This window comes from Delphinus delphis, chromosome X, assembly GCF_949987515.2.
Source record: "Delphinus delphis chromosome X, mDelDel1.2, whole genome shotgun sequence".
NCBI classification, from domain to species: domain Eukaryota; kingdom Metazoa; phylum Chordata; class Mammalia; order Artiodactyla; family Delphinidae; genus Delphinus; species Delphinus delphis.
This window is the reverse complement of record NC_082704.1, coordinates 92520617-92590469: the sequence shown is the minus strand read 5'-3', so window position 1 is coordinate 92590469 and position 69853 is coordinate 92520617. Positions and strand designations below refer to the sequence as shown.

The 69853-nt window shown below is 54.4% G+C and overlaps 1 protein-coding gene and 1 long non-coding RNA gene across 5 annotated transcripts in view; one reads left to right on the top strand and one right to left on the bottom strand.

Annotated features, from left to right (window-relative positions):
• Positions 1 to 14150: 14150 nt before the first annotated feature.
• Positions 14151 to 57711, bottom strand: BCOR (BCL6 corepressor). 4 transcript variants are annotated; one of them, XM_060003098.1, is made up of 15 exons: positions 57464 to 57711; positions 38350 to 38475; positions 36958 to 37036; positions 33180 to 36020; positions 32463 to 32516; positions 31805 to 31991; positions 26169 to 26429; positions 25473 to 25817; positions 24552 to 24877; positions 23967 to 24221; positions 18947 to 19113; positions 17621 to 17766; positions 17131 to 17208; positions 16773 to 16929; positions 14151 to 15309 (listed from the first exon to the last, which is right to left on the bottom strand). In XM_060003098.1, exons 2-15 carry the CDS (start codon positions 38433 to 38435, stop codon positions 15018 to 15020), a joined length of 5274 nt encoding a protein of 1757 aa, XP_059859081.1. In that variant the 5' UTR covers positions 38436 to 38475; positions 57464 to 57711; the 3' UTR covers positions 14151 to 15017. The 4 variants fall into 4 exon arrangements, with proteins under 4 accessions (XP_059859081.1, XP_059859083.1, XP_059859082.1 ...); XM_060003100.1 differs by having other exon boundaries at positions 25473 to 25715; XM_060003099.1 differs by lacking the exon at positions 32463 to 32516.
• An 11663-nt stretch (positions 57712 to 69374) lies between these two features.
• LOC132418411 (uncharacterized) overlaps positions 69375 to 69853 on the top strand; it is a 6856-nt gene continuing 6377 nt past the window's right edge. Inside the window, exon 1 of the long non-coding RNA XR_009517991.1 lies at positions 69375 to 69473. This is a non-coding gene — a long non-coding RNA (uncharacterized lncRNA). The remainder of the gene's footprint in view (positions 69474 to 69853) is intronic.

Sequence of the window (69853 nt, the reverse complement as noted above, 5' to 3'; positions counted from 1 at the left end):
CAAGACATGGAAGCAACCTAAGTGTCCATCGACAGAGGAACGGATAAAGAAGATGTGGCACATATATACAATGGAATACTACTCGGCCATAAAGAAGAATGAAATAATGCCATTTGCAGCAACACGGATGGACCTGAAGGGTATGATTCTTGGTGAAATAAGTCAGACAGACAAAGACAAATACTGTATGTTATTATTTATATATGGAATCTAACAGGCTACTTTTTAAGAGGGGACTTTGGGGGACTCGTGAGGCCTCACCACATGTCCTTGGCCTCCATTCCAGTTTGTGGCCGTGTCTGGCCTTTAACCCACCTGCTGGGTCTAGGAAACGTTGCTCTTAAGCTATGGGAAGTGTCAGGGTGATGGTAGTGGGTGACCATGGGAACAGGATCCAGGACTCATGGGACTAACATTCTTTTTTTTTTTTTTTTTTGCGGTACACGGGCTTCTCACTGTCGTGGCCTCTCCCGTTGCGGAGCACAGGCTCCGGACGCGCAGGCTCAGCGGCCATGGCTCATGGGCCCAGCCGCTCCGCGGCATGTGGGATCTTCCCGGACCGGGGCATGGACCCGTGTCCCCTGCATCGGCAGGCGGACTCCCAACCACTGCGCCACCAGGGAAGCCCTAACATTCTTATAATAAAGTGAGAAGGGGAATTCAAGAAGAAAAACCTGTATGGGAATTCCCTGGCGGTCCAGTGCTTAGGACTCCACACTTTACATTTCAGGGGGCATGGGTTCGATCCCTGGTCGGGGAACTAAGACGCAAGTGTGGCACAGCCAAAAAAAAATTAAATTAAAAAATTTAAAAAAACACCTGTATGATATGAAAAAACAAAACAGATATATGAACAGAAAAGGAAAGTCGAAAGGCTATTCACCAAAACCTTGTCTCCCCCCACCCATGGGCTTGCAGTTCATTTGCGTAATAAAAAATTAAAAATTTTTAAATTAAAAGAATTTTTTAAGTTCACGCTCTATACTGGATTCACTTATTTATTTACCAGGAAATTAACCAAGACCCCAGGCTCAAAAGCCTCACTGCACTGCTTCTCGGGGGACGTTTGAAGCAGAGGCTGTTGAAATTGTCTCTTTGCCCGCCCCCGCCCCGACGGGGTGATTCATCCATGGGTAATTTCCATGGGCAATTCTGGAAGTTTGTATTCCATATTTTCGTGTGAGTGAAAAAAAACCTCCACGGATTAACATCAGAGTTTGCAAACTGGTGGGCCCGGGGCCTCCCTGGGATGGTTTTGTTTTATCAATGTCATGAATGCTAGTGAGAGTTCACGTAAAAATCCAGATTACTGGCTTCTCTTCTGAAAGGTCAGAAGACCTGACAATCCAGGGTCTGATCGCAGCAACAGCGCATCCCAGAGCCGCACTGCCCCTTCCGACAGGGCACCGCTGGTTCTCACAGCCCCTGTCGCAATCAGGTGTAACCCCAAGTCAGGCGCGTGTGAGTACTTGGCCCAAACTTCTCCTTTATGCCGTTCTGTGAAACGTAAATTCAGTGGTGTTCCTTGGTTTACACTCACTGAATGGTTTCCCTTCCATAAAGATTTGGAGCACGTATGGAGCAGAGGGAATGTGATGGCTTGAAAACATGCCTCCAAATTCTTTGATCCTCTTCCTGCAGAAGATGGAGTCTAGGGAATTCCCTGGCGGTCCAGTGATTAGGACTCCGCGCTCTCACTGCCGAGGGCCCGAGTTCAATCCCTGGTAGGGGAATTGAGATCCCACAAGCCGCGCAGCGCGGTCTAATCCATCTCTTCTTGAGTACAGGTTGGCCTTGGTTACTTGCTTCTAACAAATAGAATGTGGGGAGAGTGACAGTGTGTGCCTTTCAGAGGTGGATCATGAAAGGAAAGCTTCAGAGTGGTCCCCGCTTTTACAGGATGCTGGCCCTTGGAACCCAGCCACTGTGGAGGGAAGCATCCCAGGCCACATGCAGAGTGTAGGTGTTGCAGCTGCCAGACCCCCAGTGGAGCCCCAGCCGACAGCCAGCTTCAATCACTAGACGTGTGAGAGAAGGAGCTCCAGAAGATTCCAGCCCCAACCTCTGAGCCACCCCAGGGGATGCCAAGTGGAGTATAGGTAAGCTCTCCCAAAGGAGGCCTGCTCGAGTTACGGATTCAAAAATAATTGTTGCTGTTTTGAAACAAGAAGTTTCTTTTTGACATCTTTATTGACACATGATTCATATATCATAAACTTCACTCATCTGAAGTATATAATCCCATGGTTTTTGTATATTCACAGAGTTGTGCAACCGTCACCACAGTCACTTTTAGAAGATTTTCATCACCCCCCAAAGAAGCCCCATGCTCCTTCCACCCTTGTTCAGCCCCTCCCTGTCAAATACTAATCTGCTTCCTGTCTCTATGGATTGCCTATTCTGGACATTTCATACGTGTGGAATTGTGTAATACGTGGCCTTGTGTGTCTGGCTTTCTTCACTCAGCAAAATGTTTTCAAGGTTCATCCACATTGTAGCAGGTGTCAGTACTTCATTCCTTTCTACGGCTAAGTAATATTCCACTGTATAGATAGACTACATTTTCACATTTATCCATGCATCAGTTGATGGACATTGGATTTAGATCCACATTTTTAAAAATACATTTATTTATTTATTTTTGGCTGCATTGGGTCTTCGTTGCTGCACGAGGGCTTTCTCTAGTTGCGGCGAGTGGGGGGCTACTCTTCGTTGTGGTGCGCGGGCTTCTCCTTGTGGTGGCTTCTCTTGTTGTGGAGCACGGGCTCTAGGCGAGCGGGCTTCAGTAGTTGGGGCTCGCGGGCTCAGTAGTTGTGGCTTGCAGGCTCAGTAGTTGTGGTGCATGGGCTTAGTTGCTCCCTGGCATGTGGGATCTTCCCGGACCAGGGCCCGAACCCATGTCCCCTGCATTGGCAGGCAGATTCTTAACCACTGCGCCACCAGGGAAATCCCTATATCCACATTTTTTTCGCTCATGAATAATGCTGCTATGAATAGTCATGTACAAGATTTTCTGTGGAAGTGTTTTCATATCTCTTGGGTATATATCTAGGAGTGGAATTGCTGGGGCATATGGAAAATTCTCTAGTTAACATTTTAAAGTACTGCCAAACTGTGTTCTAAAGTGGCTGCAAATTTTCCATCCCTACCAGCAATGTACAGAGGTTCCAACTTCTCCACATTCTTACTAACTTTTGTTATTTTCTGTCTTTTGATTAGAGCCATCCAATGGGTGTGAAGTGGTACTTCACTGTGGTTTTGATTTGCATTTCCCTGATGGCTAATGATCTTGAACATATTTTTAAAGTACTTTTTGGCCGTTTATATCGATATATCTTCTTTTTTTTTTTAAGTTCCAATCTTATTTTTTTTAATTAATTGATTTATTTTTGGCTGTGTAGGGTCTTCGTTGCTGTGCGCGGGCTTTCTCTAGCTGTGGCGAGCGGGGGCTACCCTTTGTTGCGGTGCACACGCTTCTCATTACGGTGGCTTCTCTTGTTGCAGAGCACGGGTTCTAGGCGAGCAGGCTTCAGTAATTGGGGCTCGCGGGCTCAGTAGTTGTGGTGCATGGGCTTAGCTGCTCCCTGCATGTGGGATCTTCCCAGATCAGGGCTCAAACCTGTGTCCCCTGCATTGGCAGGCAGATTCTTAACCACTGCGCCACCAGGGAAGTCCCTCTTTTCACTTTCTTGATGGTATCATTTACAACACAAAAGCTTTTAATCCTGAGAAAGCCCATTTTCTTTCTTTTTAACCTCATTTATTTTAGTTTTTAAATTGAAGTATAGTTGATTTACAATGTTTCAGGTGTATAGCAACGTGATTCATATATATATATATATATATATATATATATATATATATGTACACCAGTTCATTTTTTGTTTGGTTATTCATGCTTTTGGTGCCGTATCTTAAAAAACATTGCCTAACCAAGATTTGCTCCAATGTTTTCTCCTAAAAGTTTGGTAGCTTTAGTTCTTACATGTAGGTCATTGCTCCATTCTGAGTTTCTTTTTTGGTATGGTATGAAGTTGGGATCCAACTTCATTCTTTGCAGGTAGATCCTGTTTTCCCAGCATCATTTGTTAAAAAGACTGTCCTTTCCCCACTGAATAGTCCTGGCACCCTTGTTGAAAGTCAGTTGACCATCTATGTGAGGGTTTCTTTCTGGGCTCTCTTCTATTCTATCCCATTGATCTATGTACCTGTCCTTATGCCAATATAAGCCATAAAGCTTGGGAGTGACTGTCATGCAGCCATGGTAACTGGAACAGGAAGGAAGCAAGGAGGGGAGCTGACTAGAAGAGATCAAGTGTAAGATGGAGGAGAAAGGTGGCTGAAGGAAGAAGAGACAGGAATCTTCCTTGCTCCTTGTTGAGTCTCCTTAAGCCTATCTTTTGCTTAAATTTGCCAGCCTTGCACATGCACAAGCAGTTTCTTCCGACCCCAGGGAATGGGCCATGAAGACTGCTCATTTCTGGAGAACTGCAATCTTGTGGTGGAACAGAACAAGGAAGCCAATTTACGAAGGTTTCAGGCTTGTCCTTCTCCGGCCCATCCTTTTAGCTTGAAGCCTTTGGCTGGGGGCATTGTTAGGACTTGTATAGACCTTGCAAATCTAGCAGATTTGGGGATGGGAGTGACAGAGGCAGAAAAGTTCAGTCTTGGGCCAAACAGCCAGGCTCACAGTTACCTCCAAAACGTGTTCAGGGTGATGCTCCCACCTGCTAGCGAGATTAATCTGTAGACGTAAGGCAGACAGATAAGCTATAATTGCAAACTCTTGTAATTTTCCTTCTAGGATTGTGGACATAGGATGTGCCTGAAGACCAGAAACTATTTGTTATTTTATTTTAAGCATCACACAGGCTTCGGTCAAAAAAAAATTTCTGCTTCCAAAGTTCTTATCCTTAGCATTCCCTTCCTTCCTTCCTTCCTTTTCCTCCCTCCTCCCATGCCCTCGTCCTTCTAGTAACCATTTCCCTTCCTCCACTGCCCCCCTCCGCCCCACCCCACAGAGGTAACAACTATCCTGAACTAAGTATGTATCACACTTCTTGTTTTTATATCTTTAGTAACTGGTCAGAAACCCATTAAGAGTATAACACGGTACTTGGCCTATTTGGAAATGTTACAGAAATATGTCATGCTGTACACATTCTTCTGTAACTCGCTTTCTATTTTGGTCAGTATTACATTTGTGACATGCGTCTGTCTTGGTTGGTGTAGCTGGGGTCTAGTATCTCTTTGGTTGACTATAAACCAGTTTATTTATTCACTTGCCTGCTCAAAACGCCACCTTCCCGGAGAGGCCCTCTCTGTCCTGACCAGTCATCTAAAACGGACTCTTTCTTTCTTCTTCTTCCTCCTCTGCCTACTTTTAATATAAACACCTTGGGCTTCCCTGGTGGCGCAGTGGTTGAGAGTCCGCCTGCCGATGTAGGGGACACGGGTTCGTACCCCGGTCCGGGAGGATCCCACATGCCGCAAAGCAGCTGGGCCTGTGAGCCATGGCCGCTGAGCCTGCGTGTCCGGAGCCTGTGCTCCACAACGGGAGAGGCCACAACAGTGAGAGGCCTGCGTACCGCAAACAAAAAAAAAAGAAAAAAAAGAAAACCACCTTGAGGAAAAAAAGCAGTTTCCAAAATCATACTGGGTGCCTGCTAACTCTGGTCTTAGTCTTCTTTTATAGCATGTGTGGCAGAGGGAAAGTTGTATGCGTTTGGGTCGCCCAAGAAGTAGAGGCCAAGATGGGATTAGATAGGAAAGCCAGCCGTCGGCGAGGAAGCAGGAAAATGAAAGGACAGCTTTCAGACCTCAATCAGGTCAGACACCCGTGGAAGGAGAGGGGAAGGAACACTCTCAGAGTGCAGTGTAGTGCCAAGAAATCTCCAGCCAGGTTGTGGAGAGTGTGGAGCTAAAGTCAACCATTGGAGGAACCCCACATCTGGCCAGAACGAGCGGCCTCTGTACTGCTGCTGTGCGCAGTCACTGGCTGGAACAGTCTCCGCCCCCCGGGGAAATGTGGCCTCGGCCTGAACGCGGTAGTGGTTCCAGAGGAGAAAGACAGCTGGGGCCTTCCATGAAATATGCTCCCCGAGCGGCAGGTTGGAACAGTGCGCTCTCATGGCCGGCACGGCCTCCCTCCCCAGCAGCGTGGTTCTGGCTGCCTGCCTGCAGGGACTTCATGCAGGGACAGCCTGCTCAGGGTGAGGCCTGGCTGATCAATCCTCCTGTTTGTCCAAGCCAGAGGGCTCTGGGAAGGAGGGTGCTGTGGACCGAATGTTGGTGTCTCCCTCAAATTTCATATGTTGAAAGCTTAACCTTCAAGGTGCTGGTATTTGGAGGCGGGGCCCGTGGGAGGTGATTAGGTCATAAGGGTGGAGACCTCATGACCGGGATTAGTGCCTTTATAAGAGGCCAGAGAGCTAATTAGCCCCTTTCTGCCATGTAGGGATACAAGGAGAAGTTGGCAATCTGCAACCCGGAAGAGGGCCCTCTCCAGAACCCAACCATGCAGATACCCTGATCTTGAACTTCTAGCCTCCAGGACTGTGAGAAAGAAATTTCTGTTGTTTATAACGTCCCCAGTCTATGGCTTTTTTTTTTATAGCAGCTTGAACAGACTAAGATATGGAGTGACTTCAGTGTGAGGGGGAGAGACACCCCCCCTCAAACCAGACCCAAATCCAAACCCCAAACTCTGAACCTGGGCTTTGGGAGGGGCCTTAGTGGGGAGAGGCTGCAAAACCTTTTGAGCCTTCTGCTTGTGACAGAATCCTAAGACCTTTTAGAAAAGGAAGAAGAGTGTTTTAACCTGTCTTCGTTTCATCTCTCTCTGTGGAAGCAGTTATGAGAGGCATTGAAAACAGTCTGAGATGAAAATTACATTTTTTTCTTCCCCCCCCTCCAAACTTATTATTTTGAAATTTTTCAAACCTGTAAAAAGTTGAAAGAACACTTTAATATACCCTTTGCCTAGATTCACCAATTATTATTTTGCCATGCTTTTGTTATCTGTGTGTGTATACTCTTTTTGCTGAATCATTTGAAACTGAACTACAGACATCATGATAGTTCACCCCTAAACACCCTAGCATACATCGCCCAAGAATAAGAGCATTTTCCTACATAACTGCAACACCATTATCACTCCTAAGAAAATTTACATTTATTCAATAATATCCTCTAATTTATGGTCTTTATTTCAATTTCCCCATTGACTCTGTAGTGACAGAAACTACATCAGTGGTTGTCTGGGGTGAGGGGAATGTTGAAAGCAGAGGCACAAAGGCACTTAGATTCTTGACTGGGAGTGGTGGTTACATGGGCATAAAATTGTCAAAACTCACAGAACTATACATTTAAAATGGGTGTCTTTTATTGTATCTAAATTATACCTCAATGAGATTGAGTTTAAAATTTTCCCCAGGGCTTCCCTGGTGGCGCAGTGGTTGGGAGTCCGCCTGCCGATGCAGGGGACACGGGTTCGTGCCCCGGTCCGGGAAGATCCCACATGCCGTGGAGTGCCTGGGCCTGTGAGCCATGGCCGCTGAGCCTGCGTGTCCGGAGCCTGTGCTCCGCCACGGGAGAGGCCACAACAGTGAGAGGCCCACATACCGCAAAAAAAAAAAAAAAAAAAAATTTTCCCCAGTAGTCTCAAAAGTGGTTTGTTGTTGTTCTTGTGTTTTGCTTATTATCCAATTTATTAGTCAAAAGTGTTTTATAACTATTTCTTCCCTGATCTAGGATACTATCAAGGTTCATGCATTGCATTTCATTGTCTTGTCTCTTCAATCTTCTCGAATCTAGAACATTCCCTCCTACTTTTGTTTTTCATGGCAGTGATTAAAAACTAGAAATAAAAGAAAGCCAGGCCACTTGTCTTGCAGAATATCCCACATTCTGGATTTATCCATTTCCTCATGATTGGATTCAGGTTCCGGATTTTTGACAAGAACGCTGCAGAGGTGATGCTGTGTCCTTCTTACTCTCATTCACCATGTTGGGAGGCATATGATGCCAGTCTCTTCCTCTACGGGTGAGGCTCACCTTGTACGTTCCCTGCTACAGACTCAGGGTCAGCCATTTTTTCAAGCAACCGCTGGTTCTTGATAGTGGAGAATGGTATTTAGAAACCAAGAACTTGGTCCTGGGTGTGTTCATTGCTACTGGGGTATTAATGTTTCTCAGGCCCTTTTAGTGGGCAGACAGAGCTTGTGTTTGTTTAAATACTGAGTTAACAATTCAAATCCAACATCACAAGGTTCTTTCTCCCTTCTGCACATTCCATATTCATACCTCCCTTCTCACACAGAAGTTCCCAAAATTACCAATGTATTTATCATTTGCTCTATCTTATAATGCCTATAAAATACAATTTCAATACAAACATCACTGCAAGAGATCTGCTAAGTAAAGTTCATGATATCTTTGCAGTTATGTTTGTCCTTAGAATATATTCCACTAAGGACGTATACTCTGTGTGGTAATGTTGTCAATGGGATACAAAGTTTCATTTGTTCCTATTTATATTGAAATTCAGCATTTATCCTTATTCATCTATTTTTGTTTTTGAATATTTAAAACATTAAAAACTATATAATAGGTGTACACAGACTCTTGCGCCACCCCTGACTGAGCTTTTGCCATTGAGGACTAGCATTTGCCATAATTTCTCTCTCTGCCAGTTTTCCCAGTGACCAGGTCATCACCAGATGGTAGAGATACGGAAAACAGATCTAATCTGCGGGAATTTACAAATTGTATGTGAAGAGACAGCATCGTTTCAGGGTCCTTTTATTTATTGATTTATTTTGAAGTATCCAGCTTTTTAGAAAGGGGAATCTAAGCATTTATCTAGTGCCCACTACCTGTTGGGTACTGTGCTTGGTGCTCTCATTGAATCTTCACACCTCTGAAAGACAAGTATTGATGCTCATTAATAAAAACAACAAAAACCTTTTAGTGTAGAAAATTTCAAGTATACCCCAAAGTAGAAGAGTATAGTGCAAATAAACCCCCATGTACCCATCGCCCGCTTCAACAATTACCCACTGATGATCAGGCTTGCTTGTCTATACATACCTCCCCCTTCCCCCGCCTCCTGGATGATTTCGATGCAAATCCCAGATATCTTATCATTTCATCCAGAAATATTTCAGCATGTATTATTAAAAGATAAGGCCTCTACCAAAAAAATGTTCAGTGTTCCTATTTCCGTGTTTTTCACGAATATTTTCTTTTTTTAGTTTGTCTGTTCAAACTGGACTCTAAGATCCGTATTTTGCAGTTGGTATTTCTCTTAAATCGCTTTTAGTCTATAGGTTCCCCCCTCCATCTGTTTTTTTTTTTTCCACTTACAGTTTGAAGAAACCAAATCATGTGCCTTACAGAGCCTCAATCTGGCTTTTGCTGAATGCATCCCCATAATGTCCTAACACGTTCTTCTGTCCCCTGTATTTCCTGTAAATTGTAAATAGATCCTAAACGTGCATTGTCCAGTATGGTAGCCACTTGCCACACGTGGCTACTGAGTACTTGAAATGTGGCCAGTCCAAACTGAAAAGTGCTATAAAATATAAATTGGATTTTTTTAAAGTTTTAGTAGAAAAAAACAAAAGTAAACTATCTCGTTAATAACGATTTTTATATTGATAACATGTTGAAATGGTAATGTTTTGCATATATTGAGTTAAAATATTAAGATTAATTTCATCTGTTTCTTTTCCCTTTTTAAAATGTAGCTACTAGGGAATTCCCTGGCAGTCCAGTGGTTCAGACTCCACGCTTTCACTGCTGAGGGCCCAGGTTCAATCCCTGGTTGGGGAACTAAGATCCCATAAGCCACGTGGCATGGCCAAAAACAAACAAAGAAAAAAAAAACCCTCTAAAAAAAAGAAACAAAACCCCAAAACACCTCTAAATAAAAAATGCAGTTATTAGAATATTCTAAATTACACAGGTGACTCACATATTTCTATTGGGCAGCGCTGGTCTGGAGGCTCATCAGTTTCAGGTTCAATTTTTTGGCAAGACTACTTCATAGGAGGTGAAGTGTTTGCTTATCAGGAGGCTCAGAATACCTGGTTGTTCCTTTTCGTGTTTTCTTTCTATTTTCGGTAATGTTGGCATTCATGAATGGTCATTGCCTGGATCTACTATTTCATTAAGGGTTGTAACCTGGTAACACCTTATATTGGCTGTAATACTGTTGTAAAGCAAAACATTTCATGTAGGAAAGGCAGGGAAATGCTTCGTTTTTCCTCCTATATTTGCCAGTTTCAAATGATGAGGTTTTCCCTATCATCCCTCCAAAGAGATCCATGAGTTTGTTTTATATATATCATTCATCATGAACTCGCGGATTTGAACATAGTTAATGTTTACCGTACTCCCCCCTTATCAATGGGGGATACGTTCCAAGACCCCCCAGTGGATGCCTGAAACTGCAGACAGTATCAAACCCTATACCCAGGGGCTACGATACCGCGACAGTTGACCTGATGACCCAGTTGCCTACTAAGTGACTAACAGGCAGTTAGCATATACAGCGCGGATAAGCTGGACAAAGGGACGATTCACGTCCTGGGCAGGACTGAGCAGGACGGAGCAAAATTTCATCATGCTACTCAGGACAGTGCACAATTTAGAACTTATGAATCGTTTCTGGAATTTTCCATTTAACATTTTCGGACCAAGGTTGACTGTCGGTAACTGAAACCTCAGAAAGCGAAACTGCTGATGTGGGGGGTGGGGTAGGGAACTACTTTATATTCTTTGCAGTTATCCTCACTGATGCTAAAAGTGGCCCATATTTATAGGGGCTTCTCCAAGTTGGCTACTGAGTCTGACACAGCCCTACCAGCTTGTATTGTGTATGTCCACACTCCCTGCCAACTCTCACTGGGATCAACCGTTTCTCAAAGGAACCTCAATTCTCTTTAGTGAGAAAAGGTATTTAGAAACCACAGTCTGGGAGTTGGTGGTGCTCATTTCTATTAGTTATTATTTCTAAGCATTTTCAGTGGACAGAAGGAAACCTTTTTTTTTTTTTTTTTTTTAATTCATCATGAGTGCACACTGATACTTCCAATTCAAGTTCAGGACTACACAATTTCTTTTTCTTTTCGTTTCTTTTTTTTTTTGGCCACACCATGTGGCTGGCGGGATCTTAGTTCCCCAACCAGGGATCGAACCCGCAGCTTCAGCAGTGAAAGCATGGAGTCCTAACCACTGGACTGCCAGGGAATTCCCAAGGACTACACAATTTCTGTTTAACCTCACCAATCCTATATTTGCATCTCCTTTCTCCCATGCTAAAAATCCCAGATCCCAACCATGCCAAATACTTTTTGCTTCATCTCAGGACACAAGCAGGACAGCATAACAATGCTGACACTATCGCCAAGGATAGGATTAGCGAAAATAATCTAAACCGTTTCTGTACTTTTTTGTCCTTAGGGCAAGGGATTATACAATCACTTTATTGTGTTTTAAAGTCACTTGAAGTAGTCCCTTTCCATGTGGTTATGCTTCTGACTGGATAGTTAAGGTTGGTTTCATTTTGCTTTTTGATTTGACATTGCTTTTGGTTTATAATTATTGAAACTCTAAAGTCAGATCGATACTATAAGAACATTCAGAGAAGTGAAGTTTCCACCCCTTTTCCTGGCACCTTGTTCTTCTTCACCCAGAGGTAACCATTTCTAAAGCAATTTAGAGCTAGCTCTCAATTCCTTGGACAGTTACCGACAGTCAACCTTGGCCAATTTGATGAGGCTGAAAGAGGAAGATGCCCAAGTGCACACAGATGATAAGCATATTAAGATCAGATTTGGTGGGAGTCGTAGAAAAACTCAAAATAACAGTGGCTTCAACAGAACTGTTTATTTTTCTCAAACATAAAAAGGCAGGCAGAGCAGGGCAGGGCTGGTATGGTGGCTCTGTGCCACTAGGTCCTCGGGTACCCAGGCTCCTCCAAATACACTGAGTGCTCGACTTCCACGCCTCATGGTCCAGGGTGGGCGCTGTGGCTATAGCGGTCCCAACCACATTGTAGCCAGGAGGTAGGACCGGACAAAGGGAATGACCTTGACCTTTAGAGGCACCTTCAGAAGAACCATACTTCTACTCTCCACCTTGGTAAGCAGTATGAGCGAATCTATACCTGGGAGCCCGCTGCAGCCAGTATGACCTCATTTATACCCTATCTTCACTGTGGAGGGCTCCTCTACGCCCAGCGGGTGCACTCCCTCTGCTCCCATTGGAGGGGGGGGGGCAGGGGGCGGGGGCGTCTACACCTATGGTACCTCCTCTTTACCCATGGGGAATTCCTTGACATCCAAACTTCTCTAGGCCATGGGCAGCTCATCTATACCCTGCGTCAGATACCCTAGTTATTCTCTGTCCACGTTTTCTAACACCCTGATGGTTCTTACAATAAATGTTCTGACTCAACAACAGCTCCTCCAACCGCATAAACCACAACGTGAAATGTCTCCTAAACCGAGCCCATTACTCACTTCCCCTGCACCCCTTAAACCTGTGGCTCTCACTTATTTTCTTGGCTTTATTAATAAAATGACCTTCATCCAGGATAGAACCTCAGTTGGTCTCGGGCACCCCCCCTACTGCCAGCACAAATACAAACAGCGAAGTAACCTGGAGTATTTCGTTGCTTTTATTTGGGCTCTTAGGAGCTCCTCGTTACCTATAGAAGTTCAGGCTCACTGGTATTCTTTCGTTTCGATCGTTTCTTCAGGTCTTGCTATTTACTTTGTCTTTCTCTCCTGTTGTGTCAGATGACTTCCTAATAAACAATATTCAGCAAACTGTGAACACTGGTTTTAACTCCGGAGTGGGGAATGGGAGGAAGGGTTGGCTTGGGATGACAAGAACCTCTATTTCTGAAATGCTGGGATTTTTCTTTAAAGCAATGAAAGTGTACTTGTTTATGATCAAAAAATTAGTAAATCGAGAACACTGTTGGTTCCCTTTTGTCTTCAGGATACATCCCAAGCATCATTTGGTACTCACCAACAATGGGCTCTCTCTCATTTCCACCTCTGACAGTGCTGGGTTTCCCCATTCCCAAACATGGCTCACTTTTCCCACCTGCCAGGTCACAGAGCTTGCAGGTCCCCTCCCTCTGCATACTTCACGACCCCACTCCAGTACATCATCGCCGTGGCCCCTTCCGTCTACTCTGCCTAGGTGTTCTCAGGGTTCATTGCAAGACTGACAAGCGCTAAGGGCATTCTGATCCCAAGTGGACTTGATACAAGGAATCAGATGCTGGGCTAGAGGAATGTGAATCGGGGATGACACCGGAACCACTGGATTTAAGAACAGTCTGCTGAGGTTGTCATCCTGGCGTCACCACAATCACTACTGCGTCTCATTACCCACAAAGCTGAAGACCCAGTGTTGGAAGGCTGGTCAAGTCACTAAAACTGGCCAGCATGTCTCCCTAACCCTTCTTACCAGCAGCCAGTAGAGCAGGAAGATGCCTCTACCTCGCTCTGCCTTCCAAACCGACCATTCAGAATCCTAGCGGCAAGGGAGTCTAGTGGTGTTCAGGTTTCTAGCCTCTGCAATGAAAGAAGGAATTAAAAGGATGTAGGATGGAAATTGATAGTACCCAACAGGGATACTGCTGCAAGAAGTAAGAGCAGTAGAGTAGCTGAGTGGTCAAAACTACAAGCCTTGACTATTGGGCCAAGCGGGTTTGGACTTCATGTTAAAAGGTAACAGAAAAACACGAGGTCTGGAGGGAGAAGTGACACAACGAAAGTCTTGTTTCTGGAAAAAGTCTTCCTAAAGATAAAGGGTTGGCCATGATGAAGCTACTGTAGTCCATCAGGGTCAAAGGCAATGTAAAAGCCTGCTAGGGCATCAGAGGAGACAGGGTTGAGAAGGATCTGAGAAACATTAACATATATGTCCATGAATTGAGTTTTCAGGATAGAACTTCAAATTGTCTTCAGAGTCTCACTCCCCTGAAATCCTCTAGTCTGTTTCAGTTCATAGAGACTATAAATTGCCCTAAAGTTATCTATGGGGAACCGACCGTCAACACCGCTTTAAAAAAAATTGTGACAACAGTAATGTTTTAGGAAAATACATAGGAAACAAGGTACTTCAATCTTCTCCTTTCCTCAACAGGTTTATTGCCTTTTAAGAAAATTTTTGTAAAATATAAATACAAAGGCAGAGAATTTACTTACAAAGTTAAAACACAGATTTCAAACATAAACACACAATTCAGAAAATTTTAGTTTTATGTACAATTTCAAGCAACTTCAACATATTATGTTAGTTTTCAGTATTTTACAGGGTACAGAAAAAAATAGCTCAAAGTCTTCTTTAAATAAGAGCATAAAATGTTTAAACATATAAACAATCCGGTTTGATGCGTGAAAACTAATTTCACAGCTTTTAAATTAGGATATAAAAGTTTCATACAATTAGTTGTTGTGTGTGGATATGGTTTGAATTTATATTACACACTACTGGATCACATCCAATAGCATTGACCTGGCCTGAGCAGGTACTCTGTAAACAAAACATAAAGTTACAACGTCGCCAAGTGCCTTCCCCGAATTCAACCCCCCAAACCAACCACACGGTTCTGACCACACTCTCAACAGTTATGGCCTCTGTCGTCGGAGCTTTGTACGAAATTAAGTCAAAGTGTGGAGCTCCTTTTCCTTATTTGTTTTTCTCCTTAAAAAAGAAAAGAAACAATTGTTCCGAGTAAAAACAAACATATCCCAAAGCATGTGTGCATTGAAAAGTAAAGAAACATTATAACAACTTCATAAAAACTGACTTAAAAGTTTAAAAAGAAAAAACATGTTTCTAAGTCCTTCCGACTGGAGTCGTGTCTCTTATATAAAGAAGAGATATTTCATATGTAATAGTGTCCTTTCTTTACAGAAATAGTCGTATTATGACACATATGCACAAGGATTAACACTATGACACACTGTACACGGCGGGCCCCGGCGAGCTCACCAGTAGTCGTCTGAGTCCATGTCGCTGGGGTGCAGCCACTCCATGGATGAGCCCAGCAGAGTCTGAAGCTCGTTCGTGAACTCCACCAGATCTAAGAGCTCCTTACTTTCCGGATTAAAGGACTCCAGGTCTTTGGGGCAAGAGAATAAGAGACTTGCTGACACTTGCCGGTAGAACTCGGCCTCCGCAATGGTGACAATTTCTACATTTGGGAAATTGCAGCGGAATATGCGGGAGGACATTTTCAATTTCTTGAGCGTGTCTGACAGCAACAGCCAGTTCCGAGGCCTGCACCAGAGAAAGGACAGTGGTTTGAGTTTCCGGCAAAATTAGAAGCGCTCCCAACTATGAACTACCCGTCTCCTGGCGGTGAAAGGGCCCGTTACTTCCACTTTGATCACCCCACCCCCACCCCATTTCTCACTGTCCTTAGAAGATCTACTTCTTTTTAAATTTTATTTATTTATTTATTTTTGGCTGCGTTGGGTCTGTTGCTGCGCACGGGCTTTCTCTAGTTGCGGCGAGCGGGCTTCTCACTGCGGTGGGTTCTCTTGTTACGGGCTCTGGGCGCACGGGCTTCAGTAGCTGTGGCTCGTGGGCTCTAGAGAGCAGGCTCAGTAGCTGTGGCGCACGGGCTTAGTTGCTCCGTGGCATGTGGGATCTTCCCGGACCAGGGCTCGGACCCGTGTCCCCTGCATTGGCAGGCGGATCCTTAACCACTGCGCCACCAGGGAAGCCCGGAAGATCTACTTCTAGGGGGGGAACTCTGGACTCGTGCGCATGTGTTAAGAGACCATCTAGGGCGGATCAGCCAACTTAGACAAAAGAAGGAGCAGTGTCCCCGAACGAGCCTCGTTGCGGGCCACCCCGGTGCTGCCCTGGCTCTGGTCACAGCTCAGGTCACCCCTCTCCAAGTAAGTGCACCCCGTTCTAGTCACTGGGGAAAACCAGTCTGTATGCCAACCCAAGGGAGATGGCAAACACCTCTTTGATCTCTCCTCCCCTCCGGCCCTCACTTGAGGTCCCCTGGCTTTCCCTTCCTTTCCCACACCTCCAGCCCGCCCCTCAATGCTTCCGGGAGTGAGGCTCCTTCGAGAAGGGAGGTGGTGCAATCCTTCCTGGTACCCTGCCACGCTTTATGACCTCCGTCCCGAATAGAACGTCACCACAAAGGCAGACACGTTCCCAGCCTCAGAGTCCAAGGAGGACGCTACTCCTTGGGCCCCGGGGTCAACACACAGCAGAGCAAGGTCTCCTGACGTGTTCACTCCGAAGGGTTGGTCATGGGGCACAGCGGCCCGACCGTGGGGACAAGACTCGATCTAAGCAAATCTGAAGACACATAAGATCCCAGGTGCCACGTATGGCTTTCTCTAATCTTATACGAGAAGAGGGTACATCCGTATCGTCCCGTGGACCTCACGCGCCTTGGAAGGCCCCTACGGTAGCCGTTTGGGGAGGATCCCTTCCCCAAGAGTTTAGTGACTGAAACTGTGCAATTCCAGTCACTGACTCCCGTGTCCTTTGGGCCCTAGGGGTGTGTTCCAATGAAGGCAGTTTGCTGGGGAGCCCTCCCACCCCCCACACTTTTCTGGAAAAGTTCTACTGCATTATGTGAGGTCGGTGGACACTTGGTGAGGAATTCACTCACCCCCCACCCATCCACCTTCATCTGCTGAAGGGGATTTCTAACTCCTGCCACCCCATAGAGCAGCTGGGCTGGCTCTCCACCACACGCTGGCCACACTCACCCCTGAGCGACGGACACCTGGACGTTGTAACATGGCAAAAGGGGGCTTTCGGAAAATTCAAATTCGAATAGGTCACCATAGGCCTCGTCGCTGTCATCCTGGTCCTCCGGTCCTGGGGGATTTGCTAAAACATCGTAACCACTTTCATCATCTGGTTCTATCCGGGAGGCAAACAAGAGAGAGGTCAGTGAGCTGGAGCACGATTCCAGCTGTTCTCCAAAAAGGACCCTGGAAAAATTATCTCCCGAGTGAGCCCTGCTCACAGCACCACCACCCCGCAAGCCCTCGCCCGCACCAGAGAGAAACGTTCTGTAACTCGCGCACATCCCGCCCAAATGAAACGAACAAGGCTGCTCACCACACACAGAGCTGCCGTAGAACTCCCAAGAGCCACTGGGGTCATAGTCATCAGGAACCTGCAGGTCGTTTAAATAGTCTGGAGAGAGAGGGGGAGAGAGGGAGAGAGAGAAACAAGATAACGCCTGCTGGCAAGAGGCAAACGCTGCTGGAGTTCGGGGACGTCTCACGCTGGGGCTGGTGTTGCACACGCCTCCAGGTATCTGACTGAAACCTACCCACGCGTCCACCCACCTCCCCGAGGGACTGCCCGCCTCAGCACCCCAGCCTGCCAAACAAAAGCTAGCCTGGCTAGCTAGGAGTTTTCCAGCACTCCCTTGCCAAACTCAAAGTATGCATCTCTTCTTTGACAGACTAACGTGAGGCCACTTTTCCCGGTAAAGTGTCACTTAGGGTAAACGGGGGGGTGGGGCTAGGGGGAAGCCAGGTGAAAGCCTGTGAAGTCACCGTCTAGATGCTTGAACAAGACCGTTTCTTGATCTCCGTCATACCTGTTAAGAACTTCTCCAGAAGTTCGCTGTGGGTCATTTTCATGATGGTTCTACCTGAGTATGTAGCCAAGGTGGGATCAGCACCATAGGAGAGGAGCAAGCGGACAATTTCGAGATGATCATTCTCGACAGCATCGTGGAGAGGCCTAGGAGAGGTGCGGGGGATTACACCTGTGCACGCGACGCGTGCTTCTAGCGACGCAGGGCCAAATCGAGCGTGTGCGGCCAAGCCTTGTAGGCGCGCTATTTCACCGAGGAGGCGAGTATACGGTCACTGCCATTCCACGAAGGGAACGGAGGCACTGTGACTGGCCCGTGACTCTGTTAGTTCGACACATAACCCTTTACGGGACAGGTGAAGGGACTATCTCAGGCCTAATTCTTAAATGCAAATCTCTCTTAATGCACAGTCCAAGGAGGAACTCAGGCCACGATGAGAACGTTTCCAATGAACTTAAATAGTGACAGACTGTAAGAAGATAACTTACGGCGGGGTGGGGGGGGGGAGAATCGCAGCATCACGGAAGCCCATACGACAAGCAATCGTTATACCATTACAAACAAAACGAAAAAAAGTGCAGTTTGTAAAAGAAACTAGGGGCAAAGTGGAACCTCTCCTGAAACCAACTTGGAGATGAGAGATCAACCCTCTCGCCCAGAAGCAGTCGACAGGCAGGGCAAGTCCTCAGGAGGGTACAGAGTCCTCCTGCCTGTGTCCGCTGGGGTCAAGAGCACTGTCCGCAGTCCCATCCAGAAAGAATGCTATTTGGAAACCGTGAACCACCCAATACCTTTCGGTTTTGCTAATTTTATGACTGTCAGGAAAGCACCAGTGCCCTGCCTCGTGGTAGCATCCCAGGCACAACCAGGAAGATGCTCGGGCTGACTCAGACCTGGGCCTCTGGCCACTAAACCGAGGTCAAGGACAGAGTGGGGGCCAGGCCCGGGGATGTGGGTGGACACGGCAGGTCCTATCAAGCCAGTCGCCATTGGACCTGTCTGTACTCCGAGCACTTTCAACTCACGTATATTTTAAATATTGTGATTCAACAGACGCTGGTGGAAGAGTCCAGGGTCTTAAAAGATTATTCAGGCAGGCCCAACATTTTCAGGGACTTCTGTCCCTGCAATAACAGCGTCACAAAGTTTTAAAGTTCTATGGAAATTTGCCAGAAAGATCTGTCCGATTCCATTCTAGAGGACTCCGCCCTCAGTGTGCTTACATGGCACTCACTCTCCATCTTTCCTTCTGGGGTTCCCCGCACACCCTGAGAACCGCTGCCTACGCCCCAGCAGGGCCAGGCCAAGAGCAAGACCGCCACAGACCTGGTTCCATCCTGGGCACTGCAGTTGACATCGGCGCCATATTCAAGGAGGTGTCGTACAATGTTGAGCCAACCCCTTGCACAAGCCTCATGCAGGGCACAGTAACCCGCGTTGTCGCGGTGGTTCACATCACAAATCTTGTTCTCCAGGCAGTACAAGACCACTTCCTACAGGGAGAGGAGAGGAGATGCCATCAGACCACCATACAGTGAACCTTGCAAGGGTGACCTCTCCATAGGCTGGCGGTGCCCACTTTCAGAGGCATACACCCGTGGGTCCAAAAGCCCACCATGGCGCGGGCAGGCGGCAGGCATCTTGGTGGGGGGCAAGAGTGCGTGCGAAGGGCTTGGAGATGCAGACAGTGTTGTCTAAGGCTCTGCTGCACCAGTGGCCTGGCCATGGGCAAGTTCCCCTCGAACTTCTCCAAGCGTCCACAGGGCTGCTGAGAGGACGCATTCGGAGAGCGTCGAAAGCCCTCAGCCCAGGGGCCGACGTGACCGGTACAGAGGTGTCACGGCTGCTAACATCTTAGATGCCACATCGCCAAGCACAGACCATCCTCACTTGGTGGGTCCGTTCAGTCGGTGGCAGTGGGTGATAACACAAGTTTAGATCAAAGTATGGCCGACCAACGCTTAAAGAGAGCGTAAGTCAGCCAGAGAACATCCCCAGCTTCGAGGAGGGACACCCAGGTCGGCTACATCTTCGCGCCCCCTGTTAAGACCCCAAATCAGAACCTGGGCCTCAGACGCTCTTGTTTGTATGTTAAGTTAAAGAGAAGCTCTCTCTCTCCATCCTCGAGGAATGACACAAAATGCTTCCAATAAGCCCACCCTGTATTTTGCTTCACTCCAGCTTCTCGGGGCAGAATCAGTCTAATATTTTCATATTTACTCCAGTTAATGACAGGAACCTGCTATACCACAGGCTGCAACCTCCACATTTTAAGAATCAAATAAAACGTTCACCCTCCCCCGCTCCGAAGGTGTTCTGTGTCAACGCTGTGCATCAGAATCACTGTTCTTAATCTTATTTCTTTGGCTTGTTAAAATATTAATATGAGCCACTCCCAGTAAGCAGAGCAGTAATTTATTCAATGTTTTATCACCTTAAGAAAGTTTTCAAACACGTCGAAAACGTCTGCCACCAGAAAATACGTTATACTGTTTATACTGGTTAAGTCATGCCCAGCAGAGAGCTGTCAGGTCCTGAGCTGGGAGTAGGCAGAACTTGCATGTGGCCCAACACATGGTCGGCTGGGTAAGGGGGGATGGGATGGGGTCAGAGCAGGCCTCCTTGTGACATCTCTCAGGCAACTCATCTGTTAAACCTAAAACGGGGGTCATTCTAGCCGCCCGTAAGTGCGAGATGGGTTCTGTGAAACCTTTTATGCCCTTTGGAGGACACGCCAATCAAAGGTGGCCACTCACTTGGGAGCGAACCAGAATGTTCCATTTGCTCACCACGTGAACCTAATGGGGCATGCTGGTAAACCTGGCCATTGGTGCCCTGTTACTTCAGGTCACTGCGGCAGCTCCCTTCCAAAACAAGAGGAGGAAGAGAAAAGGCACGCCCACGAATGCGTTTCTCCGCTCAGATCCCAACCTGCCGTAAAGCCCACAATCCTCTGGGCTCCCAGGCCACCTGCCCCGAGCCCTGGTATCCAGGATACCGCATGAAGCTGCTGCTCTTTCAACAGGCCCTCACCAGCCAGACTTGAGTGGACGGCTGCAAGCTAACGAGTTGTGTGCCCCAGCCAGGGAGAGGCCCTGTCACGTGGCTCTGGGATCAGGTCTGAACGCCACCAACTGCTGTGCACAGATCAATTTACTCAACCCTGGGTTTATTTGCTGTGACAATCATGGCCTTCACCTGGAAACCTTCATCACTGCTAGGGCCGATTCAAGGGTACCTAGAAACGAAAGGCCGTCCAAGCTGATGGGTAAGTCAACTCTCTTCTCCTCCTGGAAGATGGCAGCAAAGGCAGCAGTAGCCCCACGGCCAGGTCAGACTTTTTGCCACGGGCTGTCCTAACTCAACCACGTTGATACCACGTCTTCTGTCACCCACGGGAACCCAGGAGATATCAGGAAAGGAAGGTAGTACTATCCTCCTCATTCAACACTTGGAAACTGAGGCCCAGAGATATTAAACCCCAAGTTCAATTAACGTGAACTACTAGACCTGTAACTCAGGTCTTTGGTACCTGGTCAGCTGGGAAGATTCAAAAGGCCCAAGCGGGCCCCAGTTAGAGGGATGCAATCCAGCTGTGACGAGCATCCCACAGGCCTTCTCTGTTGGGGGTCAAGTGGGCTAACTACACTCTCCTAGCTAGGAGGGTGATGGCGTCTAAATGGATGGCAACCGTCGTCACCAACAGTTTCTCTAACTGAAAGGTGAAGAGGTGGGGCGAGTCTGTCTACGCAACACATTTCTTGGTTTATTTTCTCCGCTAGAAATAAACGGGAGTGTTTGAAGGGCAACCCACCCATTCCCAAGCAAAATCAAACTGCTTTTGTTGGACAACCGTCTGTTAAGCGGCTATAAGCCGAATGCCATTACCCGCAAAATGTAACCATAAAGGCCATAAACCCGACGTTGTTAATTAATTAAATGCCTCATTAACTTTTTAAAAAACATGATTTATTCAATTCATAGAAAATTTAACCATCACCGCTAAAGGCACAAGCACGTGGTCGCACACTGGCGTTTTAGCCTAAGAAACAGAAGCCTTTTTCCCGGGAGGGAAAGGTTTGAGGTCTTTGGCCACGCAAGTGATCTATTGAACGCGGATCTGAAGCCAGAGTGTGTTTCTAGACTTCCAAACCGGATTATCACGACATAAAGCTCAGACAGCCTTTATACCGCACATGGTATCTTTGGCTAAGCAGAAGAAAACAACCAAGAATGCTGAAGACAAAACTTCAGGAAAACCCTCCCGAACCGCCCCCTTATCTGGTTAAGCAAACTGTCCTTCAATTTTAAAAGGTTTAAGTTGCCCCATCTCCCAACTGGGCCATCATCCCAACATTTAAAATTCTGCCCAGAGAAATCCCAGAAAGTTGGATTCAAAGTTGAAAGCGTTCATCTACTTGTCACAATGTTCAGCATCAAAACTGGTGATCTGTATAATCTACATATCGAAATTTACATTTGAAGAAAAAACCAAATCCGACCATAAACATTCCCGAGGCTTCCTGTGCGATCAAAGGCCAGGTAGCCTGAAAAAGTATGGATCAAGTGCCCCTTGGTCCAGGCCTCAGACCCACCAAACCGAAATGGAAACTGTCTTAGAGGACCAACGAGGGTCTTCTGAGGTCTCTGGTCCCAAAGGGAGACTGCTGGAAATGATGCCAAGTTCACAGGTGGGGCTAGGAGCCCCGCCCTCCACGGCGTGTGCAGGAGCACCCCGCCCCCCCATCTCTAGCATTTGCTGGAAGCGGGAATCTATTTTCTCAACCCTAACCCAAAAGTTGGGGTTAGGGGGCTCCCCCCCCACCTCCAGCGTTTGCTGGAAGCAAGGAGTCTATTTTCTCAACCACGGGGGGTCTAGCTCAGCACTCTGTGCAACGTCTGTCTGTTCTGTCCTCCTAGGCGCTGCTGCTCCCGGCTCTTGGGAAACCAACTGCGCGCTCCTTGGACTTCACCTCCAAGTAACCGTGCTAACTACCAGGAAGTGCTCTCTAGCTAGTGGAGAGGTCTCCAAGAGACGTGTAGATATAAACAACAGCACATTCAACCAACGACCAAAAAAACCCCCCCAAACTAAGCATAGCCCTAGAGCTTCCAACTTCCTGCCCACAGTCATGCCTTAGGGCCAAGGCAGGCTCACCTCGAAGGGCTCACGGCACTATGGACGGTGGCGGGGGCGGGGGGGGGGGGGAGACGGGGAACAGGGGCACAGAGCTGGCTGAGGGTGTGGGCGCCAGGGCTCCGGGCCAGCCTGGGTCCTGCCGCCCCAGTGCTCGTCCACACCTCCACCCTCAGCCTGCTGAGCCGCATTTTACTGTCACCATTCAACTCCCAGAGGGCTGATGCCAGCACAAAAAAATGCCTTTGCCCTGTGGGCTGTTACATCACAATTCCTACTGACAAGTATGGTGGGGGAACTGCACAGGGCAGAGGGAGTAATCTGTCTCACAGAGGTTTTGAACTGTAAAAAGGGCAACTCCAATGTGAGCCAGTCTTGGCGAGAAGCGTGGTGGGAAGTGGTGGGCTGTGCAGTACTGCTGGATTGCTACCTGTACGGGCATCAGCTAACCCCTCTGGGGCTCAGTTTCCTCATCCGAGAGTGGGCTAGTACTCGTTACTCCCACGTGAAGATGTTAAAAGGGTGAAAGGAGTTACTACAGATCACACGGGCTTAGAAAGATATCAGCTATCTTTCTGTCTACGTTGCTCTAGCAATAGAGACTATCACTGTCATCAGCCGTGCTGGGTTGGGATACAGTGGTGTGGACAGGGAGTTCTGTGCAAGGCTCAACAACCCCCCCCCCCCCCCCGCCCATCAGCCCTCGGCTCCTGTGCCCTCCCAGAAAGAGACTGCTCAGGTCTGCCCCACTCCCACCCCTACTCTGCACAGACACTTCCCACCCGCTACCCCACAGGGGCATCACCCCGCCCCAAACAGCACAAGTAACCCAATAGAGCTAATAACTACTCTCTCTCTTGCTATTCGGGATCCAAAAGGGCTCATTAAAATTCCCCTGGTCGCCAAGCCCTGGGTTAGGTCAGATTTTATATCAGAGATAAGTGAGCCGGACTGGCCGAAGCAGCCTACCTGCCTGAACGTGAACGGAACATCAAAAAGGCCTGCCTTTCTTTTCACACCACGACTGAACAAGCCACCGAAGAGTCGGCAGTGTGAGCGCGGGGGCCAACACAAACGTTCCGCTGGAACGCCCAGCCCAGCCCGCCACGTGGCTCTGAGACCCGCCCCCCATCCCCAGCCAGTGCGTCTCCCACCCAAGGAGCAGCAGCCGGCGGATCCTGAATCCGGGGCACCCACAAGGACGCTCACCTCGTAGCCAAGCCGGGCGGCCCGCTGTAGGAGGGTCTCGCCCGCGTTCTTATTGACGATGAGTCTCCGCGCTTCCGGTGGCATTGGGCGGGACTGGGTGGTCTCTGGAGGGGAGCTCGAGCATGTCAGCTGCGAGGCCTGGGAAGGTGGTAACAGTTGCTGCAAGCGGTCCAAGGGCTTCTGGTCCTGCTTGGCCGGCGAAAGATCATAGTCGGAACTGGGCTCAGGCCGCTTTCGAAATCTCCGGACGGTCACCTATCACGAAACCACACAGCGCACACATTTCAGGCTGTCCTTCCACCACCCGCCTGGTTCCCCTCCTCCCTGAGTTACAAACCTGAGTGGAGGAAAGCACTTTTCCTCCTCTCTGTCTGGGGGAGGCGGGGTGGGAGGAAGGGGTTGCATTTTTACTAGCTGGAAACTTCACCACCACCCAGGAGACAGGTCCCCTAGGAAGGGGCAGTGACGTTCTTGGGGGAGGGGTTCAGGAAAAGGAAAGCTTTGTCCCCAGAAGCAGAGAAGTAGGCAGGCGGGCTGTGCTCGCACGGGCCCGGGGGGCGGGGGAGAGCCGGGGGCAAGAGGTACCTTGCCATCGGCATTGTCCACGTAGTAGTCCCCTGGCAGCGGCAAGCCCCGCCTGGGCTCCTGAGGGATCAGATGCTTGGTTTTGCACAGTCGCTTCCCGGATGGCTTCTCGCTGTTGTCGGTGTATTTCTGCAGCAGGGACGTGGCCTGGCAGTCCTCTTCGACGTCCATGCACACCACATCTGTCTTCTGGCTTTCTTTAACTTGGTCATGTTTGGTAGGCAGTCCTGAGGCTGGCGTGCAGCCTGGCTGAGTCTGCTTTCGGCCGCTTGCATTGGTGGATGAAAGGCCCTTCACGGGCGGAGAGCCGGAGAACACAGGCAAGGCTGAATCCACAGGGGGGGAGGGCGGGAGGCAGGGGGAGAAGAAGCGGGCGTTACACAGTTGTAGCCAGTGAGGAAAGAAAAGCCCATTGTTAGCACTGATCATTGGAGCGGCTTCAGTTTTTAAAGATACACCAATTATGTTTTCAAAGCATTAATATTTTAATTATCCCACATTCAACCGGCAAATAGCTTAACCCACGAAACGCCAAATGGCAAGGTGCTTCAAAGGGCCGCAAGAGAGGGCAGAAGCCAGCCCTTCGTGCGCTCCCGTCCCCACCCGTGGGGGGCCTGGGTGCTCGGGACAGGGCGACTGGGGACAGCCTGAGGCTGGAAAGAGGACGCCGACAAGCGCCCGGGGTCACCCAAGACTTCCCTTCCTGCCCAGCCGCGGGCTGGGTAATGAGGAAGCCGAGCTCCCGCCTCACTGTACATTCCATAAGGAAGTGTGCAGGCTGAAAGGACCTCATGAAGAGAACTCCCCGCTCGCCACACGCTACTCTTGTCAACTTGGATGGCGCTCAGGTCCCCTCCAGGGCCGTTTCCCACAGAGGGCGGGTGATCCACCCTCCAGGAGCGCCCCCCGCCCCGTGCGTACCTTGTTCATTGCCAGTGTGTTTAACTGACTCCTCCAACCAGCTTCTGTTGCTTTTGGCCTCTGCCCTTTTCCTGCCAGGTTTCTCTTCGGAGATGCTATTGCCCTGGGGGGTGACCGCAGGCTGAACCGCCTGGGTCACTTCCTTCCTGCCCTGCCGGCCAGGTTTGCTCTCTGCTGCCGACACCTGCTGCTCCCACCGTTCTCTAAGGTGCAGCAAGTGGCGTTGCTTTTTGGGATGGAGCCCTGTTAATTCAATGCACACCTTCAGCTTGGTCAGCTCACTACAATGTGGCTCTTCTAAGTGGTTAGAGGAACTGTTTGTCATTTCCCTCTCAGGCCAGTCATCTAATGGAGAAATAACTACAAATTAATGAAGAAGCCCCCCGGGGGGTGGGGGGGAACAAACTGTCTTACACATCACTAAGAGGGGTGGGGGAGGGGAGGGGGTGTGGTCACTGTGTTGGCTGGAACTTGTCACCAAGTCTCGGGAGGGGACCTACTTGCCTTTGGCCATCTTTGGGCTCCAGCCCCGGCACCTGGCTTTGGGGGGGTGGGGGGTGGGGGTGGGGGGGGTGGGGGGGGCGGGGAGGTGTGAGTGGCTCCCCCAGGGCTCCAGGGTGGGACTGGAACTTTCCACTGCTCCGCTCCAGGACTTCCGCGGGGTGCCCTGCGGGCCCGAAGCCAAACCGAGCTCACCTTTGGAGACCCGTCTCCGCTTGGCTTTCAGCAGAGAGTCCTCCGGGAGCTCTTCCACAGTGGTCTCGGTGTGGTTGCTGTCGCCAGAGACCTTGCGCTTTCTGTCCAGCCGGAGGGTGGGGCTGCGTGGCACGTCCGGGGCCGCCTGGTCGGCGGGGGGCTCGCTGGCAGGCTCCGTGTCCATGAAGTACTTCTCCCCGGGAAGATCTCTGTCCTCTGGGGCTTCGAAGGGGTCGTGTTTGTTTCCAGCACTATACTCGCCTAGGGGAGAGGAGACAACCCGGAAAGGAGGGAACAAAGGTCACCAGGAGCAGGCAGGACCCCCATGCCCAAGGCAATCTGCTACCAACAGACCCTCCTTTGGAGGCCAGGGGCCTCGCACGCAGGAAGCACAAAACCCTCAGAAAGACAATGTCCCAAAGGAAGGGCAGCTGAACACAACCAGCAAAGAAAGCAGAAAATGAGGCGTGTAGCCCACTCACAATTTCCCTTCCTCCGGTTCATAGCCGGAGCAGTAGTGATTCAAGGAGAGGCGCCTAGATGACCCTTCTATAGGCACGTGAGATGTTAACTCCCTAACTGCCTAACTCTCCAAGGTGGCTTACTCTTCAACTGAGGGTGAGTGACCTCACAGTAAGATCCAACCAATCCAGGGCAGAGCTACAAATTACTATGGAAACAGCTGCTGAGGTCATTACCTTCTAATAAACAGAAAAGGCTGATGTCATAAAGAGACCAAATGTCCCCCAAATGTCGGCTACACAGAGATAGCACCAATGTTCACTTGGGTCAGCAGGGGCAAAGGTGAAGAAAGAGGGTAAGGAAAGAATGGTGGGAGGCTGGGAAGCTGGGGAGACCAAGGGAAGAGGGGCCTGGCAAAGCTAAGGGAAAGGCTTCCTGGTGCACACACCAGGGTCAGGGGCAATTTCAAAGAACTCAACCAGATTGCTACAAGTCCATCTGTCCTCTTTCCACACCCGTGGGGGGAAAAGCATTTCACTGCCATCAAGGGGCTGCTCCTACTTCCTGTCTCGGAAGAAGGCCCTCAGTGACACTAGGCACACCCACAGGGACACCCGCCACCCCACCTGGTACTTCTCCACGCCTTCCTTCCCAGGCAACAAGCATCTAAGGACATTTCAAAGACACGACTCCAACCCCCTTCATGGGAGGGGGGCGGGGGCGAAACTGCTCACACCCCAGCTCCGCCCCCTCTGCTCAACCTAGCATCCACTTGGGGCTTTTCCTCCAATGACCCCAGCCTAACATCACTCCTCACTTTTGCTCTAGCCAAAGAAACAGTTCAACCGCTTTGCTAGTCACACACTGTTTCTAACACACAAATAATGCCATAACGATCACTGTGATGTCAACGAGTTCCCCGAGGATGAGCCTGTCCGTCACCGGCCGGGGGTGGGGGTGGGGGTATGAGTTTGGTATTTCGTTAACACCTGAGCTAAGCTCCCACAGCCCCGTTTTCCTAGATGAAATCATGGACACACCCCTCACATGCTGCTAGCATTCCTCCTCCTCTCCCTAGACCACTTCAAGTATCACTCCCACTTCTGCCCAGCCGGCTGGTCCCCTCATCAGCCTCTCTTGGGGGCCATTCCCAGCATTTAACGGCAGTCAGTTGTGGGAATGAACCTCACCCTGGCCTTGGCTAGCCTGACCTGTGTTCTCAATGGTGGAACCCACTTTTCTCCAAGGGTATCCCAAGGTGGGACAGATCCCTATCTACTCTTGCCGGAATGGTGGAATCACCCCAACCGCGAGGGTCTCCTGTCATGGCAGCAGGAGAAACCCCAAACTCCTGACCTGTGCTTACGGGTGATGCAGCCCACGCTACCGCAGGCCCGGTGAAGAGGGTGCGCTGCAACTCTCACTCCGGCTGCTCTTGTAAAGTGGGAATGTTACTGCTAGCCTCCTCCCAGGGGTGGGCTTCATAAGCACGGGCCGGGCTCAGCACAGAGAAAGGCTGGAAAGATCCCTTTAACCAAAAGACGCCAAGACCGCCAGACCAGCCTGAATTTCAGGCCTGAAATGTATGAAGTTTTAAGAGGTGAGCCCTCCTGGTTACACCATTGGACTTCTCTGGTCCAATCGGCCTTCCCTAAGAGCTCCGTGGGAGGGGATCCATGGAGGAAGGTAAGGGCTGCCTTAAGAACCCCCCGTGTCCAATTTTAAAGTTTCTTTTTCCAAACTAGGTCCATCCACCCTTCCCCCATCCCCGGAGCCTTTTAGGGCAAAGACCTCAATTCCCCTCAGCTAAGGTCCCCCCAAGACCTTACGCTAGTGTGACCTTACCCAGGCCAGTAATAACCCTGAAGGACACCCACCCCGACTGCCCAAGATACCCATGGCCACCAGCTACGGGGGAGAGGCTCCGTGGCACTTGGAGCTTCTCAACGACTGTTCTAACCACGACCCACAGGAGGAGTACCCTTGAGGGCAAAGGAGATGGGGAGATAAATAGATACACGGGGACCCTAACCATCAGGCTTTGCCATCACTGCTACTTTTGGCCCTTCTAAAAGCGGGAAGTCATGTGCCCTTGGTCACCCAGTCTAAGCAAGATGTGAACGTGGCTGTATTGTTTGAGGTTTAATGCTTGCTCCCTGCAGCATGGTCGTATGACTCACAGCACATAGATCCCAAATTCATTATGGTTGTACCATAGCATCACCTCACAGAAGCATCACCATAGCAACATATACAAGTCACCGTGGCAACAGAGCGCCCTCACCACTGTTGAGCCATGCCCAGTGAGGCCTAAACAAGGTGAGAGGGTTCTGAGTTGTTAGAAGGCTCCCCAGGATTAAAACCCCCTTCTCTGTAGCTTAACTATAGCACCTCCAGTAAGGGCTAACCTTGTTAAAACTTACACCCTCTACAGAAGGAGTGCAGGCGATCTCTGTTCCAAAGTAGTTTACAAACGTGCAGGTGCTCAGCTGGAAGAGAAGTTCCCCGAGCAAAGAAGTTTCATGAAGCCCCTTGACCAAGTCTTCCTCCGGCTCCTGGCCAGGCATTGCCACCGAGCAGGTCCTAGGCCTGTCCCAGCCAAGTGGTTGGCAAGGGAGATGGTTACTCCAAGTTTGAGAAGGAAGGGACCAATGCCTCCTTGCCCCGCCCCATCTTCAAATGCCACTGAGGGTTCCTAGTGATGAACTTCCAAGTCTGAGGAACCTCCAAACTCATTTGGTGAACTTCCAAAATAAAAATTTAACTCAGCCACCCATGCAATCATAAAGAATAAATGAATATCTCAGCCACTGTGTTTTTAAGTTAATTCATTTTTTAAACAAGCCCCTAGCAACAAGATGCACCCACACCGGGACAACCAGGGCCGCGCAGACAGCACCCACCATCGTAGAAGCTCCTGGTCCCTCCACGGATAGGGGCTGCCTCAGAAGGGGGAAGGCATCCCGGACCCTCTTTGTGACCCCTGCCTGCCCCAACTCCCCGCCCCAGCTCCCATGTGCTCACAGCTCGGCTCTCGGCCACACCGGCGCCCATGAGAAGGACCCGAGTCCACATCAGCTCAAGACGTGATGGCCCAAGAACAAGGCCCATTTATTTCCAGCTGAATGGAATGAACACCTGCTGTGCACCTTGGATGCGGAGGCGGCAGGAAGAACAATGGCTCCTTTAGGTGACCTTTCCTGACCAACTATTTACAAACCACAAGTCTCTACAAGACAGAGGGTGGATGGTGAACCCACCTCCGTTGCCCCAATCTTTCAAACGGAGCCCCTCACCTTCCCCAACCCTTCTCCTGCCCTCCCATGGTGGAGATTCATGGCTCACTGGGCCACGTCCCGGGTGCTGCAGGAAGAGACCCGTCGGTCGGTCTGAGACTGGAGGCGGGCAGTGGGGGGAGGGGGCTTTCGGAATCATCTGGGGCTCAGGCCCTGCTCCCCATCAGCCACACTGAGTTCTTGTTTCCACGCTCAGCAGGCAGGAAAGACTGGGAAGGACACACACAAACTTCTCTGGGAAGAAGGGCGGGGTGAGGCCATTGAGACATGAGGGGCAGCGGCCACCCTGGGTTTGGCCATGTTGCTGGAGAAAAGGGCAAGAAGACTCGAGGCCGGTTAACTTCCCGCTCCCTTCCTCCAGCCTCCCTCACCATCCACCCAGAACAGGCAGAGCCCCTCCTCAGAGAAGTGCATCCCCGTGAACTTGGCCTTTGCCCACTTTTATCAGATCTCTCTGAGAAACTTCCCCGAGAGCTGAGCTATGAGGCCGCTCGGGAGGGTAAGGGCTGCGTGTCAGCTGTGAGCACAGGCAAGGAGGGAGGCTTTCTTGCTGCTTTACTCCAGGGCGGCCTGGACCCTCCGTCTTTCATTCCAATCCCGAGGGGGAGGAGCTCGGAATCGTCTACTCCAGGCACATCAAGAGCCCCATCACTCGGGTAAGGTCGTCACTGACTAGCCACAGAAATCCCCTTCCACGGGAGCCACGCAGGACAAACCGGTCCCGGTGCGGCTTCCCCAGAACCCCGGCCACAGGCCTTTGTCTGACCCCAAAGATGAGCTGAGGGAGGGCAGTGCTCCAAGCAGCTGAGAGAGGCACACGCTGTCGCTGACCACAATTTTCCCGAACTGCATCAGGCACCCAGGACCTAAGCGTGTGCGGGAACGCCGACCCTACGACTGGGTCTGAGGGCCTGGACCTCCCAGGCGTGCCCACCACCCCCGACTGTCCTGTCTCGGGAGGATTTCACGCCCACCCTGTCCTCGACGTTCACCTAGATGCCCTCATTCACCATCACCGGTGAGGTTTCTGGGGTCCGGAGCGGGCTGCAGGCCACAAGCACGCACACTGAAGACAGCGGGAGGAAGACCTCCACTTGCTGCCAACAACATCTCGTTAGCCCAGGAAGTCTCGAGGGCAAAGCCCGAAGTCGTCCCCAGTGCGGAAGCAGCTGTTGGGAGCGCAGAGTGTGACTCGAGGCAGACGCTAGCTTTCTCTCCAACTTTGCCTCCAAAACATAATACACCCCGTCTGGTAGGAAGAACGCCCTCGTTTATCCCACGCCCCTGGAGCGTGTTGTCAACTCCTAATGACTGCAAACAAGCCTGCCATAGAAAATAATTATGCTCATCTTGCTGGTGCCTTTATCAGCCCTCATCTCACTTTAACGAAACCTCTGCCTTTGGAGGGAGAATCCGAGTACTCTCCACTCCCTCCCATAGGAGACTGTCACTCTGGAGGGTCTGGCTCTGGCTGCAAGTGGCATGCCACTGCTATCAAAAACCCGCATCCGTCCCTGCTACAAAACGGAACACATACCTGCTGCGCTGGAGGTCTTGCACCGCCATTCCTCTGCTCTACTGTATCAGGCTATTACTAACTACGGGACTAGCGTTTCTCCGGAAAAAGGAGATGCGTGCCAGGAAACAACATTTCATAGGCGCTCCACTCCTGGACGCTGCAGCGCTCCAAAGGGCAACCAGCCTTGCAATCCACAGCTGGGAAGGATGGCCAGAGCAGCCCGTTCTCCGAACAGCCACCACCCAGATGCTGGGCCATCGGAAGCGTATTGTTTCCTCTCACCTCCCTCAGCACTGAGAGCGGAACCGCCCTGTTCCCACCGACGTGGTACCACACGCGAGCCGCCTGGGTTCACTTACATCTCTCACTGTCGTTCTGGTCGGCAATGGCCTCCTCCAGGGCGACCGACTTTGGCTTTTTGTCCTGACTTCCTTTCAGCCTTTCCCAGTCAGCGGGGCTGAATTTGCACACCTCGGAGTCTTTGGTCGTGGGGTGGCCACCTTCTCGCTCTTTCATCTCCAACTCTGAGAAGCGCATCATTGCACGCTAGAAAGAGAACGGAGATGGAAAAAAGACACACCTTACCACCAAAGCTACTTCACTGCCCTTACCTTAAAGGAAAGTATCTTCAAAGAAAAGTTTGCCCAAAACCAACCACAATTTATGATACAACTGAGATATTTTAAAATTTAACGATAAAAATGTAAGAGTGTCTATATGTAACTAGTCACACACTCTTTACTCATAAAGCCATATGTATGTAGAGATATATGTGGTGTGTATGTAGAGCCATACATACACTGTGGCATAGAGACAGACATTCTCTTTCGAAGGTAAATAAAACAAAACAAAAACACAACGCAAAGAAAGCGAAACAAAAACACAACAGAAAAGAAAACAAATGCACAGTGAATAAAGACGACCATGGCCCACAAACTTCCCTTTGTATATTTGGAAATGAAATTTAACTCAAAAGGTTTATGTAAGATTCTAGTAATAAAAATTTGAAGAACTGACCTCACAGTAAGCAGCGGGTAGACATAAAATACTGTCCTCTTGTAATCCTTCCATCTATGTAATTAAAATGGGCACTCAATGGATCATTTAGATAACTTCATCCATTTTTATAAGCATAAACCAATTTTTTTCTTAACATTGCAAAACAATTTGGCTTTATTTATCTTTTAATTAAAAGTAAAATATCTTAAGGAAATTCCTATACAACATCTACCATTCACTAGCAAGTTAAATACATACTCTATCCCTTTAAGCAAGGTTTGTTTTTTTGTTCTTCTTTGTTTGTTTGTTTTTTTGGTGAAAAAAAAAAAGTTGCACGAATCTCACAGACACGCGGCCGCTACACACCTCCACCAAGTATCACGTAAGGCATTCTAAGCAGCGCTTTTAGGTATATCTGTTAACGTACAGTAACGGCAGAGAAATCAAAGCGATTGATAGGTAAATGTCATGCAGTCTTTTAGACATCCTTCGCAATAATTAAAACTTCCGTTATCAGCATTCGAGTGGAGTTCGCTTAAAATCTACAGAATAACTTAAAGTATCCACTTACGTCCCCTTACTGGACACATTTCAAACATTTAAATTATCATAAGCTTCATTAACCAAATCAGCCCGGTGTCCTGCCCTATCATACCCCCGGCCCCCTCCTCTTCACACATTAAAAAAAAAACCTGACAACTGGTCAGGCTCCTGAAATTCGGGTGGGGGGCTCACCTGCAATGCCCGCTGCTCCCGGCTGAGCTGACTGGAGTCTGCGTACAGTTCGGTAGTGACACACTTGAACCGGTCACCCACGTAACCAGCGGAGTTTGCGATTCTCTTTGCCAGCTTCGATGGCTTCGGTTTCAGAACTTTGCCATCGGTTGATTCTGCCTCGTCAGCTCCGTCTTTGGTATAGGTGGGGGTGACGTCCACACTCGGTGGGGCACTGCCCACGCAAAACGGTTTGGGATCCTCTTGGGTTTTCCCGAAAGTGACCGCAGAGCCATCGCTCCCCAGGGTCGGCTCCAGGAATGAAGTCGAGACCGGCATCGCCAGGTTCTCCTTGTTGGTTCCCGCCGGAACATTCTCCTTGCTTAAGCCGAAGACTGGCTGGCCCGGAGCCTGTTTGAAAGTATAGGCTTCGTGGAAGTCACTGATGCGCCCCAACTCCTCTCTCAGGGCAATGAAATCCCGGTGTGGCTGCAGGGCTGGGTCGGGCGGGGGTTTGGTGGGCTCGGCACTCTGGCCGACGCTCTCAGCTGTGAAGCCGGGTTTGGACGCGTTAGCGTCGGTTTTCGCCTCTGGCTCTTCCCGGAGGAGGTCTACATAGACGAGCTTGTCACTCTTGACTGCGGTCTTCCCTTGATTCCAGCTGGGGCTGGGCTTTAGGTTCTTGTCCGCGGGGACTTCTGGATGTAACTTGGTGTTGCCAGCCTCCAGCATCTCAGAGAACCGGTTCCGGAGGCTTGGGTCCTCGTAGCGGGTCCTCTCGTGGGACCGGGACCTCCTCTCCGGTTTCTCCTCTTTAGTGATCTCGATGGGCGTGTGAGGTATCAACATGGGATGCACCATGCCCAACCCCAGCGCGTCCTGGTAGGTCACGAACTCCGGCCTGCCCGTGGGGAGCCCATAGGGCAGTCCCGGCTTTGGGGCGAGGTGCCCAGGGAAGAGACTGCCGTTGGGCAACAACACCGGGTGAGGGTAGACAGGGCCTTTGCCGTGTAAGGACAGGGGGCTTATGGCAATGCCCTCGGGCGCTGGGTAAGGCAGGTAACTCCTGGGGTAGGGGATGGGTGGGGACCTGAACGCCTCGTTTGGTGAGAGAAATATTGAGCTCGGCGGGAGGCCGTTCTCGTTCGCTTTGAAGCTCGGCTCTGGGTTGCTGACTTTGGCGCCCTTGCTGCCGGTGCCGCCGCTGTGCTTGGCAGGTGTGGTCGGGGGCTGGCCCACGTGCTGGATGACGGATGGCGTGGTATCCACGGAGCTCCTGCTGGTCTTGCTGCCCTCGGCGGTGGCATTCGGGGCCGGCGACGCAGAGGCCGGGCGGCCGGCGCTCGACACCGACCCCGAAACGTTAGTGACCACGGCGTCGGCGGCGCCCATGCGGGGACACGAAGAACTGCGCTGCTGCGGGATGGCCCAGTCCAAGGCCTTGTTTTTCAGCGGCAGGCCTTTGCCATTGTTCTCTTCGTTAGGACTTGGCCCGGGCACCACCCAGGACGAGGGAGCCGTGCTAATGATCTCAGATCTATAGATAGCACAGCCGTTTCCTGGAGGAGATAGAGTTTCTTTCGGAATCTCACTTCCGGAGAGCACGAGGCCGCTCCCGGCTCTGCTGTGAACCAGGACCGTGGGCGCCATCTTCTTCATGTGGTCGGCTTTGGAAGCATCTACATCCACCACTTTAGAGGACAAGTCTAGTGGCTTATCGGTGACGTCTTTGGTAACCGTCTGCTTCTCCAAGAGAGGAGGTGAGCTGCCATCTTTTCTGTCCTGACCTGCTGCTTTGCGGGTGTGCCCGGGAGCTGGCTGGGTGCTTTCGGCTCCTTCTGGGGCCTTAGGATACTTGCTGCTGCAGAGCCTGGCCGCGGGGAACTCGCTGCTGACCGTCATGTATGGCTTGGACAGGGTGACCGAGGGCGACGTGGAGATCCTGGCATAGTGCTTATGGAACTCGGAGTAGGTGTCCGCAGCGGGCTGGGAGGGCAGGTGGACGCGGGGTGAAGGCCGAGGCGAGGGGGGCAACAGGAGAGCCGTGTCCCCCGGCAGGCCGCTGGTGACCGCCTTGGCAGACGGCACCCTAGGCTGCTTACTGTTCTGGATGTGGGGATATGAGTGGGAATCGACCGGGTTCCCAGGACTGACGCCCATCTTCCAGGGCAGGCTTTTGTCTGCGCAGTGGACCAGAGGCGGGATGGCTGGGGAGGCCGAAGGCGTCGAGAGTCTCATGGGCGAGGCCAGGGACGACGGGATGTGGGGACTGACGTAGTGAGGTGGCGGCAGGTAGAGAAATCGCTCCCCGTTGGTACAGACCGGAGAATACAGCGGCTGGGCCAGGCTGTAGGACTGCTGAGGTAGCAAGGCCTTGTACATGTTCAGGGAATACTTGTTTGGCGAGTCGAGGAAAGGGTAGATGGCTGGCGTGGCCCCCTCCATGTAAGGATTGACCCAGGGCAGCCGCAGGTAACTAGCACCATTGATGTTGAGTGGGCTCTGTTTGTCGCTAGCAGGTCTGTCCAAGCCCAGTGTTTCTGCCGTGGGGACAGCACTTTTTTGTATTCCGGGTGGCGTTTTGTATATAGCACTGAAGCCATTTGGGGGCTTTCCGGAGACAGCGGAGGCCTCCACCGTCTCGGGCGTATTCGGTTTGAACTGCATCTCTGGGTTTCTTTCGGAAGAAAACCCCAGACCACCTATGGTTGTGGCAGCCTCCCGCCCTTTCTCTGAGCCCAGTCCACACAAGCTAGAATAGACGATGTTTCCGGGGACACGCAGCCCTTCCCGGATCAGGCCGGTGCGGTCCATGCTCAGCGCTGCCAGGCCATCGATCCGATGGGCCGTGGTCGCGTCCACCTTCGCAGAAGAAGAACATGGGTATTACCGAGGACACGCCTTCAAAGCAGCCCATCCCAGAGAGAAACCGCGGACTAGCTCAATAAGACATCAGCCTCGACATCTGAGCCGAAAGGGTTTAAAAATAAAGGATTCACAAGGTCTCTGGCCCCCTCCCCGCTTATCCAGAACCCTCCTCTGCCTGCCGTCTCACTTTTGTCCAACTAGTATCCTGAAAGCACGTAAAACGTTGGTCCCTTTAGACTTGAGGCCCCTGCATTAACTCAGTCATCTATTCACTCTGGAAGATCCACCTTCTCAGCAGAAATTCTTTGCTGCAACTGAGGTGATACCAACTCCACTGCTCTCAGAACCACCCTCGTGGGGTACAGAACTCGGACTCACCCTCCCCAGGCCCTGTCAGGTTGGGGCGGGGCGATGTTCCCTGTGGCCCCCCCCCCCATGTAGCGAGGCATTATTTAACATAACAAAAAACAATCTTCAGGGGGACAGTAAGGAATGAAGGACTTGAGCTGTCTCGTTTCTAAATCAATAAAGAGGCCATGGGTCAAACTGTAGTTGTGTCTTTTGACTTCCTCTCCCTGGTATCTGAAGACAGCTCTGTTTCACATTTTACTGGGAAGGTAAACCCTAAGGCTACAAATTTATCCAGCTGGGAGCACTGACGTGGCACGTAGCTTATCGAAGAAAAGGCGGCACATATCCCACCAGTCGCCAGGGGACGAGGACGTAAATGGCGAGCACAGCCAAGAAATGGAGCCAGGAAGAAACTGGGTGAGGCTTCGTCCTGCAGCCTAGGCTTTCTTTCTACTCAAACCCTGCCCTGAAACACCCCGCCCCGCCCCCAAAAGGCCCTTTAATGGTATGCAAATGAATGCACGATTGATTTACAGATCACTGATACTCAGCACATCAACAGAAGCCATGAATCTCTTACCACGTTGTGATTCAAGGGATTTTCTTCCCTTAGTTCCAGTCTGGCCTTTGAAGCGTCACCATCGTTTACAGGAATTTTCCTATTTAGAAGGACACACCAACTGCATGAAAGCATTCCTCACTTAATCCATCTTTCATAGATTGCCCCAGAATGGACCAGTTTCTAATAACTCCGTTTTTCCAACTGCCCTTAAAAAAAAAAACAAAAACAAAAAAAAAACAAACCTCCCCAATGGCCCATATTGAAAGTTGTCCCCGAATGGTGATCCAACAGGACTGGGAAAAACAACGGAAAGGCAGGGCAACAGGGATGTGAAATCACAAATGCGTCCTCGAGTTGGGTAAGGCAGAAATTCTGCACAACCACGTCACCCTCACAATTTTTTTCTCTAGAGAGGCCGGGCAGGGCAGTCCAGGCTCTGCTGTCCTAGCAGACCCTTGTAAGCTCTACCTGAGGACAGGCATGAAGTAATACAATGTCCAAAGCCAAAGTGGGGACCTCAAGGCTGGAGTCTGCAAGCTGGCTACATCAATCACTTCTGTGTTACCCGTGAGGACAGGCTTTCAAAAACTTTTCCCCAAACAAAGTTAGGTACCATATCCTACGAAACTGGTTTCCATGGTGATAATGAAGCCATATTTGACTGCCTCTATCAAAATGACGGGGGATACACACTAATATTCTACAAATGTCAGCTGCTCCGGGGGAAGCCGCACATCTGTGCCAGGCTGCTGCGGCTGCCCTGGAACTTGTTATCAGAGAGCATCGGTAAAGAAAGTGCTTGGTGCCGACTTCCAAATCCCCAGGATAAAATCACTGACAAGCGGCAGAGAAAAGTTTCATCATTACCCGGAAGAGCAGCTTCAATTATCTACTGCTTAGCTGCCTCTACCCCGCACTCCAAAATTACTGATTAGGAAGCATAACAGAGCTGTCGGGTGACTGAAACCAGGAGCCAATGGCCTCGCTGAACAGGCGGCGGAGGACGCAGAGAAACCCTGGGCTTCAATGATGTGAAGGGTGGCTATCGCCCCATTTATTACTGAGCAAACTATTTGTTTTAAAAGCACATCGAATGCCGATCCACCTGGGCCCACACTCCTGACATTTAGAGTTAAAGCAGCATATAGACTGGGATTAATTCTCCTTCATAAATATGAAATAATAAATTAAGGACGAAAGTGCACTGAAAGGCCGCTTTAGGGGCTAATCTCTTAAAGGGCGGCAATGCTTCGCTGAGCCAGGTTGCCTGTTAGGCAGGAGATCTCCCCCCGACCCCCTACCCCCTTTGGGCCCACTCTGGCTGTGAGGACGTGAAGGGGGGGCTCTGCTCAGGAGCCCTGGGGAAGGACCCACGCTCTCCCCAGGCCTCAGCCGGACACGCGCATTTACCTGTCGTCGCTGATCCCACACATGCGGACCCTCTCGCTGTTCATCCAGCTGTGAACGTTCCCATACAGGGGGGTTGCTGAAAGCATGTCGTCTTCTTGGATGGCAGCTTTTCTTCAAGCGTCTAGTCTGTTTAAAACAAAAAGAATCCCAGAAGGTTGAATAAAAAAGGAGCCAAAGAGGGAACAAGAGAAACCCTCCTTCTAGGCACTCCATACAGAACGCACTTGGGAAGGCAGACCCTGCTCCATGTTCTACAGACGGCCAGGAGCAAAGGAACACGCCTGAGCCAGAGGTTCAAGGAGGGAGCTGGAACTTCCCTGGCAGGAGGCGCTGGGGATGCAGAGAGGGTTCAAGAACCACAGGCCACACACCATTCAAGGTACAGCACATATCACCCTTAACCTGCCCTTCTCCCTCCCCCTTTCCCAGCCTTTCGGAGAACACACTTGGATTGAAAGCAGACGGTGCCTGATTCCGGGGAGCCCCACATTGATTCTTCTTGCGGCTGAAAGGATTGGGGACGGGGGTGGGGTGTGGGATAAAAGGCACAACGGTCCGGTGTGGCGGCCCAAACGACGACTCACTTCTACGGCTGCGGTGCGTGTGACTTACAGATGGAGGGTTAAAAAGAGTCAGTGGGCTGGCGAGCCACCCCACCCGGGCCCTAGATTAGATTAAGCCCCAAACCTGGGTGGTTTGGCCTGGGAGCTGCAGAGGGAGGCGGCGGAGTAATTCGACGACGCCTGCTCGCTGGGGACCAGCAATCAGTAGCGAGTGCAGAAATCGTAGCAGCCCAGGCTGCCGGGCTGGGGCTGGGGCTGCAAGTTTCCGGCCCGCGGGGAGCAAGCAGAAGCCACCCGTTAACCGTCTACCGGGAGGAGGGGGGAGGCTGCCGAGGCGGAGGGGAGAGCCCCGCCCCCTCCTTAACTTCCCGGCCCACCAGCCCCACCCACATCACATTCTAGTTTGCTGCATGAGTGAAGGGTCAGGACAAGCTGCATTTTATTAACAGGATTATCACGGCGCGTGATTTATCCTCGTGCAGGATTTTAATTGCTCTTTGGAGGTTGAGCCGTTTCTTTTGACTGCGCTTCAGCCCCATATCCTGCTGTTAAATGCTGGGTTAATAAGTAGGGGAGCCTTTAATGCCTGGGACCGATGGCCCTAGGCAATTCCCCTGCTCGCAGACTCCCTTGTCCGGGGCGGGGTGGCGGGGGAGGGGAGGGGAGGGCCCCCCCAGCCACGGCCTCTTTACACAGGGCCCAAACCTGAGTGTGAAATCACTGGTGTGCAGCTCATGGGGGGAACTTTTCTTTCTCCTCCCTCACACACCCACCCACACAGTTTCCGAAAGCCCAAATGTTCCCTAAGTCGACACATTTCCTTTGTTAGCAGGAAAAAATATGCAAATGCTTGCTTTTACACTTTAGCGCACGGAGCTGACTGCCAGGTCTGTTGGGTGGGAGCCACCGAGGACTGGGGACTCTTTCTCCGAGAGTGACTAGGGGTGGGGTCAGGGAGCACCTGGGAGACCTGAATCCCAAAGCCAGCCAGGCTATCCCTCTGCATTTCTTTGTCCTAACACAGGCTTTTGTCCACCAGCATCCCCCGTCGGCGGCCCCTATACAGAAGAGAACACCGTCTCAAGAGTCACACGGCCCGTAGTTAGAACTCAACAATGAAGCTTGAGGAGAGGCAGAGATCTCCCAGTTGTGTCCGGCCTGGTGGGATTCTAGAGAAGCTGTTTCTTTAGGAAGCATCCCTTACTTTAGACAGACTGGGGCACTTCCAGTGGCTGGCCACGGTGCCCCGAAAAGGTGGACTCAGATGGACTTGGGCATCAAGGAAGGTTCTGTGGGGGGCTCACGGGCTGTTCTTCCGTGTTTCGAACATACACATCAAGTTGGGGGCAGGCCACCACTAGTGCAGGGCCGACCAGAAGGCACATTCAACAAAGTGTCCCCTCGCTAACCCCTGCCGCCCCTTCTAACGAAAGGAAGACCAAAAGGAAGATGTCCAGGGAAGCCTCATCTAAAAGGTGGAGGAGCAACATTCCTCGGTGCAAGTGTCCTGGCCGTGGCTGCAGCGGGAGGACCACACCGTGCCACCCCCTGGCTGGGTGTCACGATGAAATTTGGACATTATACCAGAAGCCAAAGGGTCACTCCATCAAACCCTTAAGAAAAGGATGAGGGAAGAAGCGTGTGTGCCCTCGAAGCCCCAATCTTCTGGTGCCCCAGGCTTCAAAACTTACACAAGCTGCCTCTTACATGTCTCCTTTAGTTGTCACCTTGGGACAAGGACCTCTGAGCACCTGACTGAGGAAACAGAAAGGCCGCTGCCACAATCATCCTTTTGAGTCCTCTCCCCTCCCCTCAAAAAGGGCCAGGAGCCCCCTTCCCTTGAAAGGGCTTTTCTTTAGAAAGGGCGGCCTGGACTTAGCATGAGAGGGGAATGCAGTTTAGAGACACCTGGGACCACGGGGTGCTTTCAGAGTCTCTCCCCGCCCTTCCAGGTCTTGTCTGGTGGGGTTTTCAATATTAACGCCGCACAGATAAATAACACCCAGTGTCAGGATGAAGTGTTCTTACGTGCACAGGGTCAGATGGAGGGTTGAGGCCCCGAGCGTGGGCCGGTGTCATGGGAGTGGGGGCGGGGCGGGGGGCTGGCCGTGAAGAAACAAGAGGAGGAGGGGTAAGGCTCAGTATTGGATCCTGCTGGCTACACCTACACACACACACACACACACACACACACACACACACACACACACACACACACTCACTTATAATCTTTAGCTGCCCCATGAACTTTTTGTGAACTGTTTAAAAGTGGAGGTCTGTTGAACAAACAGCGGCGCCACTGCCAGCCATAATTTCATTGCAACGAGCTAAAGACTTTTAACTCTTCAGGTTCCGGGCCAAAGATGGACCTGGGTGGAAAGGGCCAAGGAGCCGGGGCCCTGCCTGGCGTGAGGCCCTTCTCCAGAGTGACGGCCCGAATCCTGGGCAGGAACACCCTCATCCTGGGCAAAGGCCATACTGCTTACACCCCACCATCACTGACGAACGGGCCCACCCCCCATCTCGCTGGGATGCAGAACTAACTAAGGGGATCTTGGGCACAAGGGACACAGAGACGGGGTCAGAGACACAGCCATGCTCACCCCGCTCCTCTTCTAGAAGCGGCTATTGAAACAGTTGGGGGGTCTTTCTTACTTTCTTCTTCTTTTTTTTTAACCTCCAAGGAAAAGTTCTTCAAAAGGGACTTCCCTGACCCTTGGCCGTGGGTCATGGTGCAGGGGGGCAAATGACGTGATTCAGATGACAGAGCGGGCGCTTTGCTGCTGTATATAAGAGGCTCATCTGCCCTTATTTCTCAACGACCCCCCCCCTTTTCTTCCACAGGTGGGTGATGCTTCTGGAAGTGCCAAGATGTGTGAAGTCAGTCATGAAAAGCACTTTACAAGCACCAACCTGTTTCCAGTGGGAGCTGCTAAGCTACACCTTGGCTCTGGGTTTTAACCCTTTTTCCCAGCAGTGGAGAGAAGGGGGCAAGGATGTGGGATAGGGATGAAGAGGGAAGGTGGCCAAGAGAAGGGGTCAGCCGGGGAGACGGAGGAGCGTCTGGTTTCTGAAGAACAGACCAGGAATTGTGGTGGCTGCCCGCTGAACACCCGGTTCTGGGAGAGACCCGGCTTGCAAAACGCAGACTCGCAGCGTGGTCTCCGGCTTTCGGTCTGGCCCTAAGGGCAAGCACAGGAGAGCTTGAGTCTCCCTCGACAGACTTGGGCCGTCATCTGGTCCAGGAGCCAAGAGTTATGATTAGCATCGGAGCTTGGCCTGGACACTGGGGAGAAGAGCCTGATTGGCGGAAAGAGGTCAGAGGGACCAAGATTAGGAGCTGTCACCCCAACCTCGGCATCCCTGAGTGAGGGCACCTTGGCCCTCTGTGAAAAGACACGAGGGGGCACACGGGTCCCCAGCTGCACCCACCACCGTTCTGCCGATCCCTGCCACGAAGACACCATTATGGAACGAGGAAAAGGAGGGAACGTTTGTTTTGTTTTTTTCTTTAAAGGCGACTTCCCTTGGCAGGCAACAAACAGGTCGCAAAGGAAGGAGCAGTGGCCGTGAGAGGCTGGCGTGAGTGCAGGGAGGCAGCACCAGGCCACTCCTGGCACCTCTCCTTTCTCTCCACCCCAGCTCCTCCTGGCATCGGGCCACTTTCCACTGCCTCCGCCCTTGAGGCGCTGATGGATTGGTTCAAGTCTGCACAGCACGCTTGTCAAGTGACAGCGACGGAATGGGAAGCAGCGTCACCAAACCATCCCAACTCCACTCCAATACTAACGGTGCCCCTTCCTAGGGCCTCGCCCTCTAGGCACCCCTTGCCGCATCAGGCACTTTTCCAGTTAGTGACCAAGAAGACCTGGACAGGTTTTGGGGAGCTTCCGGCTCAGAAGGCCGGGCAGACGGCAGGGCTCCCAGCCAGCATGCCATGTGCCACGGTCCTCCGTAGGCTGGGGACCTCCTCGGGGAAGGGGTGTCCCTCACTGCATGGGCGTGGCTGGTTCTCTGTGGAGGGCGCGCGTGCGTGCGCGCGCGCAGTCACCACAGCCTCCCAGCTCCCACTCTCATCCACGGCGTGTCTCTGGGCAGGTGGCCGGACCTCTTCAACTTTGGCCCCCTCATCTGTAAATATTTGGCACCGTGTTTTCCAGAGGATTAAACTGCACTATGGACTTGAGTTCTGCCTGGCAATAGCTGGTGCAGGCCACATCTAACCCATTAAACAGCATCTAACTCTACTAAACATACTATGTAACAAACCAACCCCAGAACGGCTACATAGTTTCTTTGCGGCAGAGGGAAGGCTGAGGCAGGGACACAGAGGGGGCCCGGGAGGGGTGACCTTCTGCAGAGTGTGTGGCTTTCATGGAAGCCCAAAGCTCATGGCGCGGGAGCCCTTCCTGGGACTGCTCCAAGCGCAGACTGAGTCACACACAGGCGCTTCTCTATTGGCGTCAAGGAAGGGAGGGATGAAGAAGTTCCTATTTTAGGACTGGGGGCCGCGAGGAGGTGGGAGATGAGAAAAAGCGGTCCAGGGTGTGCAGCGTTGGGGCAAGTCCTCCTGGGATGTTTTCCCCAGTATGTGTAGCAGTGGAGAGAGGGGAACCCCAAGGATGCCCCCAGGTCGGAGGGAGGGTCGCAGGCTTCCTGGGGTGTGGCTGAAGGAGGTCGCCGACTGGGTCCTGCAGCCGGGCATGAGTGCTGGGGGGGAGTGGGGGGTGGGAGGAGTGATCCAGCCTGCCCAGGCGCTGTCTCTTGGCACACTCCAAGTCATGGCTGTCGCCGCCTCCAGAGGCGTCCCCACTCACGACCCAAGTTTTGCATTAGTAACAGAGCTGCGGAGCAGGAGTGGGGGTGTGACGGGGTGGGGGCCGGGAAACTCACGCGGCCGGCCCTGACCTTTCGAGCAACCAGAACCTTCCCTGCCTCCTCCCAGGGCGCCAGAATAGAGCAGCGAGCCACTCGGGTCAGTCGGGAGTGAACTTGGCCCGCAGCGGCGGCGGCGGCGGCTGCGAGTGGGGGAGGGGCGCCCCCTCCCCCGCCTCAGCCCCGAGCGCGATCGGTCGGCAACAAAGGGATTTTCTCTCCCACCACACACACCCGCGCTGCCGCAGGCTCCTCGCCCCTCCTCCGCCAGGTCCGAGCGCGGGGCCGCCCCCCCCACGCACCCCCCGCCCGACCTTCCAGGACCCCCGGCTCTCTCGGCCAGCTCCCGACCCCAGCTCACCCCGCCCTTGCGCTCCTCTGGGCTCCCCCTTCCCAGGCGCCTGCCGCTGAATCTCTGACAAAAAGCAACTTTGGGTGGGCGCACGGAGAACCCAGGATGTGCGGCGGCGCGCCCCAGGGGAGTGGGCACTGACTGGAGACCGCTCCGGGCCATCGTCCTGCGCTCCCTTCGGCCAGTCTGGAGTGTTCTCTCCGTGGACGCCTCCCCCACCTTCCCCGATTGAAAGATGCAAGCCAGGTGTAGCCAACTGTAAAAGGGGGCTCGGGGGCTTGGGGAGGGGGGCACCAGCAAGGATCGACCGGGAGAGCCGCTGCCAAACCGGGGCTGCCCGCCACACACCCCCTTTCCCAAAAACAGAGCCGTGTCGTCCCCCATCCCACCTCCCCGTCAGCTCTCGGACCAACCTCAGACACTTCCCCTTCCCCACCCCCCACCCCCGACGCCAGGCCTCGGCTTTTTGTTCCTTTCACTTTCTTTCACGGTTGTGCCACACACAACCACGTGTGTATGCAAGAGGGGACCCCATTTGGAAGCTGGTGTCCCTCGACAGGAGGCAGCAGCCCAGGACAGGAAACCTAGGTTGAATGCAATGAATCAACCTTACTCCTCTCCTCCCCGCCAACACACCCCCTCGGGTCTGGTCCCTACAGGCTGGGTTCCCGCTTGGAGTCTACACAGCCTGGAGGCAAACCCAGAATGAACGATCCATAGACCACAACTCTAGAGGGGGTGTCACTGCACTGCAGCCTCCATCAGGGCTTTGGAGAAATAAAGTGAACTCACTGCAAACTCCTCCCCCCACAAGGAACAAGCTATACCATAAAGCTATTAACGACAGCTATCATTAGTACACACAGGACGCACAAAGGAACTTTTTACGAATAAAAGATGCGTAAAACACAGGGTCCTGTGATCTGCACCCGGCTTCCCTGCTGATTGTGTGCAGACTGGGAGTCCTTGGAAGGCTGGGGATGAGGGTCAGGGGAGGACAGGGGCTCCCACTTTCTTTACAAGGAACAATAGGAACCCCACGTCTGTTCATCTTGGAACCCGGAACACCCCAAACAAAGCTGTGGGAAAACTGCGGTAGACGTGGGGGCCCGTGAATTTTTCTAGCCGTTCAGAGCTTAATTGCTCCTCCTTGATCCGTGGGACCAGACACGACACCGCCAAGGTTAAAATGCCCCAAACAGCGCCGAGCAGATGTGAGCGAGCTGGCAGACGCGCAAATGAGGCCTGCCTCGGAGCACGATAACAAGTGACTAATACATTGCATATCGTTGAAAGAAAATTATTTTTCTCTAATTTGCATTTGCTTGGGGGGAAAAAAAAGCCAACCAGAGTCCCTCTTCACAAGCACGAGTCTAATCCTGGAAATACAGCCCGGCTGCTTTAAGAGAGCTGGAAGGAGGGAAAGACTGCCAGTGTTTTGGCGTTGCAGGCTTGTTTATCTTTCCGCCTTTCCTCCAAGGCGAAACTCGTTTTGCAAGCAACATTCCTACAGAAAATGGCACACGTCATAAAAAGAGACCAATTTATAGAACTGGCACCGAAGTTCATGTATCATTCCAGAAGCATCTCCCAGCTCCCCACTAGGGAACCCAACTAGATGTAGAAGTCCACATTATAACTCAGAGAGTAGATCTGGGGGCAGGGGTGGGGGGGGAGGTGGACCCATAATTTGCAGATATCCTGCAAGCTGTACACTCAGGGGCCAAAGTCACACAGAAGGGCAGAATATAGAATTAAGTCAGCTCTAAGTGATCCTCCGAAGCCCAGGGGCCAGGGCTGCGAAGCCTACAACCTTGAGATTGGGGGGAGTGGTTTTTACAGCCAGCTTGCCCCAGGACAGCCCAGGGGCAGGCCCATCTTCCGGACCATCCAGAGCCCGCCAGCTTGGACCGGCCCAGCGGGGTATTGCTGCCACCCACCAACTGTTCTCCCTCCCACCCTGGCGCCTCCCCACAGTGCCTGGCAGAGGACCAGGAACTCAGAGAAGGCCGGGCTGTGGGCATCTAGTTGATTAAGTCACAGAGTGGGTGGCGCTGTGGGCAGACCTCAAGACAGCACCGTTGGTCCTGCAGCTGAAAGGCAAGTGCACTCTTAAAACCGGGAAGGCAGAGGGAGGTGGGTAATCAAAAGCCGACTTGCACACCTCCCCACCCCCATTCACCCCCCTTCGGGTCCTGAACCTACACACTTGTGTTTCCAATCCAGGAAACAGGGCCGAGGGCATAGAACACAGCCGCCGCCTGTCTCTTGAACTTGTCTGAATAACAGGGCCATTTCAGAGGAAGAACAACGGCCTTCAGAGCCTCTGCAATTTCCAGAAAGCCTTCAGTTAATAATACATTCTTTCCAACAGGCTTGCTTTAGGGCGGAAAGTTATTTTCCCAAATCTTAACAACCCGGTCACAAGCCGCGGAGGCCCCAGGTCAACAGATCCCGGCCAAACCCCTCCAGACAGTTGACACTCGTGACCCCGCAGGCCTTCTCCTGCCACCTCTGCCTAACAAGTTCCCTAAACCACAACACACCAACCAGCGCGCACGTCCACCACGATCCCAGGAGCCAGAAAGATGCGTGTCGCGGGGTGCGGAGGGGGGGGCGGGTGCCGCCGCCGCCGCCGCCGCCGCGGGCTGTCTCGCAGCGCATCCGAGGGCTCCCGGGCCAGCAAGGGGCGGCCACCTCTGCAGCTCTCCGCGGGCCTGCATAGTGCGCGCTTTGTGTGAGCGCCGAGGAGGCACAGCGCTGCTCGTGCACCAACAGCTGTCACATTATTTGCACTCGCTGTAAACAGCCTTCACATTCCCCCCTTACCACATAGTTAAAGCCAGACTAACAATCCACAGTTAGAGATCAAACCAACAACAGCAGCATTGTGTCTGCCTTCGCACCAAGCCCAGCAGCTGGCAGGTTTCTCCGGAACAAGAGACCCCCCTCCCCCCACCCCTCCAGGCTCCAGCCAAGGCTAGCCGAGGCAGCAATGCGTGTGTCGCTGCCGATTGTCAAGGCAAGAGAACACAGCCATTTCGCGCAGAGTTCTGTGGGGTTCATCAGCTCTCTCCCAGAGTTTCCTCCTCCCAGGCCCCCTCCCCCATTTCCTCAGCTGGGAATAACGCTTGTTCAGCCTCCCAGGGTCAGTTTCTCTGCTCAGCAAAGCGTGGGTCGGCCTGCCCCGGCCAGGCCTGGGGTCCTGCAGCCCTCTCTACCGTGTCCCAGAGGCTAGGCAGCTCGGCACTTTCTGCAGCCCAAAGCCTCACGTGCTTCGGAAAACCGTCCAACTCCCTGAATCCTTCCTGGTCGCCCCACTGATCAAAATGTCTCCTTTATGATTTTTGGTTGTCGAACATTTCCATAATCGTCATTATTAGCACAAATTACACGCCTAATCGGTCCTTAAATAGATTTTAATTAAATAATCATACAAGGCTCATTTTATGACTTAAGAAATGCATTAGTTTTCGTTATAAACTTTCCACCAGGATATAGAATAATGATAGCAGACAAATACTTATTCTTTGAAAAGCACCAATAACTGATGGGCAGAGTATTGGAAAAGTAGACCCTGCTTCACACCTTCTGGAATCGAAGTGGAGACTAGACAGACCACATCTGCACAACTTCCCTCCGGAGAAGGGAGAGGGGATTTCTTCCTCCAAAGCATTACTTTTGTCTTCTCTTTGGGGCCAGGAGAAAGGAACCCCAAATGTTCCTTTTCCATGCCCATCTGAAGAGATTTCTCCAGCTTAGAAGTCTCTTCTAGAGACCACTCCTCGCCACCCCCATCTGTTTTTCACCCCTCAGTCTGCTGAGAGCCGAGGTGGAAAGCAGGCAGGCTGTGCTTGTTAAATGCTGTGTAAAATGCTGTTAATAAAATAATAAATACAAAGGATGGAGGCTGCTGGTTCCATGGGTGTTTTGACTGGAAATGCCTTGGCACTTGTCATGTGTTTATGGGAGGGCAGACAACTCTAGGATTTACATAGTTTGGACATTTCTGTACTTCATTTATTCTTTCCTAAATGACGTAGGCCTAGAGCTATTTCAAGTTTGCATTTGTACAGAACTGTTAAATGCCTAAGAGTTTCTCCAATTAAACCAAGTTTTAAATCAGACCCAAGGCTGGAACGTACTCTCGGCCTCGCCCCACTCCACCCCTCTGCCTCTGTGGCTGGAGAAAACAAACAGACACTCAACAACAATCCCCTGTCCTTGCTCTCCCCACCTTCACCACCAACCCCCGGGGGGGCACCTAGGGCAAAGGTTAAGGTGTCTTCAGATTACAGGCAAGGCCCTGGCTACACACACTGGAAAGCACTGCAGTTGGGCGCATCCTGGGCACACTCGAACCTCTAAAATAGTGAGCTAAGATGGGGGGAAAACTGCTGGCCTGGTAAAACCCACTGTTCACAAAACAATGTCAGCAAAGGCTGGAAGGCATTCTTTAGAGAGGTACCAGGGACTCATGCCTACTGAAGCTCTTTCAGCACAAAGGCTTTTAGGGGAAGAAGGGAAAAGGGGGGTGGGGGGGGGAGAGAAAGGGAGGGCTCCTGTTTCAGAGCAGGCATCCCCAGAGAGTCAAGAACCAAGTGTAGCTTCAATCAAACGCTGACTTCCCCTCTGGGAGTCTAGTAGGAAACCTGATCACAGTAGCTTACTACCGGCCTGGATCCACACAGGTCTGGTTTTCTTCTCATGCTAGTAATTTTTTAAAATACATATCGATATAAAAGAAGCAATCCCTGACAGACTTTATTGAAAACCACACTGAGACCTCATAACATCCGGACTTAATCCCTATCAAACAAACCACAGCACCTCTGGCCTCTGCAGCGGGCCAGACCCTTTCACCTCATCCCACCAGGTCTCACCCCTCCAGCCGCTGCTGTTCCCTCCCCCCGAAAGAATGACGGGAGGACTGGCCAAAGAGCACCTAGATACCGGTTCTGGAATCAATTCCTAACCATATAAATGATCCCACTTAGGGGGAGGAAAAAAAAATCCCAGCCTTTTCATATGGAATCCTTTAAAGCCCAGAATGCAAATAACTGTAACAAAGGGAAAGAGGAGCCCACAGAGGCAGACCTGGAGGAACAGCCTCAGGAATACCCTTGGAGGGGAGCTTAACCTGCAGGTTGGTCCCCAGACACTGGCCTACGCAGGTCTTGTTGGGGGGGCGGGGGCGGGGGCGGGGGCGGGCATCTCAGGGGCAGCAGGGAACAGAGAAGCAACTATAGGAATCTGACCAGTCATTCAAAGCAATTACTAATCCTCGGGGCCTACTATGTGCCGAGTATTCTTTGATCCTAAAGGTGGATAATTATTCCCAGTCTTACAAATGAAGAAACTTACTGAGGCTCAGAGGCCATAAATAACCTGCCCCCAAGGTCACACAGCTAGTAAAAATGGGCCACGGTCAAACTCAGTCCTGGAGTTGCGGAGAGGAGCCAATGATTGGTCAAACTGTGCCATCCGGAATCCCCAAGAAGTTTGGGAGGCTCCCTTAGCCCTTGGACTCCAATACACAGCAAAAGGATAGCACTGAACACCTATGAAATTCGGTCCACAAGGAGCCTGGACCCTAGTTTCTCCTACACCCAGAAATCTCTTGGTCCATGTGAAGTCTTTCGAAATTTCTGCCAACGTCCTACCCAATCTCCCTAGACTGGAACACCCTGGTGTGAGGCCAGGGATCCCCAAAAGGCTCCGCTTTCCCCTCCTCCAGGAGCCCAGAACAAGCAGTGGGAGGTGGGTGCTACTCTTAGGTCTCTGTAAAAAGTGCTGACACCTGGAACTAGAACAAGGCTTGCCACACTAGTTTTGCCACATAAAGCAATAAATCAAATTATCTAGACAGAGCAAAAGCCCTTTGGAAAGAGTGCCTACATCTACCTTTCCTAGGACTTTAATGAACAACCCAGGGACCAAAGTGGACTGGGGAGGCAACTGAGGGGGAAGCGGCTTGCAAGATGCTAGACCCTCCTGGACTCCTGGGGGTCCCCACAAAAAGCCAAGTCCCAAGACAAGCCGGAGGTTGGGGTGATCTCTCCTCTCCCCAACTTCTCATCCCAGCAGCGCAGGGTCGGCGCTCAACATCTCCTCCCCACCCCATGCTCAATTTCCTGGTCTGCCCCGGGCTTTCAGAAGCTTCGGGAACTATCCACACCCGATGCCACAGACGCCACAGGCTCCACGACCGAGGGCCGTCTCCAGCTCAGCTCGGTGGGAAGGGGAACGGGCAGGAGCGCCGGACACTCGGCCGCCCCTGCGGCTTCCCGGCCCCGGGCGGGTGGCTCCTCCAGCGGCCGAGGCTCCGGGTGTGTGAAATGGCTCCAGGAGCGCCTGGGGCAGGCCAGGGCCTCCGCAGCGGGAGGGACCGAGGCGGTGGCGGAGCCGGGTCCTCACCCCTCGAGCCAGCCAAACACGCCCCGGCCAGTGGCTCGCAGCCAGTGGCTTTCTCTCTTTTTTAAACTTTCCGGCCTTGGCGATCACCGCCGATTGGGACAGGATTTCCAGCCCCCGCCTTCCCTCCTCCACCCCCTCCGTGCAGGCCCTTCCAACCTCCAGGGAGGTGACCCCCGCCCCCGGGCACCGTGAGTCCCTGGCCCCGGCAGACCCTCCCCGCCCCCGCCACTTGGGCCACCTGGAGCGAGCCGCTTCCCAAAGCGATCGGCGTCCGGCCGAGTCTGGGACTGCTGCTGCGTCCGGGGAGGAACTCCCGCAGCCTGCAAAGGTCCAGGCCTGCCCGCGGCGGCATGCAGAACCGCCCCCTGCTCTTGCTTTCTCCGAAAGACCTGACGCGGGGGACGGGGGGGCGGGGGGAGTTTAAGGCCTGTCTTTTAAAAAAAAATTTAACTCTTCAGATGCAAGAATTTGGGTGCCTTTGGCACAGTTATGAGCGCTCGGGTAGAACAATAGAAATGGGGGGTGCCGGAAATGGTACAGGAAGACCCCTATAACCCTATAAACCTCTCCTCCCCCCAGCACTTACTATTAGCATTAAAAGATCCCAGTGCCCTCAATGCAATAGTGCCTGTTTATAACTTTTCCCTGCTGGGTCTCCGTACCCTAAACAAGCCCCCTCCTCACGTTTTGAAACCACCAGGGCAAAGACCGCTCCCAAATCTGTGACCTCCCGGAGCTCTTGGGCCTCTCACCTGCTCTGCCCCGGCACCCTGACCTGACTCACCCTCTTCCCCCCAGTAGTTCCTCTGGTTTGCACCTAGACAATAAATTTAGTTTAATTTAGCTTCCGGTCTTTAATTTTAGCAGGTCTCCTTTTTGCATGCAAATCAATAGGCAATTACCATCTAAAAGCTCGCCCAGCCCCGGGTCAATGTAAATTGATCATTGTCCGCCTTCCACAAAATAACACCGGGAGTCTGTGATGCATAATGAGATTATACTGGAAACTGTCTTTTAGATCAAATTATATTTTATGCTGTCAGGATCTTCTCCTAGCGGACTTCCCCGCTAGTCTAATCACGGGGCGCCGGAGCCCATGGGTGCCGAGAGGCGATGGCTGACCGGGGAGACATGGTTCTAAGAAATAACAAAGTGCGGGGACGCCCCCCCCCCCGCCGCCATTTCCAACACCCTCGACTAGGGGCAGGCGGAAATGAGCCTGCGCTGGGAAAGGGGGCCTTCTACAGAAACGTTGCGGGGGAAAAGCTCGTTGGTTAATTCCCATCCAACAGAAAGTCAGCTATCCCTTCCGGAAGAACACATGGGGGGCAACCAGCGAAAGCCGTCGGGCCGGGCTGGAGGTTGGGAGACGTCCCCGGCCAAGTGCTCGGGGCACAGGCGGCTCGGCTGCCACGGGGGTGGCCTGAGAAGACCTTCCACTCCTGCCCCGGCTGCTTCTCAAGCCAGCGCCACCATCTAGGCCCCGGCAGCGCAGCCAGCCTTGCAAACAGACGGAATCCTGCCGGCCGTACACTCGGGCGAAGCAGCCCGGTCGGGCCAGGCCGGCTTCGGCCTCCCCTCCCCTGACTGGGCGAGGCCCCTCCAGGCCCGAACCGTGTGAGCCGAGGGCTGGAGGCCTCCAGCCAGGAGAAGGTCCTCCCGCCCTTGCGCGGCCCCCGGGGCACGGGTGTGACCCTGGAGCTTAACAAAGGGCCTTCAGAGCTCCTTTCGGCCTCGGGCTGGCGGGGGAGGGGTGGGGCCAGCGGGGAGGGGAGCGGTACGGCGGCCCAAGTGGACCCATGAGGCCCCCCGCCCCGCCGGGCTGGGTCTGCCGGGCCCGCCGCCCTCGAGGAAACCACCGAGGTGGCATTGCCGGGGCCGCCGGGCACTCCCGAGGACCGTCCTGGGGTTCGGGCGGCTCGGAGGCCGGCGAGCCTCCTGCCCAGCCCCGCGGCCCGGCTGTCGTGCCCGACCCAGCGCGGACTCCACCCGAGTGCGGTCTTCCCAATAAAAGCTGGAATTCCCGGCTGGGCTCAGACAAAGAGGGACCGCGGCAAGTCGACGCCGCGGGCAAACCAAACCCAAACCGAGTTTACGCGCGCGTCTGGGGTCACAGAGGCGCCTGCTAATCCTCCCTACGCTGGCCGTCCCCGCACGGTCTCCTCAAGGGGGAAAAAAAAAAGGGAAAGAAAGCATACCTCCCCTTGATTCCGCCCAGAGGCCGAGCTTCGCACTTCTTTCGGTTCAGTCTCTATCAGTTCACTAGGCCCCGCGCCACCTTAGCAAACAGGACTTAGAGGAGCGCAACATCCCTTGCTCCCGACCCAGAATGCAAAGCTACTCCTCTTTTTCCTCCACCATCCATCCTCTCAGGGTCAAGAACTCAGAAATCTTTCAGAAATCCTCCTACCTGCTCAAGTCTCTTCCCCACTCTAGATGGGAAGAAACTGTAACAAGAAGCAATCTTAGTAACCAAAGGCCACCCACCCTTAGCTAGGCACCGTTGCCCTCAGTTTCCCTCTAGCCAAAGACACATTATTTCCCAGTGAATGAGTGTGCGAATGTGGTTGTGTGGCCCACACTTCCGTGCCCAGCTCTGTCTCACTGGGCAGGAAAATCTTCATCAGGCATTGAGGAGTTTTTGTCATTCAGCCTGTGTATCTAAGCATGGATGTATGCATGTGAATGCTTTTTGTGTTTCCAAGTGACCCTCTTCACACCTTTAAATGGGCTTTTGTCTCTGGAACGAACTTACAGAAATTCTGCTCCAGTTTCCAGCTCAACAAAGTCTGGGATTTTCTCCTAGAATCTCGCTCTAGGTCTCAGTATTTGCATACCCATGTTTACATTCCTCGCGGCCAGTTCTTTATCTCTTCTGTATCTCTTGTTCCGTGTGGGCACCAGAGCCCAAGTGTCTTGATTTGTCTCAGCACATGTCATTCAGGCGCACATCTTAATCTGTGCATTCCTGTCTAACACGTACACCTCCCCACGACTTACAGTCTTGCTTTGCCTATATAATGTGGCTCGTTCCCAGACCAATATGGGTTTGCAGTTTAACGTAAGTAGAGGATCCCCTAAGACTACAAACCCTAAAAGGAAGAGGAGGGGGAAGGAGAGAGGAGTGTGACTAATGATTCATTTCTCTACAGGGTAACCCACCCACCAATTTCTACCTCAGGGAAAGAACGAGACCAATGCCTGCAGAGTTGTGTTAAATTTTTAGACCAATTCAATGCTGACCCCATGTACGTGTATACAAATGATCGATCTTGTACACATCACTATCCCACTCTTGTTTGGAGGCTGCCTCCCTGCACATATCTTATTTGAACTCTCCACAAGTTCATGGTTAGAACTGTTTTTATTTACATAGACAGCTCAAGGACCCCTTTGCTCTCTCCGATGCATACCTGTACACACTGGCCAGGCATTTCAGGCTTGGGTCTTTGGTCGGCAGCACTCTCGGTCAGAGGCCCCACTGACTAAAGCTCTGAGCAGACCTGCACATACTGGGCCGCTGGGAACATTAAGGTCTAACCTCTGCATCTCCCCAACTCAGTTCCTTAAGTGAGGGTGCCCACTGTGTGTGTTCACACCTCCCCCATTGAGAAGTATCGGGTCAAATTAGATCACCTAGCAACTGCGTTTGGTTCGTCGAAGAATCGAGCCCAACGTACCAGGATGTGAGATTGCATACACAGAAGAGAAAGGAAAACCCTAAGCCCAGACTCCCGCCTCCTCTCCCCAGGGGGCTACTTTGCCTCCAGGAATTTCTACTACACTCCCCACCCCCACTCTCCCTATCTTCTTTAAAGGGTTAAGAGAAACCCTCGCAGCCTTCCCTCCACCCTGGTCGCTGGGCCCGAAGGCTCGCTCGCTCACGGGAGTCTGCCGCCGCCTCCGCGGCCCGCCCCCCCCTTCCCGTCCTTCAGCCGGGAGGGAGCCTGCATGCCTGTCTAGACCGATCTATCACAGGCACACCAACAACACCCGCGAGAGCGCGGAGACCCTACCCAGGTCCCCCTGCCCGCACGGTTCCCGGCGGACAGAACCCTGGAGCGTGACGGCGCCTGCAGGGTCTGGGTGGGAGCCTACGGGCTCGGGCTGCCCCGAGCGCACAGCGGGTCCGCCCCGGCCCCGGCCCCCAGCGCTCCCGCCAGCCCGGCTGCCGGGGCACAGTCACAGCTCTGCGCGCTGGGCAGTCCTATTTTTATCTTGTCTAATCCCAAACTGGGCGGGGAGCACAGGCGTCGTGCTTAGAGAACAAGAGATAGGCGAGGGAGGCGGGGAGGAGCAGCCAGGCAGCGACGCGAGCGGGAGCGAGTTAAAGACACAGTCGAGGCGACCGAGAGCAGGAAGAAAGAGCGGGCTGCGCGGGCCTCGAGGCGCCGCACGCAACGCGCCGCCCGGCGAAGTTACACTCGCCTCCCGGTCGCCCCTCGCCGCCCGTCCCTCCCCACTTCCCAGCGGCGCTCTCCGCAGCCCGGCCGCGGGGCCCCGGCCTGTGTGGGAGGCAGAGGCCCGGCCGGCCCTGCAAAGGGCTGGAGAGAATCGCTAATGAGCTGTGCGGCCCATTGATCCGGAGAACACTTCCTAATTAACTCTCAGTCACCTACTGGTGACAGCGCCTCAAAGGACAGCGCTGGGGCCGTCCGAGCCCCAACCCCGACCTGCCCGCGGAGAGCCTGGCGCCCGAACCCCGCGCGCCCCCCCTCACTACCCCAGGCAATCCCGGTGAGTGGCGGCGTAAACCCGCACACTAAAGGCCAGCCTCGGATTAAACCTGGACGGCATATTAATCAACGCCATCTCCCCCCTTGCTCCACGCGGTGAAATCATGCCCAAAATAAACACGGGAACCAACACTGCAAAGCCCAGACCACATAACAGGTCGGGGGTGGAGTGGGAAGGGTCGAGAAGCAAACGTATTTTCCAAGTGTCCACGTACAGGAGTCTCGGAGGCTGACAATTAAAATGCCTTCCACACAAGCAATTCTGTTGGCCAAACCGAATCCAACACCTCGTAAGGATTGATTTCGGCCCGCGGTGTCCGTTTCCAGTGCCACAGGAAGTGTCAGATGGCTAGAAATACCCAAGTCTGTCTGCGTTCACCACCCACCACCTTCTGGGGTGGGCCATTTCCTCCTCGTTTTTATTCCCAAGTCATTTTAAGGATTTTTCTCCAGAGACTACCCCTAGAATCAAATACCACTACCCCTCCTCTGGCCTTCTCTCAAAAAAGAAAAAAACAAAAAAAAAACGGCTAAAACCCTGAGCTGTCTACTCTAGACACAGGAGGCTGTACGAATACCTATTTGAAGCGCGCTGGTTTCTTTTTTTAAGGTTTGTTTTTAAATACACATAACCCTCCCCCCTCCTTCGCTCTTCCATCCCCCCAACCCTTTAGACGCCGGCGGCGCGCGCCCTCGCGCGCGGGCACTCACAGCCTCTAGCTGGAGATCGCGGACTTTCTGGAAAAGATTCATTAACTGCAAATTAAGCCTCGCCCCGGCCTCGGCCTACACGCGGCCAGGCTCAGCCGTCTCAGGGACCCGGGGACGTGCCCACTCGAAAGTGCAGGCGGCGGGAAGCCCGCCGGGACCACGCTTGCCTCGAGCCGCCCTACTCCGCACACGGCGCCCCGGGGCTTGCTTGGTAAACAGCAGGAGCACGTCGCCGCCGCCCCGAGCCCCCTAGTTGGCGGAGGCTCTGCAGCGCAGCCGCCCGCCTGCTCCGAGCGCGGGCCCCGCGGCGCGGCGGCGCCTCGCCCTCCCCGCCTCGGCCGAGGATCGCGCCCGGGTGCGCAAGTTCCTCTTCGCCCTCAGCCTCTGCGCCGCACGCCCTCCGAGTGGGACCAACTTCCTCCGGCCGCAGACTTGCACACGCCCTACAGGGCTTTCCACCAGACTCCTCTCTGCCCAGAGGAGGACCCAGGGCTCGCCCCCCCGCCCGCCGCCGCCCCCGCACGATCTACCCCCACTCCTGGGGTCTCACAACTTAAAACCAACCCCACGACGTCGCAGGGAGGGTGGGGGTGGACCAGGGTGGCAGATTAAAATTTTAAAAGAACATTTACAAAACAAAGCGTCTGACCTGACTGGCTGGCTGGCGGGCGGGCCGAGTCGGAACCCCTCGCTCTGCTCGATTTCCTAGTATTTTTTTTTTAATCCACGTGATTCACGCTTTAGAGCAAGCCAAAAAAAAAAACAAAAAAACAAAAAACCGGGACTCCCCTCCCGAGTCGCGCGGCAGCGGCGGCAGGTCGAGCTCGGCTCGGCCCGGGGCGCCCGCCACACACACCCTCGCGCACGCACACGCCGTCGTTCCACGAGCAAGAACGAGCTGCCCCCGGAGAGGCGAGACGAGGCAGCAGCGGCTGGGGGTTTTTACAGTTCTTTCCCGAGTCGAAAAAGAAAGCAGACGGGAACCCGCCGCCCTCCCCTTCCTGCTAGCGAGCTAACGCCGAGCCGAGCTTCCCAGCTTCCAGCGCAGCTCACCCCCCCGCCCCCCCCGCCCGACTCGCGGCGCTCAGCGACGACCGCGCTCCCGCGCACACAGGCACATACTGCCTGCAAACTTCCACTCCGCGAACTCCCTGCTCTCCTCCCAGCCCCCAGGGGGGCGGCAGGCCCCCCCGCCGCGCCCCCCCCGAAGCCCACGCCGGCCGCTTAGGTTGGCTGCATTTTTAATAACTTACAGCTAGGAAATAAAAACGAAAGCGAGCAAGGCAGCCAAGGCAGCCAAAGTGAAGCGCGAGGCACAAGCTTCGAGGGGTACGCGAGAGAGTCAGAGGAGCCACCCGCCGCTACTCTGGGCCCCGAGGGAGGGGGCCGACTGCAGTCCGCCGCACGCACGCTCGCCAGCCCGCGCGGCCTCCCCGGGGAACGGTGTTCCGGGCACTGACCTGAAATCCCCGGCCGGGGAGTAAGCAGGGAGCCTGCGATCCGGCGCTTTGAAGTTTTCCCCGGAGCAGAGTCGAGGCGGCGAGGAGGAGCGACGGGAGGTGGGGTGGGTGGGGAGAGGTGTGCGGGGTTGGAGGAAAGTGGAGTGGCGACGTTGGCGATGGGAGAAGGGGCCGGGCCGGGGAAGCGCGGCGAACAGCAAAGTTTGCCGTCCCCCGCTGCCCGCAACCCGCTCGCGGCGCCGCGATCGCTCGCCTCCCTCGCCGTCTGCTGCCAGCCGGCTGCCCTCGGGGTCGGCCCCGCCGAGGGGTGGGCTCTGGGCCGGGTGGGGGCGGGGCAGGGCGGGGCGGGCTCAAAGCCTCCGGGCAGGTGGCGACAGCCCCGCGCGATCCTCCGGGCTCCGGCGGCTGGGCCGGGCTCGGCCGGGCTCAGCAGCTCTCGCGCCGCCGCTGCTGCCGCCCGCGCTCGGGCAGGAGCCCCAGCGCCATGTTGACGGTTCGCCGCGAGCGCCCGCTCGGGCTGGGTGTGTGAATGTGTGTGTGTGAGTGTGTTGGCCAAGTCTTCCCTGCGCGGCGACAGCGCGGCTTGGGCTCCCCGCCCGGCAGCTCGCGGGCTCCCCCTCCGCCGCCGCTGCCGCCTCGCTCCCGCTCTCGGTCGCGGTCTGGGCTCCGGCGCGTCTTCCCCGCTGCCGCCGAGCTCGGTCCGCGTTCAGCAAGGAGCGTAGCTCTGCCTCACCTCGCCGCTGGGAGCCCAGGCTCCGTCTGCCGCCGCACGCCGCGATCCCAACGCGTCCCCCCTCCCTGGTTCCCTCCTCTTCCTCCTCCCCCTCCCTCCGCCCTCTCGCCCGCCCGCCCTCCCTCCCTCCCTCCCAGCAGCCGCCTCCCCTCCCCCCGCAGGCGCAGCGCTCGGGCGACAGCCGCCCGCCCGCCGCCGCCTCCAGCTCTCGCAAGTTTGAGCTCCCCCAGCCTCCGCTCACCCTCCGCTCACCCTCCGTTGCGGCGCCTGGGCGGTGGGGTTTCGGAGGCGTGATTCCCCAAGAAAGGTTTGCCCGAGTTTCCCCAACCGTCATCGATTCCCGGCGCGTTTCACCTCTCTGGGTCCGAACCCCAGACCACTTGGGTGGCGTCCCCCTCGCCCCTTGTCCTCCCCTCCCCCGCTCGGACCGAGTTGGCTGCGCACACCCCGCCCGGGCGCGCGTCCTGGGCGAGCGAGAGACCGACTTGGGCGGCGGCGGCGGCGCGGGCGGCCCGCTGATCCTGAGCCGAGGGGATGGGGGGCGGCGGGGGCGGCTCTCCCAGCCGCGCGCCGAGACTCCCCTCGCTACCCAGAAGGCCAGTGGAGGACCGCAATTACCATAAAGCGCCTAGCACTCGGCTCAGCCAAAGCTGTCAAACCCCAGCGGCAGCCGCCGCTGCCTCCTCTCGCCACCAGCGCTGCGCTCTCTCGGTCGTGCGTCCCCTCCGAGACCAAGCAGAGCCTGGCGAGTGCGCGTCGGTGCCCATCCACACCCTGGGTCCCCCCTTCCTCCCGGAGAAGCCCTTTCCCATTTCGGTGTCAAGAGCTACCTGAAAACACCACCTTGGGCAACGGTGGCCGTTCCGCCCGAACTCCGCGCCCGAGTTCCCCGGACGTTTCGATTGTGTGGGAATTGTTTGGAGAGGCGGGGGATGGAGGAGGCAGCCCGTGGGGCACAAGGAGGCGGGGGTGGGGGCGGTAGGGGAGTGGAGATCCACCAGAATTTCTCCCCGTTCTCGGGCATTTCACAGTCTGCATCTCAGATGATTAGAGGGTCTGTCCTGGCCCCTCACCCCTGCCTCGGGAGATTATCTCCCGCGTTTTATTTTCCTTGGCAGGGAGCAACTTTTGGCTTACACCGTTCGCTCCATAAATTTCCACTCGGTAACGTCGTGCTGATCGGAGCTCGGCGGCGGCGTACAGCCTGCGCCCGCAGCAGTTCAATTCAATTGACACGTATTGAGCTTCTCCAGCGCACCCGGCGCGGCGCTGGGCGCGGGGGGAGGGCAGGGGCAGGCAGGCGAGAGGGGGAAGCGGAGAGGCGAGGTTCCGGCCTCCCCAGAGCGCAGAGCCTCTAGGGCGAGCCGAGAAGCCCCAGTTCGTGAAGCGGGCGGGAAGGGGTGGGAGTGGGGGAGGGGTGTTCCGGCCTAACCGGGCCCGGACACCGCCGCAAGAGGTGACCCCACTCCGTTGCTGGATAGGCTCTTTTGATGCTGAACGTGGGGGAGTCTCTTTCTGCCTAAGGACAAGATGGTGCAGGCTCGATGAGAACATCAATCCGAAATGGAGGTGGCTTGTAAATTCCACACGGAAAGTTTTAAAATATCCTGGAGCGTCTCCATGCCAAAATAATCAAGAGCATCTCAAGTTGATTACTAAGTCAAGGTCAAGGCCAAAATCAGCTCTAGCTAGCAGATCCCTTTAAAAAATTAGACTTAATACTGACTGCAGGACTGGTGTTAGGTGCGATTTTATTTATTCTGTTTTAGTTCTCAGTACATAGTTATAAAAACAGCCCTTTTCAAAGCAGAAGTGAAACATCTCTACCGTTTGAAACCCGAAACTTCGGGCAGAATTAAATCTTCATGCTCCAGGGCTGCTTAAAACAACTGATGCAAAAGACAGGCGGGCAAGTGCCCCTGTGAGCAGTTCCCAGCCCTGCTGGGCCGCCACGGCTTCCAGGACCCGTGCCTGCATAATGGAATGTACGCCTTTTTCTTCCTGGTCTCTCTGGAGGTGGGTGTCTCTGAAGGCTAACCCACACATTTTTTTAATCTCCGGTAACAAGCAGAAAGACACCTGGACTATTATGCTGTAAAGCTATTTTTTATAAAGACATTTTAGGGCCAGACATTAAAAGTTATTAGACTGAACGCATGCAACTTACAGACACAGCTGGAGAAAAGGCCTCTGGTTGTGTGTTGTAGCAACATTTCTTTTTGAAGCAACTCCTTTTATTCAAAACAAATCTAAAATAACCGGGAAGGCTGAAGTTGGGTATTTGTGGGGAAACACTCTGAATGCGGTTCCAGGCAAGGAGACCTCTGTGCCACTGTGGGCCGAGAGGGAGAGCTGGCCTGGGTGAGTGCGGAGCCGTGCCAGGCTCTTCTGGCTCAGTTAGGCCACCGCAGAGACCCTGGCCCCATGCCCGGCCACCTTCTCTCCCCTTCCCATGCCTCCCCAACTCTCCCCCCATGCACAGGCTTTTCCCGGAGTTGAAAGTTGCGTGTAACCGTCCAGAACTTTTGGAAAATCCAGGAACCAAGTTAAAACACGGAGTCTGCTGCCTCTCCGAGTCCTGTGGCCTCCCGGGGCTGCTGACAAAGGGGCCTGTTTGTCTAACTTTAAAAGTTAAAATGAATTGGGGAGGGGGGCGGTGCCGTAAATGCGAAGGGGCCAGAGGAGGGCTGACTGTGGGAGAAATTTGATGCTGGAGACAAACAGACCAGTAAATTCGCCTTTGACGTAATTTGCAGCATGCGCGCGCGCGCGCGCGCGCGGGCACACGCGCGCACGCACACACACACACACACACACACACACACACACTTTTTAAGGAGTCTTGCCTCCGTGGTATCCTTGGTGGGATTAAAAGGTTTCTCTTCCATCTCCGAGGGATATATTTTGCAACTCTGCGGGACTTTAAAAAATATCTTATTAAGGCAGTCCTAAGAGGCATGAATGTACGTGGGGGGGGGAGGGGGTTCATGACTCCCTGGGGATTAAAATGTGAGTTTTTCCTGAGGTGCTCTAAGGTGGAGGAGGGGGAGGGAGTTTACACCTATTGGCCCGGTTAGTTGGCATTATTCCAGGGAGGAGAAGCAGAAAGCTCAGGAATGGCAGTCCTCACTTGGGAAGCCATGTGTCCTCACTTGGGAAGGGGCTCCGGGAGTGGGGACACCGTGGAGCCTGCAGCCTGTGCGGGCCCACTCCTGCTCCCTCCTCCCCTGCCCTCCCACGAGTCCCTCAGGAGCTGACCTGGGGGTCAGGCTGCTACACTCGGCACTCAGCAAGGGGAGGATTTCAATGAAAGCAAAGGAGGAGGCGGCGGGAGAGAGCCAGCGAGTGAGCGCAAGGGAGGGGAGGCCGCACAGGCAGCGAAGAAATAAAGAAATAGGCACAGAATGGCGAGGTGCTTCCAACTGAGCCGCAGGGCCGCTCCTCTCCCACCTGCCTCTTGTCCCCTGGGAAGGGTCTCCCAGTTATAACCTATGGCTCTCGGGCACTCTCTTGCTGCGGATTCTATCCAGCCTCTGCAACTGGACAAGCAGGTTGGCACTTCCGGGGAGCAGGCCTGGAGCCTGGTCGCCCTTTTCCTGCCAGGCTGACTGTGTAAGGTCTGCCAGGCCCTCTTCCACACCTTCAGTCACCGCCCAAGGCCTAGGGGAAAGGCCATGCATCTCGCGGTGCGGTTCTTACCTGGAGTTTGGGGGACCCTGGGACCCTAACATGGTGCGCGGGGTTTGTTTGTAACATACTTGCAGGAACTAAGTCATAAAGCTCTGTAGGCCCCGATGGCGCTCTTCGGAGGCTGTTCTCATGTCTATGCCACTGGTGATCGGAATAGGTGGGATTTGTGTGATTACAGAGAATGCATTTTTACTCTATATAGTGTGAGCTAGCCTGTTCATGTTAACTATTTTTAAAAACAAACACCTACAATGACAGTCTTCCCTGGTCACTTTGTAAAAGAGCTCTGGGCTTACCAAGTGGCACTTAGAAGACCCACTGGCCCATCTTCCAAGCACAAGGCATCCTTGTCCCAGGGATTTCACTTATCTGGAAACATCTAAAGGTAGCTGCCTTCCCTGGTAGGAGTCTGCTAGACTTAGAGGTCTCCAGGTTGAAGACAGTTGCTCTTTCTGTCTAGTCTTTGAACGGTTACGGGGCGTTTGTGGGGGGAGGGTCCAGACGGCAGGCCCAACATGGTAGCAACTGCCTCTCCGAATTTCTGGTCTGGGCTAGATTTTAGGCTCTGACCAGGCACCGGTGGGTGAACTACCGCCGACACTGAGGGGCTTGCTGGGTAGACGGATGTCAGCCGAACGAGCATAGATACTGGCGGCTCGGGGAGGCCCCGTCTTGCGCCCCACCTGGCCCCTGCTTAAGAGCCCTCGAAGCCACCGAGCTGGGCTGGATGCGCCTGTAGATAGACTCAGATGCCACGTCCCGCCCCGGCTGCTTATTTAGCGAGGTGCCTCCAGCTCATACTCCACCCAGTCGGGGTCAGCGAGTGGGAACCGCGGGGAGAGGGGGCGGAGAACACCAACTCCTCGCTCGCAGACCCAGCAGGGCGGCCTTCCGCCCGAGCCGTTTTATTTGCAGCTTCCCTCCTCGGTGGCCGCGGGCCCCCTGCGGACACGCACCACCCTGAGCCCCTTCGCGGGCACTATCCCGGGGCCTGGAGGGATCTGGAAGGCTCCGCCAGCCCCTCGCTCGGGGTAGGAAGGGAGTACCGCCCAGCAGATGAAAACGCGGCGCTGGCCTGTCCCTAAGTACCTCTGAGGCCACCACAAAGTCGGGCGCAGAGGTGAGTGGCGCGGGGCGCTTGCCCCGGGAAGGTCAGCCAGGGAGCAAAGCTTGGGGCTAGCGCAGGGCTGGGGATTCCAAACGGCCTAATCCGCTGCACTTCCCCCCCTCCCTCCCTCCCCGCTCCGGGTCCAATCTGCTCGGCCTTCGCCCGCGATGCTCCCCCCATCCCGGCGTCTCCAGCACGTTGGCAGTCGCGCAGCCCCCGGCCGCGAGCGCGGGGGGGTGGGGTGGGGTGCGCAGGGTGGTTTGTTTTGCGAGGCCTGACAGAACCTTCTGTGTGCGGCGGAGGGAGGAGGCTAATGCATAATGCACAGCGCCTGGAAGCCCGGCCATTAGCGGCCTGTCGGTGACACAGACAAACGACTGAGAGGGAGGAGATCCAGCTCGCTCTGGAGTTTAAATATACCAGCGTGGAGGGGAAACGCCATGATTTAAAAGTGTGTGTTTGCAGACACTCGCATATATTTTAATGATTTCCAGCAGGCCGTGCGCCCCAGCCTTGCATCCCCCTCCCCAAAGGGGGGACATGTATGGGGGGGGTAAGAATGAAGGCAGAGTGAGAGGCCTCAACCCGAGACCCATCGCTAGCTTCCGAGGGATGAAGGGGAGAAGAGGTTGGTAAATGCACCGCGGAGAAAGTGAGGCCTAGGGAAGCCACACGACCCAAGGCCATCCCCAGATTTTTGTTTTTTTAAATCTGGCCATCGAGCCTTCCACCCCGGACTGGACCTTCTACGTTGTACTAAAAAGAAAGGCCTGGGGGAAAGAATAAACCCTACTACCCCGGCTTCCCCCCAGGTGCCCACATTTTTGAATCTTCCCTTTCCACCGACAATCCAGAGACCTCCTTCCTCCCCGTTTAACACACCAGTGTTTTTTAGCAATTAAGGCGAGAAGGGGGTGGGGATAAAGATAAGCCAATTTTTTTTTCCGCCATGCAAGTGTGAAAGATAAGATAACGCTAAGCTGAGGCAAAGCGGCTGCTTACAACCTCCCCTCAGCGATTTTGATCGGTCACTTCTTATCTCACAAAAATGCTCCTTTCGAAAACTGCATCAAAAAAAGAAAAAGGCTGAAGGAAAGCATTTTCATTTGGAACTGACATTTAAAACTCACCTTCTCTACACCAGCAACTCCTCCCCATCCGCGGGGCTCCCCAGGAAAAGTCACACCTCGACTACAGGGTTTCAGGCTTTCTCGTGGGGGGCAGGATTACTAGTGTAATTAGGGTGAATAAAACCAGGGATGCGTGATGAGGATTCATCCTGCATCCAACCCCAGCCTCGCAGCCGGGCTTTCCTTCTCCGAGTTCCTGGTCGCTGTTTGTGTTTCACCATCGCGCTCGTGTGTTAAAACTAAACAGGTAGTTATATTTGGGAGGATCGTATAACTGTGTCAACACGAAGCGGTTGTTAATGCGAAATAATAAGAAACTCTGCTGATTTTTACAGGCCCCTGTAAAGGATGGAAAAGGCGTCATGCGCCCCGGAACCCGAGAACTCTCAGCCGAACCGGACTCTCGGGGAGTCTTATAAAATTCTTTTCTCGCACAAAAATCTCACCAAGGGGTTTCCGGAAGACTTTGTATTTGTTGAGGGAGGTTTCGGTATTGAACTCCAGGCCCGCAGGGCGGCCTGTAAATTCCCCCCCAGCCCAGCCGCTGGCCCCAGATCGCAAACATCAAGGCAGGCGCCCCAGGCTGAGTTGATGAACCTCTGCGCCCACCTCCGGCTTACAGCTCCCGAGCTCCCACTTCTTCACCCCCCCATCCCGGGTTCGCAACTCGGCGCTGGGCGCAAACCGAGTTTGCCCTCTCCGGGCACGACCTAAAGCCCGGGGCTAGCCGCGGCCGGATAGTCCCCGGGGAGCCGAAACCGCCGAGCGGGGAAACCCCTCCTGTCGCCCTTCCGCGAAAAGCCTGGCCCCGGCGTAGGCGCCAAGCAAACGGGCATCCGCTGACAGCCGGGCCTCACGTAAGGCCCACACGCGTCCCATTAGTCAGCCTGAGTTCCCCTCGGGCGAGCAGTCTGGCGCGGCCCCAAGGCCAGGCGCGGGCGGGGAGGGGGTGCGGGGCCGCGGCGAGCTGGGAGCGGGGCGGGGGCGCGGGCTCTGCGGGGCCCGGCCGGGCTCGGTTCCGCGTTCCTGGGCCCGCGGGTAAGCTGAGCCGGCGGGGCAGGCCGCTCCCTGGCTGGCGCCGAGGCGCCGAGCTGCGCTTCACGTGCCCGCCATATCAGCGGCGGCGGCGGCGGCGAGGAGCGGGGGCAGGGAGGCGCGCCGCAGCTCCCGCGGGGCCTCTGGCCCCCCTTCCCCCGCCCTGCGGGGGGCTGGGTCCGGACCACCCCGCAGCCCCCATCCCCGCGCCGGCCGAGAGCGGCGCTGCCAGACGCCAAGAGGCTTCTAGGGCGCCGTTCCGAAAGCTGCGCGGCGGCGGCAGCCAGGGGAGGGTGCTCCTCGCGGCCGCCCCGGGAACTTCCCGCCGCCCCGCCGCCGCCGCAGTCACCGGGGCCGGAAGCCCTTGCGCCGCCCCGAGCGGCCTCCGCTGGCCCCTAGGGCTGTTCCAGACGAGGGCTGGTCGCGCGTCACCTTCGATCCCTCCTAGTCCCAGGCGGCCGCCCTCGCCCTGGGGCATCCCCATTTAAACCCGGAGGACCCTTCTAGAGGTCCAGCGGGACCTTCCTCTATTACCGCCATCAACGCGGCTCCCCCGGCAGCTGGGACAGGAGGGGCGCGGAGCCGCCACTCCGGCCGGGCAGGAACACCTGCTCCCGGGCCCTGCAGCTGGGCGCGTGGTGCCGGGAGAGGCTGCCTACTGTTGTGTGCAGAGATCGCGGAGGAGAAAATGGGGCTCCGAAGCTCAGGGCCAGGCGCAGCCGCGCCCTGGCCGCCCCCAACTCCCACCCTTTCTGTGCGATCAAGCCCGAAGCTCGGGGACGCGGGTCTCCCTGAGGGTCGAAGGGCCGCCACCCCTGGGATCCAGCTTCTGGCCTCAGGAGGTCGTTCGCAAGATAGATGGGGCAAAACCTGTTTTGGGAATCTTCCCGGTGTCCGCCCCCGCTCTCCAAACCAGACACACTCATCTCCCCTCGGCCCCCATTCTAGCCTCCGGCGGGGGACAAGAGTAGGTCATGGCGGCACTGGTACGGGGTTCGGACTTTGCCACGCGGCGTGGGCAGGGCCGATGGACCCTCCCCATCTCCTGTGTGCCCAGAGGAGATCGGGCAGCCGAGATGACCTGCGCCGCTTGCCCTGCCTCACCCCCCCTCCCCCGTCCCGCCCTCCCCGGAGCTCCTGGCCCAGGGCCCGGCCGGGGAAGGCGTTGTTTTGCCAGCGGGAGCCGAGCGAGTGCGCAGAGAAAAGCCTCCCTGCTCTAATGAGAGTGCACACAGCGCTGCAGCGAGGAGGATGATTACCCGGCGGGCGGGGGGGCGCGGGGCCGGGCCGCGGGCGGCGTGTGCGGCGGCCCCGCGGGCCCGGAGTCCCCGCCTGTCTGGCTGCTAATCGCACGCTTTCTGCTGTTACGGAGGCAGGCGGGAGCCGGCGGCCAAGCCCAGCGCCGGCAACTCGGCGGGTGACACGGAAACATGGCGCAGCGCCCCTCCCCCGCCCGCCCGCCCTCCCTGCGCTCCCGCCTCCCGCCTCGCACTTCCTCCCGCCCGCGAGGCTTTTGCAGTTCTAATGCTCTGCTGTCCGCCCGGCACCATTACGCTAGCAGCCGCTTCTCGGCCGCCGCGCGCGTCTCTTTCCCTTTTGTTTTCGGAGTCTATAGAAAACGTTTGCTTTTGTCCCGAGCTCTCGTTAAACCAAACTTGTGGTGGCAACGGAAGGCGGTGCGGGCGGGGAGGGGCCCGGGGATTTTGGCAGCAGCCGACCAGAGCGTGGTGGAAACTTCTCTCGCTGGGTTCCCCGCCACCCCGCCTTCCCCCCCTCCCCTCTTACACACAGGCCAGTCGGCCTACCAACGCTTCCCCCCTTCTCCCCCTGAGAGGCCTCAGCGCTCCAGGAAGGAGGTCTGGGCTAGAGGGACTGTGACCAGGGGTGAAGAGCCTAGGGTGCGTGTCCGTGGGCCCCGAGTTTTTGGCACTCGGTGACCTCGCTCCTTGAAGTCTTGACTTGCCTCTCCCTCCCTTTGGTCATTCGGGGCTTTGTATCAGCCGATGGAGAAGGAAGGGGAGGGAAGAGAAGAAAGTGGTTCGCGTGTGTGGTTTTTATATTAAGGGTTTGTTGGAATCTCTCACCTCCAACTGTATAGCCTCTTTTATAGGATCTATGGAGAGAAGGGGGAAGGTGGGCCCCACGGGGGAAAGGGTCAGGAACCTAGGCCTGGGAGCTGGATCTTACTCTACCGGTCGGCTCAGCTACAGCCCGGTCCGCAAGCGGGGTGGGGGGACATTGCAGAGAGGGGAACGCACAGGAGGGCCGGGTCCCTCGATCCAGGAGACGCCAAACCTCCCTCCCCCGGTCGAGAGCGCAGGTCCCCCTGGCGCGCTCCCCAGCCCAGAGCGCACGCCGTGGCTCCGCACCGGAGCTGCTCAGGCGGCAATTTTTTAAGCCTGCAATTAAGCGAGGCGTCGCCGTGTCCTCTGCTAGTGTCGATCCTGTCAGTCGCACATGGCCTTGGTGCTCCGGTCCGAGGCCCCGCGATTAGTCACAGGCTCGCTTCGCTCCTTCCCTAATCCGCCTCTGCAGGCAGCCTGGGGACGCGGCCGACTTGGCGGCGCTGGCAGGGAGCCACTGCGCGCGGGGCGGGCCGCCTGGCCAGTACCAGCCCCGCTGTGCCCGAGTCGGCGCGGGTCCCGGGGTGCGGGCTTGGGACTCCCTCCTCCCTTCACAGCCCCCAGGCTGGGGCGGCAGCGCCCCTCCTCCTCTCGCCCCACTCCCGGGCCTGCGAGATCTATTTGTGTGGTGTCATTTGCATAAAAATAGGACAAGTGTTTCAGTGCGTTCGAACGCGGGAGGCGAAATTCTTATTGATGTGTCTGTGTGGAGCCCTCGGTTGTCGGAGCGGTTTGATTTAGGGTGTTTGTGTTGCCTTCTGCGAGGAATGAGAGGAAATCCTGCGCAACGCCTTCGGCGGCCCAGCCCCCACAGAGCATCCCCCTCTGCACGGCCCGGAACGGTCCACCGCCTGGACCCCGGCGCGCCGAGTCCACAGCGAGCAGGCTGAGGGCCAGGCGGGCGACCCATTATGACTCATAAAACTGGGCGGCCTAATCACCAGCTGCCAACCCGTTTACGTGTGGCGCTTCCCAATGTTCCCTTCGCCCGGCCCGGGCCTCCAGCAGGTTCGCCCCGGACACGGCTAGAGCCGCTCGGTGGGGGCTAATCAAGTGGTCGCTCGTTCCCGTCAGCAGCGCGGCTTCCCTTCCCGGGCGACCCCCGCGCTCCCGGCCTTTGCGCTGCTCGCCAGCAACTCCTCAGCTTGGACAAATAGCTGGGAGGGCGCCGGCCGCGCGGAGCCAGTAAATCAATCATTAACTCCCCGGCGAGGCCTGGCCAGGGGAGGGAGCGGCGGCCAGAACCGAGTCAGCGGGGCGAGAGCGAGGCCCCCACCCCGGGTTGGGAGCCGTCCACGCGCCAGCAGACAGGGTGCGTGAAAGTGGGTCCCCCCGGGGCCTCCAGGTCCCCTCCAGAAGCCTCCGCCTGCCGGGCCTTTCAAGCCCGCACCTCGCCTCGCCAGTCAGGTCGGGTTACTGTGCGGCCCCCGGGCAGGCTAGAACATTAACGAGCCGCCCCGGGCCTCGCGGCCTGCTCTCCCCAGGAGAGCCTGCCGCGCTTGGGCAAGCTCTTCGGATCCGGTCGGGCTCCTCCAGACACTGGCTTGCCAAACCAAACCGATCGCCCCCGTGTCGACTAGTCTCCCAGCGGCACCCTCCCCACGGAGCCCACCGTGGGGCGGCACGCAGGGGGTTAAAAGCTCCAGTTCGCCCTGGCTCCTCCGCGGCGCTGAGGAAACGCTGATCAAAGTGCTTACGGGGAAGGAAACACACACGCACACTTGGGCCTGGGTCGAAGAAGAGCGACCGGAGGGACGGCTCGGGAGCCGCCTGCCTCGACCCGCTTCCCACACTCCCGGGAACGCGACGGCGGCGGCGGCCCGCGCGATTCTCTCCGCGGAGCTCGGCGCGGCGGGGCCGGGAGGCCGGCGGGGAGGGGGATGGAACGAGGGGGAGGGAGGCGAGCCCGGGCTGCGCGCCAAGAGGCCCAGAGCCGCAGATTAGTCACCGCTCGGCTGGGCGCTCACGGGTGCGCCCGGGAACCGGGAGGGCAGGCGTCGGCCCCGCTCCGCCGGGCTCCCGGGGGCTCGGCGCCGCGGCGCGGGTGCCCCCGCCCCCACCCCTGCGCGCGCCCGGCGCGGCTGGATGAACTCTCGGGGGCTCGCGCTGCGGAGATCCACTTGTCAGTTCAAGGGCAGGACAGAAACTCTGCAAGCAGAGTCTTGCGAACAGGAAATTTCTCATTGACAAGGTGCTGCCCCTCCCCCACGCCCGGCTTCAAAACAAAACAAAAACCCGGCGCGAGCGGTCAATGCACCCAGCCCGGGCCCTCCGTGGTCTGCGCCCCTCCACCGCCTCGGCGACCCCCGCGGCTCGGCCCCGGTCCGGGGAGCGGAGAGCTCGCCGAGCCCCGGGCCCCAAGCTCAGGCGGCCGCCAACAAACAGGCCCGGCGGGCAGGTTGGGCTTGGGTCCCGCCGAGGGCGCCCAGCTGCCACCCTCCGGGGCCCTGGCAGGGTCGGGCGGGGGCGCAGGGCCCGGGAGGTTCCGCACCTTCTCGGGTTATGAACCTGGCGGAGCGGCTTTGCGGAGCTGGAGGCCGCCAGGTCAGCGGCTCCCCGGAGGCGTGGGGG

Excerpts from the sequence above, each read along its gene's own strand:
- BCOR (XM_060003098.1), bottom strand. The coding sequence starts at position 38,435 with ATGCTTTCAGCAACCCCCCTGTATGGGAACGTTCACAGCTGGATGAAC. Across the intron at positions 37,037-38,349 it reads TGTGGGATCAGCGACGACAG|GAAAATTCCTGTAAACGATG; the intron begins GTAAATGCGCGT and ends CCTTCTAAATAG. Across the intron at positions 16,930-17,130 it reads CTACGGCAGCTCTGTGTGTG|AACCAGATGATGAAAGTGGT; the intron begins GTGAGCAGCCTT and ends CCTCCCGGATAG.